This window comes from Bombina bombina, chromosome 1, assembly GCF_027579735.1.
Source record: "Bombina bombina isolate aBomBom1 chromosome 1, aBomBom1.pri, whole genome shotgun sequence".
Classification (NCBI taxonomy): domain Eukaryota; kingdom Metazoa; phylum Chordata; class Amphibia; order Anura; family Bombinatoridae; genus Bombina; species Bombina bombina.
Genome location: NC_069499.1, coordinates 1,201,910,753 through 1,201,982,841, shown reverse-complemented (window position 1 = coordinate 1,201,982,841; position 72,089 = coordinate 1,201,910,753). Strand labels below are relative to the sequence as shown.

The 72,089-nt window shown below is 38.9% G+C and overlaps 1 protein-coding gene across 1 annotated transcript; it reads right to left on the bottom strand.

The window, feature by feature from the left end:
* Positions 1 to 17,840: 17,840 nt before the first annotated feature.
* On the bottom strand, positions 17,841 to 42,279 carry PHOSPHO1 (phosphoethanolamine/phosphocholine phosphatase 1). Its single transcript, XM_053694538.1, has 2 exons — positions 42,174 to 42,279; positions 17,841 to 20,713 (listed from the first exon to the last, which is right to left on the bottom strand). The coding sequence occupies exon 2, from the start codon at positions 20,702 to 20,704 to the stop codon at positions 19,961 to 19,963; it is 744 nt and encodes a 247-aa protein (XP_053550513.1). The 5' UTR covers positions 20,705 to 20,713; positions 42,174 to 42,279; the 3' UTR covers positions 17,841 to 19,960.
* Between the last annotated feature and the right edge of the window lie 29,810 nt (positions 42,280 to 72,089).

The window sequence follows — 72,089 nt, the reverse complement described above, 5'->3', positions numbered from 1 at the left end:
TAAATAGTTAAGAACTATTTAATAGCTACCTAGTTAAAATAATTACAAAATTACCTGTAAAATAAATCCTAACATAAGTTACAATTAAACCTAACACTACACTATCAATAAATTAATTAAATAAAATACCTACAAATACCTACAATTACCTACAATAAAACCTTACACTACACTATCAATAAATTAATTAAATAAAATACCTACAAATAAATACAATTAAATAAACTAACTAAAGTACAAAAAATAAAAAAGAACTAAGTTACAAAAAATAAAAAAAATATTTACAAACATTAGAAAAATATTACAACAATTTTAAACTAATTACACCTACTCTAAGCCCCCTAATAAAATAACAAAGCCCCCCAAAATAAAAAAATGCCCTACCCTATTCTAAAATTAAAATAGAAAAGCTCTTTTACCTTACCAGCCCTTAAAAGGGCCCTTTGCGGGGCATGCCCCAAAGAATTCAGCTCTTTTGCCTGTAAAAAAAAAACATACAATACCCCCCCCAACATTACAACCCACCACCCACATACCCCTAATCTAACCCAAACCCCCCTTAAATAAACCTAACACTAAGCCCCTGAAGATCTCCCTACCTTGTCTTCACCACACCGTGTCCCGATCGGTCCAGAAGAGCCTCCGAAATCTTCATCCAAGCCCAAGCGGGGGCTGAAGAGTGACGTCCATCCTCCGGCTGAAGTCTGGATCCAAGCGGCGGCTAAAGAATTCCATCTTCGGGCAGAAGTCTTCATCCTATCCGGGCAGAAGAGTCGATCCGGCCCGGCAAACATCTTCATCCAAGCCGCATCTTCTATGTTCTTCCATCCGATGACGACCGGCTCCATCTTGAAGACCTCCAGCGCGGATCCATCCTCTTCTTCCAACGACTAGACGACGAATGAAGGTTCCTTTAAGGGACGTCATCCAAGATGGCGTCCCTCGAATTCCGATTGGCTGATAGGATTCTATCAGCCAATCGGAATTAAGGTAGGAAAATTCTGATTGGCTGATGGAATCAGCCAATCAGAATCAAGTTCAATTCGATTGGCTGATCCGATCAGCCAATCAGATTGAGCTTGAATCTGATTGACTGATTTCATCAGCCAATCAGATTTTTCCTACCTTAATTCCGATTGGCTGATAGAATCCTATCAGCCAATCGGAATTTGAGGACGCCATCTTGGATGACGTCATTTAAAGGAACCTTCATTTGGACTTAGGACGTCGCAAGAAGAGGATGGATCCGCGCCAGAGGTCTTCAAGATGGAGCCGCTTGTCACCGTTTGGAAGAAGATGGTTGCCGGTCCGGATCTACTCTTCTGCCCGGATAGGAGGAAGACTTTGGAGCCTCTTCTGGACCTCTTCAGCCGCCGCTTGATAGAAGACTTCAGCCGGATGATGGATCTCCAGCCCCCACTTGGGCTTGGATGAAGACTTCGGAGAATGGAGCGATCGGTGATACCTGGCATGGTGAAGACAAGGTAGGAAGATGTTCAGGGGCTTAGTGTTAGGTTTATTTAAGGGGGGTTTGGGTTAGATTAGGGGTATGTGGGTGGTGGGTTGTAATGTTGGGGGGGGGTATTGTATGGTTTTTTTTACAGGCAAAAGAGCTGAATTCTTTGGGGCATGCCCCGCAAAGGGCCCTTTTCAGGGCTGGTAAGGTAAAAGAGCTTTTCTATTTTAATTTTAGAATAGGGTAGGGCATTTTTTTATTTTGGGGGGCTTTGTTATTTTATTAGGGGGCTTAGAGTAGGTGTAATTAGTTTAAAATTGTTGTAATATTTTTCTAATGTTTGTAAATATTTTTTTATTTTTTGTAACTTAGTTCTTTTTTTATTTTTGGTACTTTAGTTAGTTTATTTCATTGTATTTATTTGTAGGTATTGTATTTAATTAATTTATTGATAGTGTAGTGTTAGGTTTAATTGTAGGTAATTGTAGGTATTTTATTTATTTATTTATAGTGTAGTGTTAGGTTTAATTGTAGGTATTGTATTTAATTAATTTATTGATAGTGTAGTGTTAGGTTTAATTGTAACTTAGGTTAGGATTTATTTTACAGGTAATTTTGTAATTATTTTAACTAGGTAACTATTAAATAGTTCTTAACTATTTAATAGCTATTGTACCTGGCTAAAATAATTACAAAGTTGCCTGTAAAATAAATATTAATCCTAAAATAGCTACAATATAATTATAATTTATATTGTAGCTATATTCGGGTTTATTTTACAGGTAAGTATTTAGCTTTAAATAGGAATAATTTATTTAATAAGAGTTAATTTATTTCGTTAGATTTAAATTATATTTAACTTAGGGGGGTGTTAGTGTTAGACTTAGCTTTAGGGGTTAATACATTTATTATAGTAGCGGTGAGGTCTGGTCGGCAGATTAGGGGTTAATTATTGTAGGTAGGTGGAGGCGACGTTGGGGGCGGCAGATTAGGGGTTAATAAATATAATATAGGGGTCGGCGGTGTACGGAGCGGCAGATTAGGGGTTAAAAAAAATATGCAGGTGTCAGCAATAGCGGGGGCAGCAGATTAGGGGTTAATAAGTGTAAGGTTAGGGGTGTTTAGACTCGGGGTACATGTTAGAGTGTTAGGTGCAGACTTAGGAAGTGTTTCCCCATAGGAAACAATGGGGCTGCGTGAGGAGCTTAACGCTGCTTTTATGCAGGTGTTAGGTTTTTTTCAGCTCAAACTGCCCCATTATTTCCTATGGGGGAATCGTGCACGAGCACGTTTTTGAAGCTGGCCCGTCCGTAAGCACCGCTGGTATTGAGAGTTGCAGTGGCGGTAAATATGCCTGTACGCACCCTTTTTGGAGCCTAACGCAGCCATTCTGTGAACTCTAAATACCAGCGGTATTTAAAAGGTGCGGGAGAAAAAAAGCATGTGTTAGCTACGCGGGTTGTTACCGACAAAACTCTAAATCTAGGCGCTATTCTTTAGGCTTTATCTGGCCTATTTTAAATGCATAGTATATGCATTAACATTGTGATTATTATATATGGTTATTTACTATTATAAACAATAACGAATTATTAGGAATTAAGAATGTCTACCAGCACTACAAATGGTGTACGTGATGTCACCCACACCTGTGTCAATGACATTGCCCCTAATGTTCTTTTTTTAGTACAAGCACAATTAGAAGCTAGAAAAACCCCAGGGTTGCAATTTCATCTTGACAGCTTTGTCTGCAAAAAAAAAATACTTGTATTTCTTGATCAGCTGGTTATAAACATGAATATCACCATAAATAAACCATGTGCAATTTCTGATATTTAATACAAGTAGAGTATATGCAAAAATGTAGTAATAAAAAAACGATACTGGGCCAAATGATCTAAAATATAAAGCTCTCTGATCTGGTGAGATTATCCAAGATTTCTCGTCACATTGTGAAGTCCCTCAAAGAATTTTACAAATTTTAGCTTGAGAGAGGTTTATCTCATGATGCAGAGTTCTGGATGAAGGGGGAGACATTTACATTACACTATAATGTTAAAAAAAAACACAAAAACTAAGATTTTGCACATAATTGCAGTGTATTTAATGCCCCTTTAACCAGGCCACAGCATATAAGGTAGTTCTAGGAAGTGAAGTGTCAAAGCTGATGGAACATGGGCCTGTCAGACATAATTTGTTGCTTATTTCTGCTGACTGATTCTGTTTATCATTTATCACCTTATTGGTTACATTGTTAAAGTCAGACAACATCTTTGTGGGAACTATGCTTCCATCCTACTTGCTTGCAAATGTGATGAGGGGTTTGCCATTCAGGATCTGCTGTGTATCATTTAGATTGTTTTGTAGATATTTCCCTCATATATTTATGATTCCCAATTTAGAAGACATATTTTAATATGGTTATTATACTATTTACTTTTAAATAAGGCTTACCAAGGTCTGTTCATTTCTGTGAGTGTGCTTCTCTTTGCGTGTATTTAGTCTCCCTATAGGAAAAAAAGGGGAAAACAGATGTGGACTCCTTGCTCAGTGTGCTTAGAGGAATATGGCTACACCTCACTGACAAGGCCCAATGAAGGCCGAAACTATCGTCTGGAGTTGCTGTGTTCCTTGTTCAGAGAGAAACTGCCTGGTGTTTTGGTGCTGGACTGACTGTGATAGGCAGGGTCAGACTGATATGCTACAGGAAAGTTTTACTCTGTTAAAAGCATTACTGAGCTAAAAGAATTTGCACCAAGGTGGTAAATCGCCATAGAACAGGCTAACGATTGTATTGAGTCGGTTGTTCGTTCCTGTGAGTGTGCTTCTCTTTGTGTGTATTTAGTCTCCCTATGGAAAAAAAGGGGAACCAAATGTGGACTCCTTGCTCAGTGTGCTTAAAGGAATATGGCTACACCTCACTGACAAGTCCCAATGAAGGTTGAAACGATCATCTTGGGTTGCTGTGTTCCTTGTTCAGAGAGAAATTGCCTGGTGTTTCGGTGCTGGACTGACTGTAAAAGCGGGGTCAGACTGATATGCTACAGGAAAGTTCCACTCCGTGAAAAGCATTACTGGGCTAAAAGAATCTGCACCTAAGTGGTAAATCGCCATAGAACAAGCTAACAATTGTATTGAGCTGGTTGCTCATTCCTGTTAGTGTGCTTCTCTTTGTGTGTATTTAGTCTCCCTATGGGAAAAAGGGGAAACCAGACATGGACTCTTTGCTCAGTGCGCTTAGTAGAATATGGCTACACCTCACTGACTAGGCCCAATGAAGGCCGAAACGATCATCTGGGGCAGTGATTTTCAAACATTTTTTTGAAATGGCAAACTTTTTTACATTAAAAAATCCAGTGGCACACCACCATCCCAAAATTTTACAAAATCACACATTGATTTTTTTCAAAGCTGATGGAACATGGGCCTGTCAGACATTATTTGTTGCTTATTTCTGCTGACTGATTCTGTTTATCATGTATCACCTTACTGATTACATTGTTAAAGTCAGACAACATCTTTGTGGGAACTATGCTTCCATCCTACTTGCTTGCAAATGTGATGAGGGGTTTGCCATTCAGGATCTACTGTGTATCATTTAGATTATTTTGTAGATATTTCCCTCATATATTTATGATTCCCAATTTAGAAGACATATTTTAATATGGTTATTATACTACTTACTTTTAAATAAGGCTTACCAAGGTCTGTTCGTTTCTGTGAGTGTGCTTCTCTTTGCGTGTATTTAGTCTCCCTATAGGAAAAAAAGGGGAAAACAGACGTGGACTCCTTGCTCAGTGTGCTTAGAGGAATATGGCTACACCTCACTGACGAGGCCCAATGAAGGCCGAAACTATTGTCTGGAGTTGCTGTGTTCCTTGTTCAGAGAGAAACTGCCTGGTGTTTCGGTGCTGGACTGACTGTAATAGGCGGGGTCAGACTGATATGCTACAGGAAAGTTTTACTCTGTGAAAAGCATTACTGAACTAAAAGAAGCTGCACCAAGGTGGTAAATCGCCATAGAACAGGCTAACAATTGTATTGAGCTGGTTGTTTGTTCCTGTGAGTGTGCTTCTCTTTGTGTGTATTTAGTCTCCCTATGGAAAAAAGGGGAAACAAAATGTGGACTCCTTGCTCAGTGTGCTAAAGGAATATGGCTACACCTCACTAACGAGTCCCAATGAAGGTTGAAACGATCGTCTTGGGTTGCTGTGTTCCTTGTTCAGAGAGAAATTGCCTGGTGTTTTGGTGCTGGACTGACTGTAATAACTGTAATAGGCAGGGTCAGACTGATATGCTACAGGAAAGTTCTACTATGTGAAAAGCATTACTGGGCTAAAAGAAGCTGCACCCAGGTGGTAAATCGCCATAGAACAGGCTAACAATTGTATTGAGCCGGTTGTTCATACCTGTGAGTGTGCTTCTCTTTGTGTGCATTTAGTCTCCCTATGGGAAAAAGGGGAAACCACACGAGGACTCCTTGCTCAGTGTGTTTAGAGGAATATGGCTACACCTCACTGACGAGGCCCAATGAAGGCTGAAACAATTGTCTGGGGTTGCTGTGTTCCTTGTTCAGAGAGAAATTGCCTGGTGTTTCGGTGCTGGATTGACTGTAATAGGCGGGGTCAGACTGATATGCTACAGTAAAGTTCTACTCTGTGAAAAGCATTACTGGGCTAAAAGAATCTGCACCTAAGTGGTAAATCACCATAGAACAGGCTAACAATTGTATTGAGCTGGTTGATCATTCCTGTTAGTGTGCTTCTCTTTGTGTACATTTAGTCTCCCTATGGGAAAAAGTGGAAACCAGACATGGACTCTTTGCTCAGTGCGCTTAGTAGAATATGCTACACCTCACTGACTAGGCCCAATGAAGGCCGAAACGATCGTCTGGGGCAGTGATTTTCAAACATTTTTTTGAAGTGGCACACTTTTTTACATTAAAAAATCCGGCGGCACACCACCATCCCAAAATTTTACAAAATCACACATTGATTTTTTCAAAGCTGATGGAACATGGGCCTGTCAGACATAATTTGTTGCTTATTTCTGCTGATTGATTCTGTTGATCATTTATCACCTTATTGATTACATTGTTAAAGTCAGACAACATCTTTGTGAGAACTATGCTTTCATCCTACTTGCTTGCAAATGTGATGAGGGGTTTGCCATTCAGGATCTGCTGTGTATCATTTAGATTATTTTGTAGATATTTCCCTCATATATTTATGATTCCCAATTTAGAAGACATTTTAATATGGTTATTATACTATTTACTTTTAAATAAGGCTTACAAAGGTCTGTTCGTTTCTGTGAGTGTGCTTCTCTTTGCGTGTATTTAGTCTCCCTATAGGAAAAAAAGGGGAAACCAGACGTGGAGTCCTTGCTCAGTGTGCTTAGAGGAATATGGCTACACCTCACTGACGAGGCCCAATGAAGGCTGAAACTATCGTCTGGAGTTGCTGTGTTCCTTGTTCAGAGAGAAACTGCCTGGTGTTATATGCTACAGGAATGTTTTACTCTGTGAAAAGCATTACTGAGCTAAAAGCTGCACCAAGGTGGTAAATCGCAATAGAACAGGCTAACAATTGTATTGAGTCGGTTGTTCGTTCCTGTGAGTGTGCTTCTCTTTGTGTGTATTTAGTCTCTTATATGGAAAAAAAGGGGAAACCAAATGTGTACTCCTTGCTCAGTGTGCTTAAAGGAATATGGCTACACCTCACTGACGAGTCCCAATGAAGGTTGAAACGATCATCTTGGGTTGTTGTGTTCCATGTTCAGAGAGAAATTGCCTGGTGTTTTGGTGCTGGACTGACTGTAATAGGCAGGGTCAGACTGATATGCTACAGGAAAGTTCTACTCTGTGAAAAGCATTACTGGGCTAAAAGAAGCTGCACCCAGGTGGTAAATCACCATAGAACAGGCTAACAATTGTATTGAGCTGGTTGTTCGTTCCTGTTAGTGTGCTTCTCTTTGTGTGTATTTAGTCTCCCTATGGGAAAAAGGGGAAACCAGACATGGACTCTTTGCCTAGTGCGCTTAGTAGAATATGGCTACACCTCACTGACTAGGCCCAATGAAGGCCGAAACGATTGTCTGGGGCAGTGATTAAAACTTACAAATCTCTTAACTACCCTATCACTGACCTACTGGATGCGGGGTTACAACCTCCTTACAGCCTATTTCACCTGTTGTGTATAACTTAATTAATTATTATTTGTTTCTTGTTTACCTTAAACTTTGTAATATACATATACATCCCTTAAATAAAATTATCACATCTAAAACGTATATAAACCATACAGCTCAGTCTTTTTAAAGTCAACAGTTTATATTTGACTCAACACTTAGCTCTTATGTTTTATATATATTCAATTACAATGTTGCATCCTTACTATTACATTTGTATATGCATTTCAATCTCTTTGTCCACAATGTATATAATTGGCTTTATCTGTCTACAACATTAAAATTCAATTTTGAGTTTGATTACAAACATATACATTATTTGGATGTGAAATTATATGGAACTGTAGAGGGGCATATACAGAGAGAAGTTTATACTAAACCAATTTCAGGGAATACGCTTTTGCATGCCCAAAGCAATCATCCCAAACGTGTATTTGGTTCTGTACCAAAAGGGCAGTATATAAGATTAATATATAAAACATTATATGACAAGCATGCAGAGATACTAACTAGATATTGAAAGACAGATGGTATACAATGAAAATAATTGAGAAAGCCAAAACTTCAGTGGCGAATATCAAAAGAGAAGCAAGAGAGCATAGATGATAGAGTAACCTTTGTTACCAAATATAGTAATCAATATAATCAAATATGCTCCATCATACGAAAACATTTGCCATTATTACAGGATGATGAGAAACTTATAAAAATATCAAGAAAAGGTTGTAGGTTTTCCTTTAAAAAAGGTATGTTTATAGGCAACCACATAGCCCCCACAAAGCTAAGAAAGAGTACTCAGAGTTCATGGCTAACATTTAAGGGAACCTATCATTGCAGTAATTTAACGTGTAAAACTTGTGAGTTCCTTCAAGGAGATTCCTTTAAAAGCTCAGTGACAGGAGAAAGTTTTTTTTCATAAAATAGGTCTTAAATGTAGAGAGACTTATGTGGTATACCTTCTAACGTGCACTTCATGTGATCTACAATATATAGATCTTACGACAAGAGAGGTCCGAGAAAAGGATCAGAGAACATGTCAATAATATAAAAAATGGGATTTTAACAACAACTCTAGTGCAACATTTTAATCATCAACATTGTAAAAATGTAGCATCCCTAAAATGGAAAATAGTAGAAAAGGTGCATAGGGATAAATGGGGACATTATAGAGATTCGCAATTATCATTAAAGAGGTATACTGGATTCACAAGATAAAAACCAGATGGCCCCTTGGACTCAATTCGGAGTATGATGTAATACATTTTTGGCAGTTAACATTCAGGTTTACTAAGTAATTGGATGTGTTACATATACCCAGAATTGAGTACATATATTCTAAGATGAGCTATCTTTAGACCCACTTTTTAGTTATCTTATGTATGATATATACAGACCCCAGAATGTCCCTTAGGATTATGCACATCAAATATTGGAAAGAGGGGATTGCAATACTTAGAGAATGTGTTGCTTTGAATAAGAGAGCAATAAGTGTGGTTCTCTATTTTTGTTAGGCAGGATTTGTATATTGACTAGCTACATGATTGTAATTATGTTAAGAATAATTGCTTATATTTTTTGAAATTCTTGAAACATTAAAAGGTATGGAATTTAGGGAATAACATTAGACAACAGATCTAGTGGATCTATATAAGTATGTTAAATAAATCTGTGGCTTTGAATGTAGTAAAAGGGAGGTGTTTTCCCCTTTAAGATCTGTAAAAGCAGTTAACATTTGTAACGTAAAAGGAAGAAGTAAACTTAACCCTGTATTGTGTATTTTTGCACTATGTACAACACCTAATTTAATGTTATAGACAAATAAAGCCAATTATATACATTGTGGACAAAGAGATTGAAATGCATATAAAAATGTAATAGTAAGGATGCAACATTGTAATTGAATATATATAAAACATAAGAGCTAAGTGACTAACTGTTGGGTCAAATATTAACTGTTGACTTTAAAAAGACTGAGCTGTATGGTTTATATATGTTTTAAATGTGATTTATTTAAGGGATGTACTGTATATATATATATTACAAAGTCTAAGGTAAATAAGAAACAAATAATAATTAATTAAGTTATACAAAATAGAAAAAAATAGGCTGTAAGGAGCTTGTAACCCAGCATCCAGTCAGTCAGTGATAGGGTAGTTAAGAGATTTCTAAGTTTTAATTAACCAATTGGATATTGGTGAGAGCTATAAATTTGGTTCACAGGTAGAGCTCCTTTATGCTATGATTACGGCAAATGCCGAAACACGTAAACTGGAACACTACCCTTGAAACACTATGCTGTGCTGTTGATGACAAGAAATGATTTTAACTTCAGTTTGCTGTAAGCTTCTATGAGCTGCATAAAAGTTATGTTTTACTTAAACACATTGCTTGCCTGGTGCTCCTATAGTTTTGTTATTGCTATAGCATATACACTTATCTGCTTACTTAGCATATACACATAAAAATGGCAGTTTAGACCATGGGCTCTCTCATTACCTCATACATAAAGAGTTATTAATATGTTAGCTTATTTCCTTTTACAGAGTCCTTATCTGGACACATACATACATATATTTCTTATGATGTATTCAAATTATGATTGCTAACTAGGATAACACTCTTAATAAGGAACACCTGTATAGGATTTGACTGTTTGAAAGCTATTAGTCTGAAGGTTATCACAACCCTATCAGACCTACTTTCGAATGACTTTTTGTAACTAATGTGAACCTTGATCCTCAATTCTATAACATAGCGATTAAGTCATTATTTTATACAAACTGTTTTTGTTCTACACTTGTTATACACTTTTAGTTCTCTATGGGTCACAATCTAGCTATAAGTTTTTAGGGGTTTGTGAGCTACCTTCAGATACTATTATTACCCTCACTTAGACAACTGATGTGTCACTGTTATGTTTCTTCACTGCCCTTCTATATTTGTATGAGCAGCTAATATGACCAACATTGCTCCTGATTACACTACTTTTTGGTCCCTAGGTTTGATCTATTAATCCTATTTTTGGTCACGGCGAACTTACATCAGCCAAAGAATTAGATAGCTCCCACACAGATACTTGATATCCTGCTGACCAGATATCAGTTTCATCTTCAGGATGGAGGAAATATAATTCTAACTTACTGACCTTAATAGCATTTCATCAGAGCACAGAATGGTATACTCTCATTATACCTGATTGAGGTCTATCAGAGGGTTACAATATAGGGCGCATGACACTCAGTGTACACTCCCCCATATCTACTTAACTAAACTTTTTTTTATTTTTTTTAAACGAGACTTCATAGAACTTTGTCCGTTTGCATTACTACAAATGGGAAAATGTGACTGTTGTTGGATATGTTTAAAATTATACAATTGTTACTTAGGATGTTGTTTCAAGAGAGATACTTCATAACTAGATCCAAAAAAAGGCTCGTCAGTTATGCTGGTTTATTCAAGCACTCAACTGAAAAATTCTAGGAATTCTAAAAGAATGCCAGGAGACTTTATGAGAAGAACACCATGAAATATAAAACTTCAAAACTCGATAATAAATCTTCCTAAAAAAAGATTTACGAGCCTGTAACAGAGTCAGTGAGAACATCTATGACTAAACACTAGGCGTTCAATTTCCATACCTTCAAATTAACGATTTGAGATCCTGATGAAAAAACGGACCTTGAGACAGAAAGTCTGGTCTTAAAGGAAGTGGCCAAGGTTGGCAACTGGACATCCGAACAAGATCAGCATACCAAAACCAGTGAAGCCATGCTGGAGCTACCAGAAATACAAATGATTGTTCCATGATGATCTTGGAGATCACTCTTGGAAGAAGAACTAGAGGCGGGAAGATATAAGCAGGTTGGTAAAAACCAAGTAATTGCTAACGCATCCACCAACTCCGCCTGAGGATCCCTGTACCTGGAAAGTTTCTTGTTTATATGGGAAGCCATCAGATCTATTTCTGGAATACCCCACATCTGAACAATCTGAAAAAAACACATCTGGATGGAGAAACCACTCCCCCAGATGTAAAGTCTGATGGCTGAGATAATCCATTTCCCAATTGTCTACACCTGGGATATGAACTGCAGAAATTAGACAAGAGCTGGATTCCGCCCAAGAAAGTATCCAAGATACTTTTTTCATAGCTAAGGAACTGTGAGTCCCACCCTGATGATTGACATATGTCACAGTTGTGATATTGTCTGTCTGAAAACAAATGAACTGTTCCCTCTTCAGGAGAGGCAAACCTGAAGAGCCCTGAATAACACAGAGTTTTAAAATATTGATTGGAAACCTCACCTCTTGAGATTTCAGAACCCCTTGTGCTGTCAGAGATCCCCAGACAGCTCCCCAACCTGAAAGACTTGCATCTGTTGTGATCACAGTCCAGGTTGGATGAACAAAAGAGACCCCCTGAACTATACGATGGTGATGTAACCACCAAGTCAGAGAGAACCAAACATTGGGATTTAAGGATATTAATTGTGATATCTTTATATAATCCCTGCACCATTGATTCAGCATGCAAAGCTGAAGAGGTCTCATATGAAAACGAGCAAAATCGATTGCACCCAACGCTGCAGTTATGTGACCTAAAGGCTTCATGCACATAGCCACTGAAGGGAATGATTGAGACTGAAGGTTTTGACAAGCTGAAACTAATTTCATTTGTCTCTTGATTAGTGTGAGATTTGGCAGAATGTAAAGACTGAGCTAATACCAAGATATCGTCCAAATAAGGAAACACCGCAATACCCTGTTCTCTGAATACAGAGAGTAGGGCACCGAGAACCTTTTAAAAAATTCTTGGAGCTTTCGCTATGCCAAATGGAAGAGCAACAAATTGGTAATGCTTGTCTAGAAAAGAGAATCTCAGAAACCAATAGAGGTCTGGATGAATCGGAATATAAAGATATGCATCCTGTAAGTCTATTGTGGACATATAATGACCTTGCTGAACAAAGGCAGAATAGTCCTTATAATCACCAATTTTGAAAAATGGCACCCTTACAAAACGATTCAACATTTTCAGATCCAGAACTGGCCTGAATGAAATTTCTTTCTTTGGGACAATGAATAGATTGGAATAAAACCCCAGACCCTGTTCCTGAAACGAAACTGGTATAATTACCCCTGAAAACTCTAGATCTGAAACACACTTCAGAAAAACCTGAGCCTTCACTGGATTTACTGGGACGCGTGAGAGAAAAAACCTTCTCACAGGAGGTCTTACTCTGAATCCTATTTGATAACCTTGAGAGACAATACTTTGAATCCTTTGATTTTGGACAGAATCTGTCCAAATGTTATGGAATAATTTTAATCTGCCCCCCACAAGCTGAGCTGGAATGAGGGCCGCACCTTCATGCAGACTCGGGGGCTGGCTTTGGTTTCTTAAATGGCTTGGATTTATTCCAACTTGAAGGTTTCCAATTGGAACCAGATTCTTTGTGGGGAAGGATTGGCTTTCTGTTCTTTATTCTGTCGAAAAGAACGAAAACCATTAGAAGCTTAAGATTTACCCTTAGATCTTTAACCCTGAGGTAAAAAAAAACTCCTTTCCCCCAGTTGAAATAATCGAATCCAACTGAGAACCAAATAAATTATTACTTTGGAAAGAAAAGATAGTAATCTAGACTTAGATACCATGTCAGCATTCCAATATTTGAGCCACAAAAACTCTTCTGGCTAAAATAGACAAAGACATAGATCTAACATCAAATTTGATGATATCAAAAATGGCATTACAGATAAAATGATTAACATGTTGCAGCAAGCGAACAATGCTAGACAAATCAGCCATAGAAATGGCAGGCCTGAGAAAATAGCCAGAATATAAACAAGCTTTCCTTAGATAAGATTCAAGTTTCCCATAAAGGAAGTACTATCTTCGATAGGGATAGAAGTACATTTGGGCAAGAGTAGAAATAACCCCATCAACTTTGGGGATTTTTTCCCAAAACTCCAATCTAACTGTTGGCAAAAGATACAACTTTTTAAACCTAGAAAAAGGAATAAAAGTAGTACCAGGCCTTTTCCATTCCTTTGAAATTATATCAGAAATAGCATCAGGAACTGGAAAAACCTCTGGAGTAACCACAGGAGGTTTATAAACAGATTTTAAACATTTACTAGTTTTAGTATTAAGAGGACTAGTTTCCTCAATATCCAAAGTAATCAACACTTTTTTACAAAGAACGAACATACTCCATTTAAAAGAGATAAGTAGATTTGTCAGTGTCAATATCTGAGGTAGGATCTTCTGAATCAAATAGATCCTCATCAGAGGAGGATAATTCAGTATGTTATCAGTCATTTGAAATTTCATCAACTTATGAGAAGTTTTAAAAGACCTTTTATGTTTATTAGAAGGCGGAATAGCAGACAAAGCCTTCTGAATCGCATCAGCAATAAAATCTTTAATATTCACAGGGATATCATGTACATTAGATGTTGAAGGAACAACAGGCATTGTACTAATACTGATGGATACATTCTCTGCATGTAAAAGCTTATCATGACAACTATTACATACCACAGCTGGAGATATCATCTCCACAAATTAACAACAGATATACTTAGCTTTGGTAGAACTGTTATCAGGCAGCAGGGTTCCAACAGTGGCTTCTGAGACAGGATCAGATTGAGACATCTTGCAAATGTAAGAGAAAAAAAACAACATATAAAGCAAAATTATCAATTTCCCTATATGACAGTTTCAGGAATGGGAAAAAAATGCAAACATAGCCCTCTGAGCATAGAAAAAAACAAGAGGCATATAGGAAGTGGGGTTTAAAATAAATAATTTGGCGCCAAGTATGACGCACAACGCAAAATGAAATTTTTTGGCACTAACATGTGCAAAGAAACCCGGCGTCAACTAAGACGCCGTAAATTACGAATTTGCGTCACCGAATGTACCTTCGCGCCAAAAAATTCTCGCGCCAAGAATGACGCAATAAACATCAGCATTTTGCGAACTCTCGAGCCTAATTTTGGGCGTGAAAATTAATGAAAAAACAGTCACTTTGAATAAACAACTATACCCCAGGTAAGAAAAAAATAACTTCCTAAATATATTTCCCAATTTTGAAACTGATAGTCCGCAAAAGGAAATATACATAAACCTGACTCATGGCAAATATAAGTACAATACATATATTTAGAACTTTATATTAATACATAAAGTGTAAAACAATAGCTGAGAGTGTCTTAAGTAACGAAAACATACTTACTGAAAGACACCCATCCACATATAGCAGATGGCCAAACCAGTACTGAAACAGTAACAGTAGAGGTAATGGAATATGAGAGTATATCGTCGATCTGAAAAGGGAGGTAGTAGATGAATCTCTACGACCGATAACAGAGAACCTTCGAAAATATTTCCCGTGAGTAAAACCATAAAAATCAATAGGTGATACTTTCTTCACATCCCTCTGACATTCACTGTACTCTCAAAATGCTGAGAAGCGCATATCACAGAAGAAAATCAAGCACAAACTTACTTCACCACCTCCATAGGATGCAAAGTTTGTAAAACTGAATTGTGGGTGTGGTGAGGGGTGTATTTATAGGCATTTTGAGGTTTGGGAAACTTTGCCCCTCCTGGTAGGAATGTATATCCCATACGTCACTAGCTCATGGACTCTTGCCAATTACATGAAAGAAATGAGGTTTCATTTATGTGTATTTTATCCTACTTCTGACACTTGGCTATTTGCTATTACTCAACATGTTTCAATTTATATATTTAGCTTACAAGTTATTATTCTTATATACTTATTTCTGAAGTAAGGCAATGTTTCATTGTGTAATCATTGTACTGTCTTAACCTGACAATACCTTGTATCCTTGGTCAATGTACAAAAACCTCAAAAAAAAAAAAAATCTTTAAAAAAAACCCCCAAAAAAGCACAATGTCATTTTGTTGTATATTCCACGTCGCTTTATAACAAAAAATTGGTTTTAGATGTGAAAAAAATAATTATTTTAATCATATCCATGAAAATATCTGAACAGGAATAATTATGAACCATTTTGATTGAGTATGGGTATTTATTAACAGTATCACACATTAAGTGGATGTATTGTACAGACAAAGTGCATGCAATGGCAAACATGTTTTCATACTTGCATTCATTAAGCTTAAGACAGTTTATATGGCTTTTATAACTTTCAGATAAAAAAATAAGTTAAATGATTTTTGGATATCTAGGAACTGAAAAGTTAGCAGTGAGTAATAGGAGCAAGGTGGGGAGGTAAAATGTATCCGTTATGGTTATACAAAACAAACAAAAGCAACACTGCAAAATGTTATATATAGAGCAAAATATGGTGTCAGAGAGGAATTATGTAATATACAGAGCAAGAAAAAGAGTTGCACAGAATGTTTTAAATTTAGATTGGAAACAAATTTGTTATCAGAATTGGTAAACACTGTGTAATTACAAGATTTTTTCTGAAGTCTTGTAATAAATCAACATACTGGGCAAGTTTGAAATGCATTGAATGTATTACCTTGTTTGCTGCATTTGTTTTTCAATAGCCATTGTCCATTTACCACTTACCTTATTCGGTTTGTTAGCAAAATGTCGATTGTTTTACAGTTTCTAATAATATCTTTGCTGGTGAAGCAAATTAGAGAGAGATATGTGGCAGGATTTGGCTTGTGAAGCGTGCCACGTGCACTTCTCAAAATAATACATTGTAGTAATAAAATAAATGTATAAAAATACATTGAAATGTTTATATATTTTTTAAATATATGTTTATTTTATAGTCCCTTTAAGTAAATGAAACGCCTCTTGCCTTTGTGTCAAAAATATTGTTATTGTAGAGAGGCCGAAAAAGCAAACCATGCTGCAATTTGCCAAAACCAGCTATTGATTCACAGCATTGTGAAGAAAAACTAGTTTACAAAATGTATTTATAGCCTCTCCGGGGAGAGAGGAATAAGCACCACAAAAAGCAAGAAGTGTTTCATGTCTATTTAACCTAGAGGGATAATTTACATGGACCAACAAGAAAGATTATGGGCTAGATTACAAGTGGCTCGTTAAGCGTAAGCAAAAACTCCGCTAGGATTTTAATTTTTGAGCTTGTCGGGTTGCGTTCGTATTACAAGTTAAAAACAAAACAAAAAAAAAAAACGTATTTTGCGCAAGGGTTAACCCGAATAACGCAAAAAACCTAACAAGTTTTCGTGTGTGTGCATGCATTCCCCCATAGAGACTAATGGAGAGAAAAAAAAAAGAGAAAAAAACTAAACCTAACACCCGAGCGCGCAAACTCCATTGCATTTTCGCATTCCACATAAAAAAGTCAATGGAGAAACAAAAATTGTTGGGAAAAAAAAAAAAAACTAACACCCATTGCGTAAACAACATAGCATATTCACATTAGCAAATGTCAAATATTTACATAGTTAAAATCTTTATTAAATTATTATATTAAATATGAATATTGCATAAATATGTGCTATCATGTTTTTATCTGCTTATGGCAAAGGGATATTATGCACACACACACACACACATATACATATATATATATACACACACACACACGCATGCCTATATATGTGTACATATATATTAATGTTTTTATAAGTGTTTATATAAATATATATATATATATATCTGTAAATACATATATACACAAAAAAACATTAATATATATGTACACATAAATAAAAACACACATTATATATATATATACACATACACACATATACATACATACACACATACATACACATTTAGTCCTTTGCAGCCTTTTTTTTTTTCCTAACACCCGAGAGCTCCTATCTTTGAGCCCTGATAACTTTTCTGTGCAATATTTCTTTATTTAATCATTTTTATTAAACAGTGATAATGAGTGTAACTGTAATTTGTAATGTTTTTGAAGTATTTTGTGCAACTTTTTAGTTTTGGAAAACAGTTAACTACAGCTCTGACTGCGGTAAGGATTGAAGCGTAAATATCAGCGAAATGAAAATGGCTGGCAAAAACAAAATTGCACTAGTGCAAAAACGTTTGTGCCTCACTTGTAATCTAGCCCTATGTAGGGCTAAAAGAATGGTTTGCACATAGGTTACATTGGGTAATGAGCTGGAGCAATATTAGATAGCACAAAAGGATTTTAAGGCATTAGATGATAAAAAGATAAATTAAACTGACAAAATATCTAGTTCTTAAAATAAATATTTATTGTGCAAACTGAGACCTGAGATTTCCTGAGGATAAAAACACTAAAGAACAGACACAGTGTTGTTGTTTCATTATTTCACAACCTGAGGACTTGCAGACATTGTACAAACCCACTGCAAGGAGCCAGTTTCTCCCACATTCAGGGTTTAAACAGCGATACACAAAAAGCAAATATATGTTGTGATCTTATCATGGTTATAATTGCTTTCATGAATTGCCTTTTGCTTTAATAAAGAATAAACTTTAAAACACCAATTAAAATAGCTTATATTGAGTGTCTATTTATAAATACATGTTGCATACAAAAACATCTTTATAAACAAAATACATTTGATAAAATATAGATTTATGTGAAGTAAACACTTGAAATGGATTACTTCAACATTTCCCTTCTATCCATAAATATATCGGCACACAATGCAGAGTGTACATATACTTCACATAATTAGCGCTAGATGGCATTCCAGCTGTAAACATAACAACTGACAATAGCAACAGCAATATCCAATACAGTGTGTGAAGACTTTTGATATTACAGCCAATTAAGTTCAATAATGGAATGTGATCTAGCTCTTTGTTATCATGTATACTGCTTTTGGTAAAGCTACTATGGTGTTTAGAAAGATAACTGTTATTATATTTAGAATTATTATCTGTTGAGCACCAACAGGTTCCGCAGTGCTAAGGACATGGGTCTAATATGCAAGGTGACAGTTATGGGAGACAAAGGAATAGAGGGCCCTGCCAAGAGTTTCACTGTTCTCTTATGAAGGTGATCTAAAGCAGCTAGGCTTGTAGGCTTAATTATAGTAATTATTCCTAGAAAGGTTTATAACGGGTTGCTGCTATGAATATATCTGGCTTATTTTAATAATGGGAAGCACAAAAAGAGAAAGGGGTGTGAGAAAGTGGTTTTAACATACATAATAAAGTCACAGGCATAACCTTCATGGTTATTTTAGTTACCTAGCATAATGTGTGTTTGTTCATTGTTTTCTAAGTGCCAGTTCTCTCAGTTGCCCCAATTACTGCAAGGTCTGTATATTTATATATCTTGCATTATTATATAACTAGATAGATAGATAGATAGATAGATAGATAGATAGATACTGTGCTAAATAAATATATATATATATTTATTTATTTTTCAAGGTTTGCCATCATTGTCCTTATAATATTGGTATTTTGGAAAAAAATTTAGTTGAACACTTCGATAAATATAAAATTAAAACCACACTTCTAGAGTAAAGTTTCAAGCATTCTAAGATATATATATTATAATTATATTTGTATTATCATAGGTCTCTGTATATTTGGATAATAGATAGCATAAGATGTCTGTGTATTTACTCTAGAACATCAATGTACATGCTTATAATAAATTAAGGTATATAAAATAGCCATCATGCGTCAGCTGTTTGATGCTGTGTGCGACCAGCCCTTTAGAAGACAGGTGTTAGATAGTCTGATGGAACATAGCTGCTGAGAGGCTTGTAGATTCTAGCAGATCAATGTGTATGAATCTATACGAATATATTTATATTCACAAATATGTTCTTCTCCTCATGCTAAAGTCCCTTATTATTTGCTAAATAGTATACTATCAAGATATAGTGAAGTTGACTTTCACAGTTCAAGCACCTTGGCTTTTTATAAAAGAGAATTGCTATAATGTCATCTGTTGACTTAAATAGAACAAGATAGCAAAAAATATCAATATTTTAAGAGGCAACTTAAGTAAAAAAAAAAAAGCCAAAATTTTAAGTAAGTTTTTGTCAGGCATAATCAGTAATCTTTTTCGGTTATTCAGTGCACAGGCTATCAAACCTCAAACTCCTGCACACAAGAGAACGTTTGCTCAAACATTGGTACATACAAAAGATACTGTAGCAATGAAAAAAAAAATCCATAGTACCCTGAAATGTCTTCTAAAATTAGTATGTGTTTTGTTTTTAATTTTATGTTCTTGATTTGCATCTTAAAAAGGATGTTCTTTAATCCTTTTGAAAATGGTAGGTAGTTAAAATAAATGCATAGAGGTTGATCTAAAATGCAGAAGTATATCATTGTCCTTATATATGGATTTGTTTCCACATTTTTAGCTGTTGTTGAGAAGCCCATGGAGATACTTGGCAATGGACTCAGCAGTATCCCATGGAGCTACCATAGATTGGTAGGTTCCTTTCTGCTTCTCTTCCATCTTTTTGATCAGTTGGTGCATGGGGTAGTTTTTCCTGGGGAAAGCAACATCCCTGGAACTGAATATAACAGTTGGGCAGAAATCGTTGGCTCCATCTCCAACATACAAGAGCTTCTCAAATTTCACTCCCTCTTGAGAACGCTCTGTGAGATATTCTGTCAATACTTTTCTCTTGCACATGTTGGCTGGACATTGAAGGCAAGTGTGAGAATGATAGGGACCAAGGGTGAGGTACCCATTCTTCTCCACAGTGGTGGGGTTGCTAATCACCCTGCGGAAGAGAGACTGATAGCCGTTACTTTTCAAGGAACTTTCAATGCCAAACATGTTGGCGTCTGAAATGAGAATAATTTCAAATCGATCTTGATTCTTAAACAAAAAACGAAAGAGATCAGGCATTCCAGGAGATAGTGGGATATTGCTGTATACATCTCTGAGATCCTGCAGGCTCACCCCTTTATCTCCAAGGTATTCAAACACTCTTTGCATGTACTGGTTGTAAAAGCCATCCTTGAATGTCTGACGCAACCAATCAGGAAGGTCCTGGCCAGGTGCCACCTGAATCACTGAGTCATCACTGTTTTCGTTGACTATTGTTTCATCAAAGTCGAAAACCAGAAGATACTTAAGGGTGGTAGCCATCTTTTAAGTCTACATAACATAAAGAACAGTTAGTCATAAACAGATTGAACTTATTTTCAAATTAATTGTGTAAACACTTGACATATCATTTTCTGATGGATGTCCATGGTTAAACATTTCAGGAAGGATTTTTTTCCATTTCAGTGGGTGGTGTACAACAATTAGAAATTCTAGTACTGAAAATATGACTCAAAAACATTAAAGGGTGTTGACAGATGACACAGAGGCTATAAACAGATAAGATATGATTCATAAAGTAAGTTAAATTTCATAACACAAAAGAAAAGATTAACTTTCTCTGGATTAGTTACATAAAAATGGTCTGCTTCTACTAAATTCAGAAATATATCAGTTGCATATTAGTAGTGTGTGCAAAGATATAAAGCACAAAATACAGTTGCAATGGAATTATGACAGGTAAGGTCTCACATTGTCATTGATCAATATCAGTTTAACAAATATATAACAAGTCATAATGACACATTCAATATTTTCTATAGTTATATGTTGTTTTTTTGCAAAATATAACACATTAAAATAAAAAAAACACATTTGAAAGTCAAATAGTATAATACATTTTCTCTTACACTTAACAGCCATGTACATTGTTGTTTTCCTCCCTTCCCCGCCTATCCTAAACCTGTACATACTTTAATGTCCCTGCTGTTCTCACATTGTAATATGAAACGCCTCTTGTAAAACTTGTTCTTTATCCAATGCTCGGTTTAGAGGCCAAAAAGCAAAGGGCTACATTATAAGTGGAGTGCAAACTTGCTCTTTCATGAACGCAACATTTGCACCCCACTCAGTAATACAGGCGCATGCAAATGTGCGCTGATATTACAAGTAAAGCGCAATGTGAACGCAACCTTGTGTTTGCATTGCATGGAAGCTTTGTGCTTACGAGAGTGCACTTATATAGATACCGCAAAGAACCTAATACAGGGAGTAAGTCACGCAGTGTTGGGCAGCATAATTAAAATATATATGTATATGAATATATACATATATAGTTATGTGTTTATATGTGTATATTCACACTGATATATATATATATATATATATATATATATATATATATATATATATATAAAGAATATACATATGTATTTATTAGGGATAGACCCATCTGAGCAGCTGATTTTTAGGGCTGATATTTGGAATTTCTGAAATATCGGTATCGGCCAGAAACGTACAGATATTACCGATATGGAGCAAATCAAAAGAAATTTAGCTATGTGTACTTCAGGGAAACTATGTAGTTTTAAGTGACACAAATCATCTATAGCAGCGGTCGCCAACCAGTGGTCCATGGACCACAAGAAGATGTTGGTGGTCTTTGATACCATCAAGCAGGAATTAATCTCCTCTGATGGTGTCCCCCCTGTTGTGCCGCAACTCCCTACAGTGACTGGCTGGACATTAGTGAGGAGGAGTTAAATTACAATCTCCCTACGCACATTGGGGGATTGGGGGAATCTAATGTAAGTGCAAACCCAAAGGGGGACCAATACAAGAGAAGGAAGATAGAAAGAACTTTATATTATTTCTTCAGCTCTCTTTAACTTTTATTGGGGACACTATACACTATAATTAGGCCGTTGGCTTTATACTCCTGTGGTTTATTGTGGTGTTCTCTCCGCAGTATATTTATATCTGTATAGTACATGTTTATGGTTATTTTATATTAGTCCAGTTAGGTACTTATGAAATATTATTTTCAGTTCTCTGTTATATATAGCGCCATCCCTATATTGCTTGTGTATATATATATATATATATATATATATATATATATATTTATTTTTTTTACTTTACTTTTAACCCTTATCTGTAAAGTGTACTGAGTGAGCGTGTTTTTAGTGAAGAGTTAAGTGGCAGCTTATTATTTGCTAATTATTATACTATCAAGATATAGTGAAGTTGACTTTCACAGTTCAAGCACCTTGGCTTTTAATAAAAGAGAATTGCTATAATGTCATCTGTTGACTTAAATAGAACAAGATGGCAAAAAATATCAATATTTTAAGAGGCAACTTAAGTAAAAAAAAAAAAAAAGCCAAAATTGTAAGTTTTTGTCAGGCATAATCAGTAATCGTTTTCGGTTATTCAGTGCACAGGCTATCAAACCTCAAACTATATATATATATTTTTATTTTATTTTTTTACTTTACTTTTAACCCTTATCTGTAAAGTGTACTGAGTGAGCGTGTTTTTAGTGAAGAGTTAAGTGGCAGCAATATATGAAAAAAACAGAAGCCGTTTAACAGGAGAACATGTTGAAATATTATGCTTTCTGCACTATAATGTTTTTATACTTAACTGGGAGTACTGAAGAAATAGTGTCTAGCTTTGCAGTAGTGACTTACATTTAATTTTATATCAGTGTGCAGTGTAAAAGAGATTTATGCCATTTTCCTAGGTCTTGGGAAGCAATTTAATAAGTTAATTTTCAAGCACTTTATTGTTCCCAGTTGTTTACTTTTAATGTTTAAAATTTTAATAAGCATGTTCAGTTTATACCAGATTTGTGTAGAAATTGTGTTGATTTTTCAAAACTTTAAAATGTACAGAATATCGGCCCCTGTTACCTGAAAGGCGGTCATTAATTGGTATCGGTATTGGCCCTGAAAAAATGATATTGGTCTATCCCTAGTATTTATAGGGACAAAAAACGCAGTCCCCAAAGACTGTTATCTAAAGGCACTTTTCAGTGCTGTTTTTTTTTCCTAACACCCCACACCCCCTCAATTTATCCCCTTATAACTGCTTTGTGCAGTTTTTTTTACACCCCCCAAAAAATTATTTTTAAAAAGGAACTGTACACTTTATTATGGGGGGGAAATTAGGGGACATTTTAAAATTAACCAGAGGTCTGACCTCTTGTTAATTTCACTTAGCACAAATTTCCCCCTTTACGGACACACATTAAATTAGCACTGATTTATCTGATTTGCAGCATTTAAATGTGACAGAATTTGCTTTTTGTCCTCTCTAGCATAGAACAAAGAACAATTTGTACACAAAACCAAGAGTTGTTTTACATCCTTTTAGAACATTATGCCAAAAGTTTTAAAATAGTTTGTGTTATTTCATATTAAAGGGATATAAAAAACATAATTTATGTAAGAACTTACCTGATAAATTCATTTCTTTCATATTGGAAAGAGTCCATGAGCTAGTGACGTATGGGATATACAATCCTACCAGGAGGGGCAAAGTTTCCCAAACCTCAAAATGCCTATAAATACACCCCTCACCACACCCAGAATTCAGTTTAACGAATAGCCAAGTAGCGGGGTGAAAAAATAAGGAGTAAAAAAAAATATACAAAAAGGAGGAAGTAGTGGGGTGATAGAAAAAGGAGTAAAAAGCATCAAAAAAGGAACTGGAAATATAATTGTGCTTACATAAATTAGGTTTTCTTTCATGTAATTGGCAAGAGTCCATGAGCTAGTAACGTATGGGATATTAATACCCAAGATGTGGAACTCCACATAAGAGTCACTAGAGAGGGAGGAATAAAATAAAAACAGCAATTTTCCGCTGAAAAAATTAAATCCACATCTAAAAAAAAATAAGTTTTCCTCATAATTGAAAAGAAAAAAAAACTTAAAACATAAGCAGAGGAATCAAACTGAAACAGCTGCCTTTCTACCAAAAACTGCTTCCGAAGAGGCAAATACATCAAAACAGTAGAATTTAGTAAATGTATGCAAAGAAGACCAAATTGCTGCTTTGCAAATCTGATGAACTGAAGCTTCATTCTTAAAAACCAACAAAGTGGAGACTGGTCTAGTAGAATGAGCTGTGATTCTCTGAGGCGGGGCCTGATGAATCAAAAGCTTTAACCAAGATGCAAAGGAAATGGAAGAAGTTTTCTGGCCTTTCCTGGACCAGAAAAGACAACAAATAGACTAGAAGTCTTCTTGAAATCGTTAGTAGCTTCAACATAATATTTCAAAGCTCTTACAACATCCAGAGAATGTAAGGATCTCTCCAAAGAAGTCTTAGGATTAGGACACAAAGAGGGAACAACAATTTCCCTATTAATGTTACTAGAATTCACAACTTTAAGTAAAACTTTAAATAAAGTCCGCAAAACTGCCTTATCCTGATGGAAAATCAGAAAAGGAGACACATAAGAAAGAGCAGAACATTCGGAAAATCTTCTAGCATTAGAGATAGCCAAAAGGAACAACACTTTCCAAGAAAGTAGTTTAATATCCAAAGAATGCATAGACTTAAAAGGAGGAGCCTGTAAAGCCTTCAAAACCAAATTAAGACTCCAAGGAGGAGAGATTGATTTAATGACAGGCTTGATACGAACCAAAGCCTGCACAAAACAGTGAATATCAGGAAGCTTAGCAATCTTTCTGTGAAATAAAATAGAAAGAGCAGAGATTTGTCCCTTCAAAGAACTTGCAGACAAACCTTTATCCAAACCATCCTGAAGGAACTGTAAAATTCTAGGAATTCTAAAAGAATGCCAGGAGAATTTATGAGAAGAACAACATGAAATATAAGTCTTCCAAACTCAATAATAAATCTTCCAAGAAACAGATTTACGAGCCTGTAACATAGTAAAAATCACTGAGTCAGAGAAAACGCTATGACAAAGCGTTCAATTTCCATACCTTCAAATTTAACGATCTGAGATCCTGATGGAAAAACGGTCCTTGAGACAGAGGGTCTGGTCTTAAAGGAAGTGGCCAAGGTTGGCAACTGGACATCAGAACAAGATCTGCATACCAAAACCTGTGAGGTAATGCTGGTGCTACCAGAAACACAAACAATTATTCCATGATGATCTTGGAGATCACTTTTGGAAGAAGAACTAGAGGTGGGAAGATATAAACAGGTTGGTAAAACCAAGGAACTGCTAACGAATCCACCGACTCCGCCTGAGGATCCCTGGACCTGGACAAGTACCTGGGAAGTTTCTTGTTTAGATGGAAAGCCATCAGATCTATTTCTGGACGACCCCATATCTGAACAATCTGAAAAAATACATCTGGATGGAGAGACCACTCCCCCGGATGTAAAGTCTGACAGCTGAGATAATCCGCTTCCCAATTGTCTACACCTGGAATATGTACTGCAGAAATTAGACAAGATCTGGATTCCGCCCAAGAAAGTATCCAAGATACTTCTTTCATAGCTAGGGGACTATGAGTCCCACCCTGATGATTGACATATGCCAGAGTTGTGATATTGTCTGTCTGAAAACAAATGAATGGTTCTCCCTTCAACAGAGGCCAAACCTGAAGAGCCCTGAAAATAGCACGGAGTTCTAACATATTGATTGGTAACCTCGCTCTCGTGAGGTTTCCAAACCCCTTGTGCTGTCAGAGATCCCCAGACAGCTCCCCAATCTGAAATACTTGCATCTGTTGAGATCACAGTCCAGGTAGAACGAACAAAAGAGGCCCCTTGAACTATATGATGGTGGTCCAACCACCAAGTCAGAGAGAGTCAAACATTGGGATTTAGGAATATTAACTGTGATATCTTTGTATAATCCCTGCACCATTGTTTCAGCATCCAAAGCTGGAGAGGGCTCATATGAAAATGAGCAAAGGGGATTTCATCCGATGCTGCAGTCATGAGACCTAAAACTTGCATGCACATAGCCACTGAAGAGAATGATTGAGACTGAAGGTTCCGACAAGCTAAAACCAATTTTATTCGTCTCTTGTCTGTTAGAGACAGAGTCATGGACACTGAATCTATCTGGACACCTAAAAAGGTGACCCTTGTCTTTGGAATCAAGGAACTTTTTGGTAAATTGATCCTCCAACCATGTCTTTGAAGAAACAACACTAGTTGATTCATGTGAGATTCAGCAGAATGTAAAGACTGAGCTAGTACCAAGATATCATCCAAATAAGGAAACACTGCAATACCCTGCTCTCTGATTACAGAGAGTAGGGCACCAAGAACCTTTGAAAAATTCTTGGAGCTGTCGCTAGGCCAAATGGAAAAGCAACAAATTGGTAATACTTGTCTAGAAAAGAGAATCTCAGAAACTGATAGTGATCTGGATGAATCGGAATATGAAGATATGCATTCTGTAAGTCTATCGTGGACATATAATGACCTTGCTGAACAAAAGGCAGAATAGTCCATAGTTACCATTTTGAAAGTTGGCACTCTTACAAAACAATCCAAAATTTTCAGATCCAGAACTGGCCTGAATGAATTTCCTTTCTTTGGGACAATGAATAGATTTGAATAAAACTTCAGACCCTGTTCCTGAAACGAAACTGGTATGATTACCCCTGAAAGCTCTAGATCTGAAACTCACTTTAGAAAAGCCTGAGCCTTCACTGGATTTGCTGGAATGCATGAGAGAAAAAATCTTCTCACAGGAGGTCTTACTCTGAATCCTATTCGATACCCTTGAGAGACAATACTCTTAATCCAATGATTTTGGACAGAATCTGCCCAAATGTTTTGGAAAAATTTTAATCTGTCCCCCACCAGCTGAGCTGGAATGAGGGCTGCACCTTCATGCAGACTTGGAGGCTGGCTTTGGTTTCCAAAAAAGGCTTGGATTTATTCCAACTTGAAGAAGGTTTCCAATTGGAACCATATTCTTTGGGGGAAGGATTTGGTTTCTGTTCCTTATTCTGTCAAAAAGAACAAAAAGGATTAAAAGCTTTAGATTTACCCTTAGATCTTTTATCCTGAGGTAAAAAAAACTCCCTTCCCCCTAGTGAAAGCTGAAATATTTGAGTCCAACTGAGAACCAAATAAATTGTTACCTTGGAAAAAAAAAAAAAAAAAAAAGAGATAGTATTCTAGACTTAGATACCATGGGGGGTAGTTATCAAGCCGTCTACTTTTCTGGCTTCGCCGGCCCAATACGCCCGCCTAAGCTCGCCTACCTTCGCCACCGCGGACCTGAAAAAATACGCCTAAGTTATCAAATAAAGCTGTCAAAAAGCCGCGGGGCGATGAGCAGCGGACTGTGACAGTTATCACTCATCCGATCTCGCGGCTCTTCGGCTTTTTCTCAGCTTTATTGCTAGCCTGTCACTAAGCACACACACTAACTACACTGTTCTATCCCTATACCAGCGCCCCCGGAGCCTCCCGCAACTCAATAAAGTTACTAACCCCTAAACCGCCGCTCCTAGACCCTGCCGCAACTCTTATAAATGTATTAACCCCTAAACCGCCGCTCCTAGACCCTGCCGCAACTCTTATAAATGTATTAACCCCTAAACCGCCGCTCCCGGACACCGCTGCCACCTACAGTATACCTAGTAACCCCTATCCTGCCCCCCCTACACCGTCGCCCTCTATTATAAAGTTATTAACCCCTATCCTGCTGATCCCGCACCTCTCCGCAACTAAATAGTTTAACCCCTAAACCGCCGCTCCCTGAACCCGCCGCAACCTATATTAAACCTATTAACCCCTATCCTGCCCCCCCTACACCGTCGTCACCTATAATAAATTTATTAACCCCTAATCTGCCTCCCCTACACCGTCGCCCCCTATAATAAATTTATTAACCCCTATCCTGCCCCCCACTACGCCGCCGCCACTGTAATAAAATTATTAACCCCTAAACCTAAGTCTAACCCTAACGCCCCCCTAACTTAAATATTAATTAAATAAATCTAAATAAATTAACTCTTATTAACTAAATGAATCCTATTTAAAACTAAATACTTACCTTTAAAATAAACCCTAATATAGCTACAATATAAATAATAATTATATTCTAGCTATCTTAGGATTTAATTTTATTTTACAGGTACCTTTCAATTTATTTTAACTAGGTACAATAGCTATTAAATAGTTATTAACTATTTAATAGCTTACCTAGCTAAAAGAAACAGAAATTTACCTGTAAAATAAATCCTAACCTAAGTTACAATTACACCTAACACTACACTATACTTTAATAAATTATTCCTATTTAAAAATAAATACTTACCTGTAAAATAAACCCTAAGATAGCTACAATATAATTAATAATTATATTGTAGCTATCTTAGGATTTATATTTATTTTACAGGTAAGTTTGTATTCATTTTAGCTAGTTAGAATAGTTATTAAATAGTTATTAACTATTTAATAACTACCTAGCTAAAAGAAATACAAAAATTACCTGTAAAATAAATCCTAACCTAAGTTACAACTAAACCTAATACTACACTATCATTAAATTAATTAAATAAACTACCTACAAATAACTACAATTAAATACAATTACATAAACTAACTAAAGTACAAAAAATAAAAAAAGCTAAGTTACAAAAAATAAAAAAATAAGTTACAAACATGTTAAAAATATTACAACAATAATTTAAGCTACTTACACCTAATCTAAGCCCCCTAATAAAATAACAAACCCCCCCAAAATAAAAAAATGCCCTACCCTATTCTAAATTAAATAAAGTTCAAAGCTCTTTTACCTTACCAGCCCTTAAAAGGGCCACTTGTGGGGGCATGCCCCAAAGAAAACAGCTCTTTTGCCTGTAAAAGAAAAATACAACCCCCCCCCCAACATTAAAACCCACCACCCACATACCCCTAATCTAACCCAAACCCCCCTTACAAAAACCTAACACTAATCCCCTGAAGATCATCCTACCTTGTCTTCACTCAGCCGAGCAGCGATGGAACCGAAGTGGACATCCGGAGCGGAAGAAGTTAATCCTCCAAGCGCGCTGAAGAAATCTTCCATCCGATGAAGTCATCATCCAGGCGGCGCTGAAGAAAAGTCTTCGATCCGGCCGATGTCATCTTCAAAGAGGCGCTGAAGAGGTCTTCTATCCGGGCGATGTCATCTTCCAAGCCGGGTCTTGAATCTTCCTCCTGCCGACGCGGAACCTCCTTCTTCACCGACGGACTACGACGAATGAAGGCTCCTTTAAGGGACGTCATCCAAGATGGCGTCCCCTCAATTCCGATTGGCTGATAGGATTCTATCAGCCAATCGGAATTAAGGTAGGAAAAATCTGATTGGCTGATGGAATCAGCCAATCAGATTGAACTTGATTCTGATTGGCTGACTCCATCAGCCAATCAGAATATTCCTACCTTAATTCCGATTGGCTGATAGAATCCTATCAGCCAATCGGAATTGAGGGGACGCCATCTTGGATGACGTCCCTTAAAGGAGCCTTCATTCGTCGTAGTCCGTCGGTGAAGAAGGAGGTTCTGCGTCGGCGGGAGGAAGATTCAAGACCCGTCTTGGAAGATGACATCGCCCGGATAGAAGACCTCTTCAGCGCCTCTTTGAAGATGACATCGGCCGGATCGAAGACTTTTCTTCAGCGCCGCCTGGATGATGACTTCATCGGATGGAAGATTTCTTCAGCGCCGCTTGGAGGATTAACTTCTTCCGCTCCGGATGTCCACTTCGGTTCCATCGCTGCTCGGCTGAGTGAAGACAAGGTAGGATGATCTTCAGGGGATTAGTGTTAGGTTTTTGTAAGGGGGGTTTGGGTTAGATTAGGGGTATGTGGGTGGTGGGTTTTAATGTTGGGGGGGGGTGTTGTATTTTTCTTTTACAGGCAAAAGAGCTGTTTTCTTTGGGGCATGCCCCCACAAATGGCCCTTTTAAGGGCTGGTAAGGTAAAAGAGCTTTGAACTTTATTTAATTTAGAATAGGGTAGGGCATTTTTTTTATTTTGGGGGGGTTTGTTATTTTATTAGGGGGCTTAGATTAGGTGTAAGTAGCTTAAAATTGTTGTAATATTTTTAACATGTTTGTAACTTATTTTTTTATTTTTTTGTAACTTAGCTTTTTTTATTTTTTGTACTTTAATTAGTTTATGTAATTGTATTTAATTGTAGTTATTTGTAGGTAGTTTATTTAATTAATTTAATGATAGTGTAGTATTAGGTTTAATTGTAACTTAGGTTAGGATTTATTTTACAGGTAATTTTGTATTTATTTTAGCTAGGTAGTTATTAAATAGTTAATAACTATTTAATAACTATTCTAACTAGCTAAAATAAATACAAAGTTACCTGTAAAATAAATATAAATCCTAAGATAGCTACAATATAATTATTAATTATATTGTAGCTATCTTAGGGTTTCTTTTACAGGTAAGTATTTATTTTTAAATAGGAATAATTTATTAAAGTATAGTGTAGTGTTAAGTGTAATTGTAACTTAGGTTAGGATTTATTTTACAGGTAAATTTCTGTTTCTTTTAGCTAGGTAAGCTATTAAATAGTTAATAACTATTTAATAGCTATTGTACCTAGTTAAAATAAATTGAAAGGTACCTGTAAAATAAATATTAATCCTAAAATAGCTAGAATATAATTATTATTTATATTGTAGCTATATTAGGGTTTATTTTAAAGGTAAGTATTTAGTTTTAAATAGGATTCATTTAGTATAATAAGAGTTAATTTATTTAGATTTATTTAATTAATATTTAAGTTAGGGGGGCGTTAGGGTTAGACTTAGGTTTAGGGGTTAATAATTTTATTACAGTGGCGGCGGCGTAGTGGGGGGCAGGATAGGGGTTAATAAATTTATTATAGGTGGCGACGGTGTGGGGGGGCAGGATAGGGGTTAATACATTTAATATAGGTTGCGGCGGGTTCAGGGAGCGGCGGTTTAGGGGTTAATACATTTATTATAGTTGCGGTGGGCTCCGGGAGCGGCGGTTTAGGGGTTAATATGTATAGAGTAGCTTGCGGTGGGCTCCGGGAGTGGCGGTTTAGGGGGTAATAACTTTATTTAGTTGCGGCGGTGTAGGGGGGACAGATTAGTGGTGTTTAGACTCGGGGTACATGTTAAGGTGTTAGGTGTAGACAGCTCCCATAGGAATCAATGGGATGTCTGTCAGCAGCGAACTTGTACTTTCGCTATGGTCAGACTCCCATTGATTCCTATGGGATCCGCCGCCTCCAGGGGTGGCGGTTTGAAAACCAGGTACGCTGGGCCGTAAAAGTGCCGAGCGTACCTGCTAGTTTTTTGATAACTAGCAAAAGTAGTGAGAATGTGCCGCACTTGTGTGCGGAACATCTGGAGTGACGTAAGAATCGATCTGTGTCGGACTGAGTCCGGCGGATCGAAGCTTACGTCACAAAATTCTACTTTTGCCGGTCTCGAGCCTTTGATAACTAAGGCGTATCAGCCTCGCCACAAATACGCTGCGGAATTCCAGCGTATTTGAGGTTGACGGCTTAATAACTAGGCCCCCATGTCAGCATTCCAATATTTGAGCCACATAGCTCTTCTAGCTAAAATAGCTAAAGACATAGATTTAACATTAATTTTGATTACATCAAAAATAGCATCACAGATAAAACGATTAGCATGTTGAAGCAAGCGAACAATGCTAGACAAATCAGGATCTGTTTCCTGTTGCGCTAAGCTTTCCAACCAGAAAGTTAATGCAGCTGCAACATCAGCAATAGAAATGGCAGGCCTGAGAAGATAGCCAGAATATAAATAAGCTTTCTTTAGATGAGATTCAAGTTTCCTATCTAAAGGATCCTTAAAGGGATATTAACCCCACATTTTTTTATTTCAGGATTCAGATAGAGCATGCAATTTTAAGCAACTTTCTAATTTACTCCTATTATCAATTTTTCTTTGTTCTCATGTTATCTTGATTTAAAAAAAGCAGTAATAAAAGGTTAGGAGCCGGACCATTTTTAGTTCAGCACCTTGGTAGAGCTTGCTGATTGGTTTGCTACATTTAGTCACAAATCCGCAAGTGCTACCCAGGTACTGAACAAAAAATGGTCCGGCTCTAAAGCTTACAGTACTGCTTTTTCAAATCAAGATAGCATGAGAACAAAGAAAAATTGATAATAGGAGTAAATTAGAAAGGTGCTTAAAATCTCATGATCTTTCTGAATAATGAAATTAAAAATTAGGTTTAGTATCCCTTTAAAGGAAGTACTATCTTCCATAGGGATAGTAGTACGTTTGGCAAGATTGGAGTTTTTGGGATTTTTTTCCCAAAACTCCAATCTGACTGCTGGCAAAGGATACAACTTTTTAAACCTAGAAAAAGGAATAAAAGAAGTACCAGGCCTATTCCATTCCTTTGAAATAATATAAGAAATAGCATCAGGAACTGGAAAAACCTCTGGAGTAACCACAGGAGGTTTATAAACAGAATTTAAACGTTTACTAGTTTTAGTATCAAGAGGACTAGTTTCCTCAATATCCAAAGTAATCAACACTTCTTTTAACAAGGAACTAATATACTGCATCTTAAAGAGATACGTAGATTTGTCAGTGTCAATATCTGGGGTAGGATCTTCTGAATCAGATAGATCCTCATCAGAGGAGGATAATTCAGTATGTTGTCGGTCATTTGAAATTTCATCAACTTTATGAAAAGTTTTAAAAGACCTTTTACGTTTAATAGAAGGTGGAATAGCAGACAAAGCCTTCTGAATCGCATCAGCAATAAAATCTTTTATATTCACAGGGATATCATGTACATTAGATGTTGAAGGAACAACAGGCATTGTACTAGTACTGACGGATACATTCTCTGCATGTAAAAGCTTATCATGACAAGTGTTACATACTACAGCTGGAGATATAATCTCTGCTAACTTACAACAGATACACTTATCTTTGGTAGAACTGTTATCAGGCAGCAGGGATCCAACAGTGGTTTCTCAGACAGGATCAGATTGAGACATCTTGCAAATGTAAGAGAAAAAACAACATATAAAGCAAAATTATCAATTTCCATATATGGCAGTTTCAGGAATGGGAAAAAAATGCAAACAGCATAGCCCTCTGAGCATAGAAAAAGGCAAGAGGCATATCGGAATGGGGTTTAAATAATTAAATTATTTGGCGTCAAGTATAACGCGCAACGCAAAATGAATTTTTTTGGCGCTAACATCCGGAAATTACGCAACTCGCAAATTTGCGTCACCGAACGTACCTTTGCGCCAAAAAAAATTTGCGCCAAGAATGACACAATAAATATCAGCATTTTGCGGCCTTGCCAGCATAATTTTGCCTATAGCAGATAGCCAAACCAGTACTGAAACAGTTATCAGTAGAGGTAATGGAATATGAGAGTATATCGTTGATCTGAAAAGGGAGGTAGGAGATGAATCTCTACGACGATAACCAAGAACCTATGGAACAGACTACCCGCAAAGAAAACCATAGAATTCAATAGGCGATACTCCCTTCACATCCCTCTGACATTCACTGTACTCAGAGGAATCAGGCTTCAAAATGCTGAGAAGCACATATCACAGAAGAAAATCAAGCACAAACTTACTTCACCACCTCAATAGGAGGCAAAGTTTGTAAAACTGAATTGTGGGTGTAGTGAGGGGTGTATTTATAGGCATTTTGAGGTTTGGGAAACTTTGCCCCTCCTGGTAGGATTGTATATCACATACGTCACTAGCTCATGGACTCTTGCCAATTACATGAAAGAAACAATATTTTTTTCATGGTTCAGATAGAGCATACAGTTATATATATTTCAACTAATATGTATGTAAAATATCTGTATTAATAATAATTAATTGTTTTTAATCATATCCTGATAGTCGGACCTTGCTAAAGAAGTTCTGTTTCTCCTATGATAATTCCTATTCCTTTTAACCAACTAGTTGCATTTATGCCACTATAGTTACAAGGTCTAACAGAGGGCTTCATAGCAGGTTCATATGCCCTACTTACTATAAAGTCTAAAAGTGGTTCATATAACAAGTAGATGGTTCATTTATATTTCTTATAGGTCACGAGAGTGGCACACCTACTAATGCTACACCTTCTGTTGCAATATTCTGTTGCTTTGCTTACATTTATGCAATTGTACTTTATATTAATGGTATTTGCATCATGTAAAGTTTAGTTGTCTGCCAGTTTGAAGCTAAAGGTACAATAGATTGTATTGTGATCCACTTGAAATGTGCATTGTTACTAACTAGTTTATAGCCAGAGGCGTAACCAGAACTTACTGGACCCCAGGGCAAAGTCTGTGACTGACCCCCCCCCCCCCCTCATTTGAACAGCATCCATGCCAAAGCATAGCTTGTGAAATAAATATATACACACACACACATACACACATGCAAACACTACAGCACTAAGAAAAGCAGTGGGCCCCCTAAAAGAATGGGCCCTGTAACATTGGAGTTCCCTGAGAAACTGTAGTTACACCCCTGTTTACAGCTACAAGTACAATATGTTGTCCTGAAGCATTCTTGAATTTTGCATTTATTTTATTTACTGCTCTAGGCTTTCCTGTTAGCCTAAGTATATATACACCAACAAATATGTGACAACTGTCTTATTGAAAATAGAGGTATAGTCACCATTTGTTAGTTTGAAACTACAGATATGATAGGCTGTATTACAATGCTCTTGAAATATGCCTTTAAGGAACTCTGTACCTATTCTTTTTTCAGCTGTAAATTTTGTGTTTGTCCAAGTACACATGTACATTTCATTTTGCAACAATCCCTATCAAACTGATCTGCTGTGATATTCAAAACCTCAATAAAAATATTATAATAAACAAAAATTAATAGTTTCAATATCCACTGTTACCTCTGTTGGGTTCATTTGAAGGGACATAATACTCATATGCTAAATCACTTGAAACTGATGCAGCATAACTGTGAAAAGCTGACATGAAAATATCACCTAAACATCTCTATGTAAAAATGGAAGATATCTTACCTTAAAATGTCTTCAGCTCACCAGAGTAAGTGTTCTGTGAACAGTTATACTTCAGCTGCAGTCCAACTACAAGTTGAAAAAAACAAAATAGCCACTCAGCATCAGCAGTGCTGAGGTCATGCTTTGCTTTGTTGTGATCTCATGAGAATTCACTGAAATCTCATAAGATTTTGCAGTAAACTAAATAAAAATATAATATGACTGTGCCTGTACATGCCAGGTGCACACTCCATTGCAAGTCCAGGGACTAGCATCCTGATTGGTTGCTTAAAGTCTCTTTACAGTGGGGTGTGAATAGTTAGGACATTTTGAAGTAAAAATATCTTCCTTTTTTCCTGTAGAGATGTTCAGGTGATATTTTCTAGCCAGTTTTTTACATCTATGCTGCATCACTTTCAAGTGCTTTAACATGTGGGTATCATGTCCCTTTAAAGAGATAGTACCATCAACATTAAACGTTAATAACTAAGATAGGGCATACAATTTCAAACATCAAAACTTTCCAATTTGCTCCTATTAACACATTTGCTATGTCCTCTTTGTATGCTTTGTTCAAGAGTAAACCTAGGTAGGCCCAAGAACAGCAACACTCTACTGGGAGCTAGCTAAACACATCTGGTAAACCAAAGGCAAGAAGCATATGTGAGCAGCCACCAATCACCAGCTAGCTCCTAGCAGTGCATTGCTGATCCTGAGCCTATCTAGGTATGCTTTTCTGCAATAGAGAGAAAGAAAATGGAGTGCATTAGATAAGAGAAGCAAACTAGAAAGTTGCTTATACCTGCTATATCTGAATCATGCAAGTTAAATCTTGAATTTACTGTCCCTTAATAGTCAGATATTTTCTAACTAATTACAGGAATATGGATGTATAGGGGATGTGATGCTATTGGGAGAGAAACCTTGTACTCAATATAATCTCTGTTGAATAAAAATATTCTAATAAATAAGGTTGTTTTGTGTCCAATTACAATTATTTGATCTAAAGGTCTCAAGCAATGAAACTTTATAAAACCACTTTAAATAAGCAGGGCAATAAAGAATTTAAGGGACTTTAAAGTTACAAAAAAAAGGAAGGTCTATTGTCCCTCACAAGGATGCATAGTTGGAGAGCTGATACAGACTTCTCATAGGAATTCAAGCTGAGGGGCTGCAAGGTACCTGGGGACACAGACATTCCCTCTACAGGACTTTTATCTGATATCCTGATTAAAAATAATAATAATAATAATAATAATAATCTCTCTTGTAAGTCTATTTTATTTTGAGCTTTTTATCTTTTATATTTAACACACTTGAGTCAGAGTGCACTGTTGTACTAATCATAAATTATTTGGCTGCATAAATCCTAAAATATTAAAAAATATGTTTGTAATGGAAACATAGCAACATAGAGTTTGACAGTAGATAAGAACCAAAAAGGCCCATCAAGTCTACACATATTACAGGTAACTATTTTCTTAGGATAGACTTATGCATGTCCCATGAATTGTAATTAATTATTTTACAGTCCCTGTGTTTACCACCTCTATTGGAAGTTTATTCCATGAATCCATCCTCACATTTCTCCTGAATCTGCTACCCTCTAATTTAAGATTGTGACCCCTTGTTTTGGCATTTATTTTTTGTGGAAAATGTTTTCAGCTTCCACTTTATTAAGTCCCTTCATATATTTGAAGGTTTCTGTTATGTCACCTATTTTCCTTCTCTCCTCTAAACATATTTAGGCTATAGGGTCTTTCTTTGAATGCTTTATATTTTAGAATGTGTACCATTTTAGTAGCCCTCCTTTGGACAGTTACTAATTTATTTATATCCTTCTGGACATATGGGGCGCGATCCAATAAAGATCGTAGTTTGTGGCGCAAGCGAGGGAACCCCCGCCGCCCGCAGTTTCAGCTCGCAACTCGAGCTATCCTATATACGGCGCCGTCAGAGGCTAAAGTGCCGTAAGTCTGACAAACCAGCGATGTCCAGAAATCTGTGTAAGTACAAATTTCTGGAGTCGCCAGTGACTTACGGCACATTAGAAACTGCCGGCGCCTACAAAACCTGACTAAAGTTATAAAATCACCCGTACTGTCTAACACGCCTCCCAAACATAGCCCGACATGTCTAACCCTTTATCCGCTATCCCCCCTCACTATCCTAACAATAAAATTTGTATTTACCCCTAAACCGCCGCTCCCGGACCCCGCCGCCAGCTATATTAAATCTATAACCCCCTAAAGTGAGCCCCCTACCCCGCCGCCATCTATCTTACCTACCCCCTAAAGTGAGCCCCCTACCCCGCCGCCATCTATATTACCTACCCCCTAAAGTGAGCCCCCTACCCCGCCGCCATCTATCTTACCTACCCCCTAAAGTGAGCCCCCTACCCCGCCGCCATCTATCTTACCTACCCCCTAAAGTGAGCCCCTTACACCGCCGCCATCTATTTTAAAAATATTAACCCCTAATTTAATCCGCCTACACAGCCGCCACCTATATTAACCCTAATTTTATTAGGGCTAATATAGTTATTATAGTATATATATATATTAAGTATAATAACCCTATCTAACTCTAACATCCCTAACTAAATTCTTATTAAAATAAATCTAATTAATATTAATATTATTAATTAAAATATTCCTATTTAAATCTAAATACTTAGCTATAAAATAAACCCTAAGATAGCTACAATGTAATTAATAATTACATTGTAGCTATTTTAGGGTATATATTTATTTTACAGGTAACTTGGTATTTATTTTAACTAGGTACAATAGCTATTAAATAGTTAATAACTATTTAATAGCTACCTAGTTAAAATAATTACCAATTTTCCTGTAAAATAAATCCTAACCTAAGTTACAAATACACCTACACTATCAATAAATTAAATAAACTACAAATATCTAGACTAAAATACAATAAAATAATCTAAACCTTACATGTTTCGTACCCTGCGGCACTTAATCATAGGTATACCTATGATTAAGTGCCGCAGGGTACGAAACATGTAAGGTTTCCTCCTCCTCCACCTTTTGTTTGCAACATGAGTGTTGTTATTTTAGAGAATTTTTGAATAAAGAATGATTTTTTAACTTTTATCCTGGAGTGCCGCCTGTCCTCTACAGTAAATTTCTGCTACTGAGCCTACCTAGGTTTACACTTCAACAAGACACCAAGAGAACAAAGCAAATTTGGTTATATTAAAGTACATTGGAAAGTTGTTTACATTACATGCTCTGTCTTAAAGGGACAGTTTACTCAAAAAATTTATCCCCTTTAATTTGTTCCCAATGATCTACTTTACCTGCTGGAGTGTATTAAATTGTTTACAAGTAGCTCCTTTACCCTTATATTGGCATTTGAAATTGTTAATTTAGCATGTGGTATCCCCACCTATTCTGAAAGTTTGTGGCCGCGCGTACCAGCTATAGATAAGCTTTGTAAACACAGCCAGCAGAAGAAATTACACTCCCAGTGTGATAAAGCAGAGATAAGGTAATAAAATGTTGATTTTCCATTGTTCTCTCAAAGTATTGGTGATTGTTTTAAGGACAGATATAAGATAAAGAAGCAAGTATATGTGCACAATGTGATACAGTAATGAGATCTGATTATACCTACAAGCTCAACCTATTTTATTAGGCTGTGGCTTCAAAACACAAAATCAGAGCTTTAATATACAGAAATAAACCTTAAAAAGCTAATTTTCATACATTTTTTACTCTGCAGTTGGTAAAAAAAGCAATTGTAAACACATTAAGGGAAAAACTATTTTACAGTATACTGTCCCTTTAATCATTCAAATTTAATTTTGACTTGACTGTCCCTTTAAACAATGAAATACTGAAGTGACAAGGACAGATGCACCTGACACTCAATAGATTTGTCTTTTACACAACATATAGCATGGCAGACAGTTTAGCAAAAGTATGGAAGATCAATACAGCTTGACCCGAGCATTTAAAGTCTGAATGTCATGCTGAGATGTTACACTAGAAGATAAAAAAATGGCAAAATATGTAATAAAATAGTTTAAATGGTTTGATAAGAGCAGTTTCAGTAAAATTTGCTGAGCAATTCCTGATTAGCATGGAAGAAAAACATGACAGTGAAATGCAATAAAAACATAACTCCAGTAGGAGTACTGTCTAAATCTACAGTGAGTTACAAGTGAAATGTATTTCCAGAACAGCAGGGCTTTATAGGCAGAGAATAAATGAATATAAGGTTTGATAACAGAATGGCTCAGAGAATGTGTAACCCTAAAGCTAACAGCAGAAACATTAATTACCAGTGAAGTAGCCATCTAAATAGTTAAAGGGACACTGAACCCACATTTTCCCTTTTGTAATTCAGAAAGAGCATGCAATTTTAAGCAACTTTCTAATTTGCACCTATTATCATTTTTTCTTCATTCTCTTGCTATCTTTATTTGAAGAAGAAGGCATCTAAGCTTTTTTTGGTTTTAGTACTCTGGACAGCACTTTTTTATTGGTGGATGAATTTATCCACCAATCAGCAAGGGCAACCCAGGCTGTTCACCAAAAATGGCCCGGCATCTAAACTTACATTTGTGCATTTCAAATAAAGATACCAAGAGAATGAAGAAAATTTGATAATAGGAGTAAATTAGAAAGTTGCTTAAAATGTCATGCTCAATCTGAATCATGAAAGAAAAAAATTTGGGTACAGTGTCCCTTTAAGTCAAAGTGTGTGAAGAAAAAGTTGCCAAGAGAAAAAAGTTCCCATCAGGGCAGTGCTGTAAAGAGGAGAAGAAAGAGGCAGAGGGAACATAGCAAGTGTTGTGTTAGAGTGGACAGTGGCTAAATGCTGAACAGTATTTACAAGAGGGGAAAGAAATGAAATGACTGAGATGAAAATCGGTCATGGTGCCAGGTAGAGACAGGATTCACTGCATGTACTAGCAAAAGGTAGATGTGTCACTAAAATGTGAAGTGCTGTTTAATTTACAAAGGAGAATTAAAGGGACACTGATGTAATATGTGTCTACATAATAATGTGTTCCTGATTACTTGTTATATCAGCTGCAGAGTAGTAAATGTATTGGAAACTGCTCCTAAGGTTCATTTTTGTATTTGAAATAGCTAATTTTACTAATTAAAATCATCACCCATTGTTCTAATTAATAGGCACATTCCAATGAGATGCGCCTGCAAGAAGTGCAAACTTGTTTATCTTGTCTCACAATCTCTTTATACACATAAAGACTAAGAGAAGAGTTCAACCAGAAAATTACAGGCTTGGCAGCTTGTTCTCTGGAGGGCCACCACCTGGGAGCAGCCTCTTTTAGTCCAATTGTGCTTTTCACAGAGGAGAATTTTCCTAAAGTGTATCAGTCTGATCCTGACAAAAAAAAGGAAGGTCCAGCCCTGAAATACCAAACAGTCCATCTCTGAGCAATCCTACATGATTGTTTATGCCTTCTGTGGGCCTCATCACTATCTCTATATACAAAGGCGAGTACTAAGGTACTGACATTTCTCATTATAAGTGGTGGTTTTAGCTATTTCAACTACAAACATATACCTAAAGGAGCAATTTCCAAAACATGTAATATTCTGTAGCTGATATAACAAATATGGACATATTGGGGGAAATTAATTTTACAGAACATACAGTCAAAAGCTCAACTCAAGTAAAATCGCCTACAAAGGCCACACTCCTTAATCGTTAGAACTCATTCATGTTTGCACCAAAGGCTCCTAAAATATTGATACCTTGACTTCTGCAACCCTATTTTTGTCTACCCTTAGGACCCTTATAAGTAGGCTGACCATATTGCCGCTTTAAAAAGGGACACATATGAAAAATACATATGTCAGGGCTGTTTAAGAAATGATTTTTATAAGAACCCTCACATATGTAGTTTTCATATGTGTCCCTTTTTAAAGCGGCAATATGGTCAGCCTACTTATAAGTGATACACAATGACCAATAGCAATACACTTACTCTGCCTAACCTATACTAATGACAAATGAATTTTACAATCTCCTAATCTTACTCTCACTGAAACAAACTCCTATTATCATTCACAAACACCAATTAATTCCACCATCCAATCTTTCTATGTTTTTTCCCAACGACCAATCTCTATTATTAATCACAAACACAAAATCCTCCTCCATTGTTGCCTCAAGTGAATAAAATCCCAAGCATTGTTTTCATGGGTTGGTGTATGGCAGCTCTAGGGTTAAGCGCGTGAATAGGACACTTGTGTCAGTGGAAAGGACCATTTGGGAGGTTTAAGTATGTGACATTTATGCAAGTGTCATTGGTGGGTGTATTAATGGGATGGAGGTGCGGTTTGGGTGAATAATGGGAAGCTGGTTTCAGTACAAGTAATAATGATATTATTGGGACTAACTAGGTGGATTTGGAGCTTCTGGAACAGATGACTTTGGTTTCAGAGTTTAAGAATGCAATAATATTTTCCGTGGGACTATTAATAAATACTTGACGTTAATGTACATAGTAATACCGGTTTCAGAAGGGACAGTAATGATGGATTATCTATCATAAATGTCCTTTTACCTGGATGTCACAGCCAGTGACTATAATAAACCGCCTCGCTCCCTTGCCTGCTGCTTGCCCTCTAATTGATCCCAAATATGAGCTAGCATGCAGATATGTCACTGTACAGATGGTTTGTCCCTGCGCCCCCTTTATAAGTAGTTTCTCCCACTGCTCTTGCCCCTAGCTGTATCTCCTCCCCACGTGATTTTGTGAAGGTCACCCCAAGCTAGCTAGCATATGAAATGACAGCGGTGTATGAGCTTTGTTACCTCTTGGTCCCTGACAGCAAGTCGGGTCTGATGCTGATCTCTAGCTGGTGCTTTTCTCCTGCAAAGCTTTTATGTCAAGATGAGAACTGGCCGCATCCCTCACGTCACCTGCACCTCAAGTAGATCAGCCAATAGCAGTGAGCGGCGAGCTCTCAGTACACTGCAAGGGGGCGGAGAGTAACGCCCCATCAGAAAAAATGTCACGCCCACACCCATTCACAATACCACCGAAACCCCGCCTTTTCATTAAGATCACGCCCATAATAATTACATGATGTCTAAGACACCTCCTCTGTTATGCATGTACAGTTAGATCGTGTTTACGACATGATATGTATTTATGTTACAGACAGGCACGCTCTACCTGCACAAGGAAGAAGGGGTTTAATTAATCCAGGCAACGGCACCAGATGCAGCTAAGAAATTAGCCGTGGTGCACCTGAAAAGAGCCGATGCTCTGCTCCGGGCTGACACCGGTACCACTCTCATTCGCGCAGCACACACGTTTATTGCACAGCCGCGCTACCATAGGGAACGTGTGGATGATGTGCCTATGCGCAGGCTGGTGCAAGTCATTTTGTGCGGGCAGTGCTGAAGCGTCCTATAGCAGGAAAAGCTGTGGTAGGTTGAAGGGAGCCTCAGCAGGACAGAAGCCCATAATGATGAAGCAGTTACTGAGCAATAAAAGTTACTCAAGTCTGTGAGGTTCTGCCCGGCAGGTGTATTGGCTGCCAATGAGAACTAGATATAGCGAGCACGTTTGTATGATTCCCAGTTGTAGGGTTGCCAGCTGTCCTCCATAAAAATACTGAAAATTTGTAGGTGACTGGTCACATGGTAGGTAGGGTCACAAAATGTCCCTGAAATGATTGCACTCTTAATCTCACATGTATATTTTCCACAGCTGTTATTGTGCCCCTTGCCTGCCAGTAACTTTCTGTATTTGTAGTGAATTAAGGCAAATGAAGCCTTTTACATTTCACTAACACTCAGGCACTATAACAGAAAAATAAAATGACATTCAGTGTCCAGTATTGTGAAGATTTGACCGTACTGTCTGCTATACTACTAGACTTATACTGGACACTGTGCGATCTGTTGATGTACATAAAAACCTCTGACAATGTGGTAATTCAAAGTCTAAGGGTTTCCAGTTCTTAATGGCGAAAATAGACATAGCATGAGGGAGGTAGCTAAAGCTATTACTTTATGAATTATAGTGACTGTCACTCAATTATGTTATTAGCTAGAGATTGTGCTAATGTTATAACAATGTAATTATATGTTTCATTTGTGTAACTACACTGGTAACAATAACATGTTTTATATAAAAATAAATACATTGAAAAATAACGTTGGGAAGTCTATTCTTATCACTGTTCAAATTTGCACTTTTGTTTGTTCATTTTATAGTGTTTGCTCGTTGCACGTACTGGCCTTCTGTTTCATACGTTTGATTCCTTTTTTTCATAAAATTACACAGAAATATGTTTGCAACTACAGTTTTTCAAATGCTATGCGATATTGGTCACACCCATAACTACCACCTCCCCAGATTCAAATGCACAATACTGTAGTCTGTTCAAGATTCGCTCTCCTGTTTACATCTCTGCCTGAGAATACAACCTGGCAATGTCTAAGTGCTACTGTAAACCTCTAAGGCAAAGAGTCCAAAGATTATGTCACACCTCTGAGCAAAAAGATGTCATATGTTGTATGTAATACTGAAGTGGAGTGAAGGTTGGAAAAAAGATAAAAATGTATAAAGTTCAGCAAGTCCACCCATGTTTTATCTGTATTTTTCAACAGAATACATAAGACAGTCACTGGGAAACATTTCCATATCAGCTTTTCAAGACCTCTAACAATTCATTGACCAATAGCCTTTACATCCATGTAACTGTATAATTAAAAGGACATTGAACTGCTGGGTACAATTACAATAGCATTGTTACTACTTGCCCTGGTATTGTTTTTCACCATGTGCCTGCAGCTGTCTTCAAAGTCATTCTTTTATTTAACCCTTTATAGGTGCCTGTTGCTGAAGCTTCTTAATACAGGATCCTGACATCTTTGAGCTTAGATATTTTTGCATCCTTAGACAGAAGAACTATGCATTAATAGATCAGTGACCTTTCTTAACATTTTTGCAAATTTATTTTTGCACACTTTAAAAGTTATAGAGGAAAACAAAATTTATGCTTACCTGATAAATTTATTTCTCTTGTGGTGTATCCAGTCCACGGGTTCATCCATTACTTGTGGGACATTCTCCTTCCCAACAGGAAGCTGCAAGAGGACACCCACAGCAGAGCTGTCTATATAGCTCCTCCCCTAACTGCCACCCCAAGTCATTTGATCGAAGACAAGCAAGAAAAAAAGGAGAAACTATAGGGTGCAGTCAGTGGTGAGTGTAGTTTAAAAATAAAAAACACCTGCCTTAAAATGACAAGGCGGGCCGTGGACTGGATACACCACAAGAGAAATAAATTTATCAGGTAAGCATAAATTTTGTTTTCTCTTGTAAAGGTGTATCCAGTCCACGGGTTCATCCATTACTTGTGGGATACCAATACCAAAGCTTTAGGACACGGATGAAGGGAAGGACAAGGCAGGAACTTAAACGGAAGGCACCACTGCCTGTAAGACCTTTCTCCCAAAAATAGCCTCTGAGGAAGCAAAAGTATCAAATTTGTAGAATTTAGAAAAGGTATGAAGCGAAGACCAAGTCGCCGCCTTACAAATCTGTTCAACAGAGGCCCCATGTTTAAAAGCCCATGTGGAAGCTACTGCTCTAGTAGAATGAGCTGTAATTCTTTCAGGAGGCTGCTGGCCAGCAGTCTCATAAGCTAAGCGTATCATACTTCTTAGCCAAAAAGAAAGAGAAGTTGCCGAAGCCTTTTGGCCTCTCCTCTGTCCAGAGTAGACAACAAACAAAGCAGATGTGTGACGAAAATCCTTCATAGCTTGTAAATAAAACTTTAAAGCATGAACCACATCAAGATTGTGTAATAGACGTTCCTTCTTTGAAGAAGCATTAGGACATAGTGAAGGAACAACAATCTCCTGATTGATATTCTTATTAGATACCACCTTGGGAAGAAACCCAGGTTTGGTACGTAACACTACCTTATCTGCATGGAAAATCAGATAAGGGAAATCACATTGTAAAGCAGATAACTCCAAAACTCTTTGAGCCGAGGAGATAGCTACTAAAAACAGAACTTTCCAAGATAAAAGCTAATATCTATGGAATGCAAAGGTTCAAACGGAACCCCTTGAAGAACTTTAAGAACTAAATTTAAACTCCATGGTCGGAGCAACAGGTTTAAACACAGGCTTGATCCTAACTAAAGCCTGACAAAACGCCTGAACGTCTGGAACCTCAGCCAGACGTTTGTGCAAAAGAATAGACAGAGCAGAAATCTGTCCCTTTAAGGAACTAGCAGACAATCCTTTCTCCAATCCCTCTGGGAGAAAGGATAAGATTCTAGGAATCCTGACTTTACTCCATGAGTAACCCTTGGATTCACACCAATGAAGATATTTACACCATATCTTATGATAGATTTTCCTGGTGACAGGCTTTTGAGCCTGAATTAAGGTATCAATGACCGACTCGGAAAAACCACGCTTTGATAGAATCAAGCGTTCAATCTCCAAACAGTCAGACGCAGAGAAATTAGATTTGGATGTTTGAAAGGACCTTGAAGTAGAAGGTCCTGCCTTAGCGGCAGAGTCCATGGTGGAAAGGATGACATGTCCACCAGATCTGCATACCAAGTCCTGCGTGGCCACGCAGGAGCTATCAAAATCACAGAAGCTCTCTCCTGCTTGATCTTGGCAATCAGACGAGGGAGGAAATGGTGGAAACACATAAGCCAGGCTGAAGGACCAGGGCGCTGCTAGAGCATCTATCAGCGCTGCCTTGGGATCCCTGGACCTGGACCCGTAATGAGGAAGCTTGGCGTTCTGATGAGACGCCATGAGATCCAGTTCTGGTTTGCCCCATAGTTGAACCAACTGGGCAAATACCTCCGGATGGAGCTCCCACTCCCCCGGATGAAAAGTCTGCCGACTTAGGAAATCCGCCTCCCAGTTCTCTACTCCTGGGATATGGATAGCTGAGAGATGGCAAGAGTGAACCTCTGCCCATAGAATTAGCTTTGAAACCTCCAACATTGCCAGGGGGCTCCTTGTACCCCCCTGATGGTTGATATAGGCTACAGTCGTGATGTTGTCCAACTGAAATCTGATGAACCTGACCGCAGCTAGCTGAGGCCAAGCCTGAAGAGCATTGAATATCGCTCTTAGTTCCAGAATGTTTATCGGAAGGAGGGCTTCCTCCTGAGTCCATGAACCCTGAGCCTTCAGGGAGTTCCCGACTGCGCCCCAGCCCAGAAAGCTGGCATCTGTTGTCACTATAGTCTATTCTGGCCTGCAGAAACTCATTCCCCTGGACAGATGGACCCGAGATAGCCACCAGAGAAGAGAATCCCTGGTCTCTTGATCCCGATTTAGCAGAGGGGACAAATCTGTGTAATCCCCATTCCACTGATTGAGCATGCAAAGTTGCAGTGGTCTGAGATGTAGGCGGGCAAACGGAACTATGTCCATTGCCGCCACCATTAGGCCGATTACTTCCATACACTGAGCCACTGATGGCTGAGAAGTGGAATAAAGAGCACGGCAGGAAGTTAGAAGCTTTGACAACCTGACCTCTGTCAGAAAAATCTTCATTTATACTGAATCTATCAGAGTTCCTAGGAAGGAAACTCTTGTGAGAGGGGAGAGAGAGCTCTTTTCTTCGTTCACCTTCCACCCGTGAGACCTCAGGAATGCAAGAACAATGTCCGTATGGGACTTGGCAATTTGAAAATTCAACGCCTGTATCAGAATGTCATCTAGGTAAGGAGCCACCGCTATGCCTCGTGGCCTTAGAACCGCCAGTAGGGACCCTAGAACCTTCGTAAAGATTCTTGGTACCATGGCTAACCCGAAGGGAAGAGCCACAAACTGGTAATGCCTGTCTAGGAAGGCAAACCTGAGAAACCGATGATGATCTCTGTGTATCGGAATGTGGAGATAAGCAAGTCCACTGTTGTCATATATTGACCCTCCTGGATCATAGGTAGGATGGTTCGAATAAGAGGAGAGGCGCCAAATGGTGTGTATCATTTGAACTACAGAAGGCCAAGCCCCCAAATAAATCTTACTTACAAGATTTCCAGCACTTGAGAAGTGCCACATATGCCTTCTGAACTATTTGCAGCCGTCCAGCTAGCTGTATTTGGCCAATGTTGCTTCAGTATTAGGCTGTGCAAGACAAAATCACAAAAGTGCCACAATAGTGTGTATCAGTGAGAACACTAACAAGTGCGCAAATATTGAAATGTACTCACGAGATGTGGGGCACTTGAGAAGTGCCACAAAGACCTCCTGGACACTTATCAGCTGTCCAGATCACTGTGTTCACAGGTTATCCTCTCGCTAAAACGTTAGGTTCACAATGGCTCCAAAAAGCACCTTGGGATTCACCCTCCAATCAGTAAAAATATCAGTGCATAAATGGCAGAAAATAAAGTACCAAAAATGCCGTGCTACTAGTAAAATATAAAATGTTTAATAAAAACAATTATCACAACGCGTTTCCCGGTTACTAAGACCGTTTCCTCAGGTGTATATTAAGATACAAAGTAGCACAATTTTATAGCCCATGTCGGCGTCTACCCCGACAAGGAGCGCATGCGTGAGCAACTTCTGACCCGTATAGCCAATCGGCATCATTCGAAAAACCGGCTAAGTGTTGATAGGTTACTAGACTGGGGGCTTGGTTTGTCCAGCCTTAATTTTTAGCCAATTGGCCGAAAATTTGTTTATATACAATGTCTAAACTATTTTTAACCCATTTGTGGGGCTTAAAAATATTGTGACGTAATTGCCACTAGTAATAATATGTTTGCATTACCCGGACTAAAATAACATGCATCCAATTATTTAAGAAGTTTTTCAATGTTGCTATGATTGGATATCGGATAGTTGTTCATGCATTTACATATGATTAACAAAATAGACTCTCTATGTCATAGGTAACATATGCATAAACAAATATAAATACATAAACTAATGTGATAAAATATAAAAAATAATATTTCTAAAAAATCGTTAATACCATAATTACTTTCGTATACTAGACTGTGTGTGTATATCAGGTCTATTTCATTTGAAACCATTAACTGCTCTTTTCAATGAAAGATACCTAACTGTCAAAACAAGTATATTATATTAATATCAGCTAAAAGCGGCCATGTCTATATTATCGTTCACTAACAGGTTCACTATATTAAAATCAACTAAAAGAGGCCATGTCTATATTTTCATTTAAGCCGTGTGGTACAAGGGTCTTGAGTTTCCAGATCCAAAATGTCTCTCTCTGTCTAAGGTGGACTAGCCTATTTCTACCCCATTTGGGAGCAATGTATTCCAAAGGATAAATATTAAAAGTATCCGTTTGTCCATCATGACAATTTATACTATGTCGTGGAACACTATGATTCATAATCCCTTTCTTTATGTTTCTGTTGTGCTCACCCCATCTTTTCTTTAGGGGTCTTGAGGACCTCCCGATATATTGAATCCCACATTGACATTCAAGAAGATATACCACATAACTAGAGTCACAAGTAAATCTGGAATTTATCTCAAATTCTTCCTTTGTAGAAAAAGATTGAAATTTTAACCTGCTTCCTGATGTATAACTGCAAAGGCCACAATTTGGTCGATTGCATCTAAAAAAAGCCCCTTTTTTCCAATGGGCCAATTATCCCTATTTGTCTTCATATTTTTCCCTTTAGTGTATTTATTCATTACCACCTTACTAGGGGCTAATTTATTTTTCAGAGTCGGAGCTCTCTTGAAAGTGCATATGGAGACATCATCCAGAATATTTTTAAGAATGCAATCATTGCGTAAAATATACCAGTGCTTTCGTAAAATATGTTTAATCTTATTGTGGTTGCTGGTGAATTTAGTTATAAATCTCAAATTATTTGGCTTAGAAACTACATTACGATTTTCTTCATCTCCAATATTTTTATTGTTTTTATTTTAATTTTTAAAGAACTCCTCTCTGTCTTTAGTTCTAGCTTTTCTATACCCTTCTTCTACCAGATCCCTAGGGTAACCTTTTTCTAGAAATCTGGACCTTAGAATATCAGCCTGATCATCAAAAGTATTTAAAGATGTACAGTTCCTACGTACCCTAGAGAATTGGTTATAGGGTATATTCTTCACCCATGCTTTGTAATGATTACTTTTATAGTTTAAATAACTATTTGTGTCCACTAACTTAAAAAATGTTTTTGTGGTCACTCGTCCACTGTTGTCCCAGCTTAAAACTAGATCCAGAAATTCTATGGTATTTCTATTTATATTGGATGTAAAATTTAGACCCATACTGTTATTATTTAAAGATGAAATAAATTCCTGTGCGGTTTCCTCTGTACCATTCCATATTAATAACAGATCATCAATGAAACGGCCATAGAACACCAGGCTCGCCCCCAATAAATTCGCAAAACTGGGGGCAAACCTGGTGCCCATGGCCGTTCCCTTGATCTGTAGAAAAAACCTTTCCTGATATACAAAATAGTTGTGTTTTAACACAAAAGATATAGCCTCCAATAAAAATTGTCTTTGATTGGAAGGTAAAAATTGATCCCTTTTTAGAAATTCATCTATTGCGTCCAATCCCAAATCATGACTTATATTTGAATATAGGGAGGATACATCGCAGGTACACCAAATTAAATCACGCCCTGCTTTTTCAATTTTAGATATAAGGTCTGGGGTATCTTTAATATGGGATGCCAGACACATTACTGGTTTTTTGAGATAGGTGTCCACATATTCAGATAGATTGCAAGTTAAATTGCCAATACCCAAAATAATAGGTCTCCCTGGTGGACAACTTTAGTCTTTGTGAATTTTCAGGAGATGGTAATAGGAGGCCAAATTTGGAGATGTGGGAACCAAATAATCTCTCTCTTTTTTATTTAGAATCCCTTCTGAAAAACCCTTATCAATTAATTTGGTAAGTCTGACCATATATGTCAAAGTGGGGTTAAAAGTAAGTTCCCTGTAATAACATGGATCTAACAAAATCCTATTTGCTTCTGCAATATAATCTGGCATATCTTGTAAAACGACATAGTATAAATTGTCATGATGGACAAACGGATACTTTTAATATTTATCCTTTGGAATACATTGCTCCCAAATGGGGTAGAAATAGGCTAGTCCACCTTAGACAGAGAGAGACATTTTGGATCTGGAAACTCAAGACCCTTGTACCACACGGCTTAAATGAAAATATAGGGGCGGAGCTAACCGCTGAACAGGATGGCAGCATGAGATATGTGCTCTCCCTGTTTTTTGATTTATAAATATTAGTTAACTACCCAAATCCTTTCACAAAGGAGAAATAATATCATCTCTGTCTCCCAGAAGCATACCAGTATCGGTTGATATAAGGACAAGGTGAAAATCTGCATATTTATTTACGGGCGCAAGAAGCAAGGGAGGCCACTGATCCCTAAGAAGCCGGGTACATCGCACCGGCAATAACACCAAGTCCCCAGAGGGTCGGGGCTCTGCTCTGGGGCATCATTAGAGACTCTATACATCTAATGGGAGTCGGAGGTTTGCCCTGAGGTGGACCTACTGTGGCTGCTGCAAGTCAGATAGGAAACTCAACCCGCGGCCCTGATCGCTAACAACGGAGCACACAAGAAGCCGATATACGGAATACAGAAAGTGCACTACCGCTTGCCTGGCGGACATACCTCACCCCGCTGTGACTGAACGGAGGGCTGGGGCTCCCCTCCGGGTCAGGTTGCAGCCGCTTCAGGACTCAGACGAAAGGCTTCGAGTAGCGAGTCGCATCAAGAGGACCTGAGCTGTGCCTTCACTCAACACTCGCCGACCACTTACCTTGCCCCGCAAACCGGGGTCACCTTTGATCCGAAGCGGGGACTCGACGGAGCCTTGTAAATTGAAAGTGCGCCATTCTCATTCAGGGCGCGAACAGCCGCCATCTTGCGGCCTCTTGCATCGACTCTCTCTCTTCAGTGGACCTAGAACGGACCAGGGTAAGAGTGCCGTGTGCACGCATCTGTTTGTCATATGGTCAAGCCTTACTGCATAGACACCTAGCATAGGTGTGGATAATCTAGACTAACAGATATAAGGCTTTCACAGCCAGATTAAGATATACCATACCATTTTTATCAGCCTAACCCTGGTCCCCCTACAGAGCCTTGACTCACTTTCAGCTTACTCTATTTGGGGCCTGTAACTCTGTGTACCACTTCATAAGCTGGGCCTGCTCTTAAATATAATATCACTGCAGCCTACTTCACCTTCCTACTCATCTGCAGATCCCAAGCACTTGGTAATAACGGCAGTGGCACTCTCCCATACAGCAGACCTCTCCCTCAGGCTTGGGACTGCAAAGTTAAATCCACTTGCCTCTCTCAGACTGGTTTACTTATATTCATTGTTGAACTCAATAACAAGGGATTTTGTCATATAAATGTGATTATATGTGCTGCTGCGTCAGCTTCTGTTCCTCTGCAGCCCAGGCTCAGAGTGGAGTGTTATAACTTATTTTATCTCTCATCAGGTTTACTTCTCACATACATTTAACTAGTTGGCGATACTCACTCAACCCAGCCCTCCTATCGGAGAGTCTCCCAGACTAGGGTCTAGATCCCTCTGACTAGGCCACACATTCCCACTTTGATTTATATACCTAAGTTGTAAAGCCCAATCTCCTAATCCACATACTTGCTTATCCCCCCCTCCCCCCCACCCCCCCCCTCAAATATCATTCTTGCTGAATTAGTTGTAAGGGAGATTATAGTGACATACCACATATGTGATTTCTCCACACCATCCCACCCTCACTCAACCAACCTGGTCTCCTTTAAGCCATTATTCAAACACCAGAGAATCCGATTTAGAGTGGAGTGCCATATTTTGCTGTTAAAAGCTTTTACTCCCCTTACAATTTACAATTTATATACTGTGCTTCATACATTAAAACAGCTTGGTCCCCCTTTTACAATTCATATTGTGCTTATTGTTGATGCTATGATTTGGGTGACATTATTGTAGAGACTTCCCTTTGGACTCCTCCTTTCCGGCCCACTCACGTAGTGGGCTGGTCACTTCCACTTTCCTTCTCCCCTTCCTTTGAGTCGTATCCTTTATTTCCTGAGTCCAGAGGGGGGCACTCTGAGGTTTGCTGGGTGACTCTTCCCCCGTGCTTATATTCTATTGACGACCTGACACTTAGTCACTGTCGCTACTAGACGTGGGGTGGACCCACTCAGCGGGCTCGGTTTATACCGCTCCTATCCTATCCTATACGTTATCCAACCCTTGTGCATATTCATAGCAATCTGGGCTGATACTGTATTGTTACTATTTGCTTGAACTCTCATTTAACTACGAATCTGATTCCCTTTGAGCCGTTGGCTCAGTGTTAAGCCTTCATGCCCTAAGTGTTGATATCACCGGTGGGTTATGCCTAGCCCCGCTCTCGCTCTCTATCACAGTATTGTATTGATGTAATTAACCTAATATGTTGTAGAATTTACATATCAGATCTTCTGCCTTAACAGTCATTTTTTTTAGGTACAGGTGTGGTCAGGGTGGTCTAATTATCAAGTCAATCTCTGCATTCCAAAGATATCAATCATGCCTCATGCTTCGAGAAGAAATCCTAGAACGCCGGCTGCAATAAAGAAAACTGTGCTCGACCATTTCTCTCCACCCCTCAAGGATCCCCACTCTATGCGGAAAGAAGCAAGCGACCCTGAGTCCCAAGATGAGGACTCCCAATCAAGTTCTCACTCAGGTGCTCATTTAAACCATTACATTACCGAGAGCACACTACAGAAGATGCTTGCGGCTCAAACTAAATCTATTACAGCAGAGATCCAGCGGAGTTCAGCAGAACTACGAAAAGACATAGGTGAGATGGGAGACAGGATAGATACTCTGGAGAGACAGCATGACGACCTTGCTACAGATAATTCTAACATCCTAGCATATGCCGAAAACCTAGCGGAACAGATATCCCAGCTTGAGTTAAAACTGGCTGATGTGGAAGATAGGGCCAGAAGAAATAATATAAGGTTTAGAGGCATATCTGAGTCAGTGATGCCAGGGGATCTACAGGATTTCCTCACTTCACTCTTCATTGCTCTACTTGGCCCCCTGGAGGGCGACAGTCACAATATGGAGCGAGCACACAGGGCCCTTAGGCCGAGGACAATGTCATCTGACAAGCCGCGAGATGTGGTGGTTTGTTTCCATAATTTCAAATTCAAAGATCGTCTGATGCAGGCGTCCTACAATAAACCCGACCTCCCTGATAACTTTAAGGACATTCAGCTTCTTCCGGATCTCTCATCACACACGCTGCAACAGCGCAAGCTATATGCCCCAATCACCACTCAACTCAGGAAAGCAAACATTAAATATAGATGGGGATTCCCCACTAAATTAATTGTGTCAAAGGACAATCAGACCCACATTATTTCATCTCCTTCGATTGGCAGCACCCTCCTGACTACTTGGGGATTGCAACCGGCAGTGGACCCACAGAAAGTAGTCCAATCTAAGCTACGGGTCTCAGCACCAATATGGTCGGTCAAAGAGCAGAGGCCCAATCGCCAAAAACCCAATCCACCTGACCACATCCCGAGGCCTCAAGCTTCACCTACTTGATAAGTTACTATTATATTTGCTAGTGTGTTGTTTGGTTTTTGCTAACCTTTCTTATTTGTATACAAATGTTTTTTCTTTAGGCAGATGTTCTGTTTAGCTTGTAAGAGCAGTGCAGGCTGGCTGGCCTCTGGCCGGACGGTTGTAAAATAAATAACTAATACCCACATGGCAGATTGCCATGCCTGATGAGGTGACCCGGCCGGACGGCTAGCCACCCTGTATTTCTTTTGAGAGCGGGGCTATGTGTTTATTAGCCCCACCCTACTAGTTCGGTTCAGCTCCCCCCCAGAATTTGGAACCCACACTTGGTTCCCACTTAGGTGGACTACTTCCACCAGTCCCCCCCTGCCCCTGACCCCCCCTTCCCACATCTTCCACCTTCCCCACTGCCCTATTTCCTATCCCTAATCCTCAATTGATTGTCACTTGTCCATGGCGCCCCTTAGATTTCTGACCCTAAATGTGAGAGGTCTTAACACCTTTGGCAAACGAAGTCTTCTATCTAGAACACTAAAATTCCACAAGGTCGATGTGGCCTTCATACAGGAAACACACCTTCTAAGAGATCCTTCCCCCGGCCCGTCACTTAGGGAATACCCTATTGTAAAAACTGCCTCATACTCTAAGAAGGCTAGAGGTGTTGTGATACTGATTAACAAAAGAGTGGCCTTCGAACCTCTCCACGAGATTATAGACCCACAGGCCAGGTATCTCATCCTGATATGTAAACTGGACCATATCACATATACCTTAGTATCTGTATACTTACCCAACACCCTCCAACCCAGATATTTAAAGAAAATCTTAAGTAAAGTAGAACAGGTTAGACAGGGTAGAGTAATCCTAGCAGGAGATCTGAACATGGTGTGGGATGGTGGCCTTGATAGACAGACGAAGCCTTATAAAAAGAGCCCCTCTGGCCCAGAAACCACATGCCGGAGATTTCGGGAACTTATGTCCCAGTTTAACTTTTTCGATGTTTGGAGGTCTCTTCACCCTCTGGACAGAGACTTCACACACTACTCCATACCCCACTCCACACACTCTAGACTGGACTATGTATTTTGCCACCCAGACTCTCTGGACCTTGAACTCTCCACAAAGATCTGTGCGTGTCCATGGTCAGACCACGACATGGTTCTCATGGATCTAGAGTCACAAGACACCACCAGACCCAGATCTAACTGGAAGCTCCCCCACACCCTCCTGTCCGACATCCCATTTAGAGAGGATCTTAAGAAAGAAATAAATTTCACATTACAAACTAACGATACTCCTGGGATACGAGAAGACATTCTGTGGGGGGCCTTTAAGGCCACCACTAGAGGTTTCTTTATCCGAAAACAAGCCCATTTGAGGAAGCAGGCAGGCCTATCACTTTCCCAAGCCCATCGTAAACTGAGGGAACTTGAGTCACAAAGACGTTCTGAAGTTAGCAGCAACCTCGAAGAGGAGATTAGGGATTTGAGGAGACACATATGCAAACTAGAATATACTAAGACCCAAAATAACTTACTTAAGCTGAAACAGTTATTCTACTCTAAAGGTAACAAAGCAGACACACTCTTAGCTAACAAATTAAGACACCGTACCAGCATCTCTCGCATTCACAAGATTAAACAGGGTGCTCAATCCTTTAAACTCCCATCACATATTGGCCAGCAGTTCAACGAGTACTATTCAGCTCTATATAATATCCAAAAAGACGCCTCATTCCAGCCAACCCCGTCGGAGGCTATAGTACCTTTTCTACGCTCCCTAAAACTACCAGCCCTAGAGGAGGCCATTACTGACAGCTTAGATACCCCCATTACGCCTCATGAAGTTAAATTAGTTATCAAAAATTTAAAGTCTCTCAAGGCCCCTGGGCCTGATGGCTTCACAGCCATCTTTTATAAGACATTCTTGCGGGAACTTGCCCCTATCCTGACCAGATTTTATAACCTGGCTATGTCTGAGGGTAAATTTCGGGGCGAGTTCCTAGAGGCTACTATCATCACGATTCTTAAACCCAACAAGGACCCGACCCTCTGCGCTAGCTATAGGCCCATATCTCTAATTAACACCGACGTCAAAATATATGCTAAAATCCTGGCCAACAGAATTGCAAAACTTCTCCCCACTCTTATTAACCCTGATCAGGTTGGCTTCATACCTGGAAGGGAAGGTCCCGACAATACGAGAAGACTCCTCAATATTCTTCTAGAAGCCAAAAGACTTAACAAACCGATAGCAGTGCTTTCTCTTGATGCTGAGAAAGCGTTCGATCGGGTTCGGTGGGAATTCCTGTGGGAAACACTTGCGGCCTTTCGCTTCCCGGCTTCTATCATCCAAGCGGTGCAGGCTTTGTATTCGGCCCCCACGGCCTCAGTCAGAGGTCTGGGGTTTCATTCCTCCCCCTTTTCGATCTCAAATGGCACCCAGCAAGGGTGCCCCCTTTCACCCATCCTATTTGCGCTGGCCATAGAACCCTTAGCAGCTGCTATTAGAGCAAATAGAGGTTTGTCTGGAATCACCCTGCATGGAACGGTTCACAAAGTGGCTCTGTTTGCTGATGACACTACCATATTCTCTGCAAATCCCCTAAGTGAGTTTCCTAAGCTCCTATCCTTATTAGATACTTTTAGCGGCCTATCTTTCTATAGACTAAACCAATCCAAATCGGAGCTCTACACGCAAGGTTTTTCAGAACTAGATACTAACTCATTACAAGTCAAATATAATTTTGTTATTAACAATGAATATATCTCACATTTAGGAGTTAAGCTATCTAACTCCATACCCAACCTAATTCTGAATAACTATAAGCCCCTCCTAACTGAACTGCATACTCTGACCAAGCAGTGGAACTATCGATGTATCTCCTGGCTAGGCCGGGTCGCAGCCCTTAAAATGAGTTACCTCCCAAAATTGACATATGTCATGAGATGCCTCCCTATCAGGGTACCTAGATCCCTCCTCACCCAGTTTCAGGGTGCCTGCACCAAATATATTTGGCAGAACAAACCTCCACGAGTAGCTCACAAATTCCTGCAGTACCCCAAAATGCATGGGGGGGGTGGCCTCCCCATCTATATCCAGGTATTATGAGGCACATTACCCAATGGGGGGTAAAGGACTCCGATAGTAGATGGAGGTCGATTGAACAGGCCTCCCTACCCTTTAACCTCACCCTGAGGGACCTGATATGGACCCCTCCACATTGTCGGAGATCCTTGGGGATAGAGAATCAGATAATCCAAGACTGCCTAACTACCTGGGAGCAACTAAGACACTGCCCCCGGGTGGCTCCCCACCCTTCCCCCATCACTACATTAACTGGCCTTCTCTCTGGCCTTCAGGATTCTCACCCCTCGACGTGGCTGAGACTGGGCATCTCGAAAGTGGCAGATCTATGGCCCTCTTCTCCCGGGGATTCGTTCATACCTTTGGCCCAAATAGGTGACTCATCACCCCCCCCCCCCGCCTTACATGCGTTTTGAATATGTTAGGGTCCTCAGCTCTAGCTCATCTCTAGCTCATCTCTAGCCAGGCCTTTAACCATCTGGGAAGCCAAGTGGCAACAGGGACTGAGGCTGGGCAAACCATTATCTTTCCATTACTCTATCATGGAGGGTGCAGTCCCTATAGATAAGGCACTGCACATCTCTAAATGGGAGCAGAAACTTGAGTTCACTGTCCCTACCAAAGAATGGCACCGTACACTACTCCTCACAAATAAAACCCTCCATTGTGTCACTATGCGCGAGACCTTCATTAAATTGCTTACACAATGGTATTTTGTGCCTACTAGATTAGCAGCAATTTTCCCTGAAACATCCCCGATCTGTTGGAGAGGATGCAGCGTTGTAGGAGACATGACCCACATTTGGTGGTCTTGCCCTAAGTTGAGGCCCATCTGGGACAGGTGCTTCTCGACCTTGTTGCATATGGGTATTTCTCTCCCCCGCACCCCAGAAGTTGCCTTACTCCACGTGGGTACTTGCAAACTCCCCAGACACTATGCTTCATTGAGCATCTATCTCCTCTCAGCTGTCAAACTCAACTCAACATAGCCAAAGCTTGGAAAAGAATTAACCCCCCATCATTGTCTGACATTTCCCAAACCATGGCCTATATCTACACCATGGAAAAGCCTATCTATTACTCCAAAGATAGAGTTGACTTCTTTGAACTAATTTGGGCAGAATGGAAGAATAGGATTGACACGACATGGCTCCCTAGCTTTGAGACTTAAGTCAGAGTATCTTTACTCAGTAGAATCGGTACGCCATCCCACACCTACTCAGATTTAACTAACGTCCATTGTAGGTTCATAACCGATCCCTCAGGACCCGCTTCCCCTTCCCCCCCCCTCCCCTTGGATGATCCCCCCCCCCTTTCTATCCCCTATCACTCATCATAGACTCAAGTGAACAATCTTGCTACTCCCTTATATCAGATACGGTGGTGTTTATGTTATTAAGATTTCCTGTCGTATGTTGTGTGATTACCTATGTATCCATTACTTTTGTTTTATCACTGGAATAGTACGCTTTGGTCGTACTAATGCTGTACCTGTTTATTTTATTTGAAAAACTAATAAAACATATCTTTAATAAATGAAAATATAGACATGGCCGCTTTTAGTTGATTTTAATATAGTGAACCTGTTAGTGAACGATAATATAGACATGGCCGCTTTTAGCCGATATTAATATAATATACTTGTTTTGACAGTTATGTATCTTTCATTGAAAAGAGCAGTTAATGGTTTCAAATGAAATAGACCTGATATACACACACAGTCTAGTATACGAAAGTAATTATGGTATTAACGATTTTTTAGAAATATTATTTTTTATATTTTATCACATTAGTTTATGTATTTATATTTGTTTATGCATATGTTACCTATGACATAGAGAGTCTATTTTGTTAATCATATGTAAATGCATGAACAACTATCCGATATCCAATCATAGCAACATCGAAAAACTTCTTAAATAATTGGATGCATGTTATTTTAGTCCGGGTAATGCAAAAATATTATTACTAGTGGCAATTACTTGCACAATATTTTTAAGCCCCACAAATGGGTTAAAAATAGTTTAGACATTGGATATAAACAAATTTTCGGCCAATTGGCTAAAAATTAAGGCTGGACAAACCAAGCCCCCAGTCTAGTAACCTATCAACACTTAGCCGGTTTTTCGAATGATGTCGATTGGCTATACGGGTCAGAAGTTGCTCACGCATGCGCTCCTTGTCGGGGTAGACGCCGACATGGGCTATAAAATTGTGCTACTTTGTATCTTAATATACACCTGAGGAAACGGTCTTAGTAACCGGGAAACGCGTTGTGATAATTGTTTTTATTAAACATTTTATATTTTACTAGTAGCACGGCATTTTTGGTACTTTATTTTCTGCCATTTATGCACTGATATTTTTACTGATTGGAGGGTGAATCCCAAGGTGCTTTTTGGAGCCATTGTGAACCTAACGTTTTAGCCCAGAGGATAACCTGTGAACACAATGATCTGGACAGCTGATAAGTGTCCAGGAGGTCTTTGTGGCACTTCTCAAGTGCCCCACATCTCGTGAGTACATTTCAATATTTGCGCACTTGTTAGTGTTCTCACTGATACACACTATTGTGGCACTTTTGTGATTTTGTCTTGCACAGCCTAATACTGAAGCAACATTGGCCAAATACAGCTAGCTGGACGGCTGCAAATAGTTCAGAAGGCAAATGTGGCACTTCTCAAGTGCTGGAAATCTTGTAAGTAAGATTTATTTGGGGGCTTGGCATTCTGTAGTTCAAACGATACACACCATTTGGCGCCTCTTCTCTTCTTCTTTTTAACAGAACCTGCGACTGCCAACATCGATCTGGAATGAGTTTGCTGCCTGGAGATCTGTGAAATATCTCCTAGAGTGTGGACTATCTTTGTTAAAACAATATATGAGATGGTCATATTATTTTCTAATAACATCTATTAATTTATATTATTATATATAGATTGTCACGACATTTATATACAATTTATTGTCTTGATATAAATCATAGCAATTTTTGAAATATCACACAGACATCACAAAGTTGCAGTGCACATTACTTCAACACCAGTAATATTTTTGTAGCAAGTATAGAGGGCGCATCTGATTGTTATTTATAATTTTTTCACTTGAGGATGGTTCGAATAGTCTCCATCTTGAAGGATGGGACCCTGAGAAATTTGTTTAGGATCTTGAGATCCAAGATTGGTCTGAGAGTTCCCTCTTTTTTGGGAACTGGGTGGATCACTCCCATAACCAGAAGGTCTTGATGCAATGTAAGAATGCCTCTCTCTTTATCTGGTTTGCAGATAATTGTGAGAGATGAAATCTCCCCTTTGGAGATGAGGCTTTGAAATCCAGAAGATATCCCTGGGAAACCATCTCCAGGGCCCAGGGATCCTGGACGTCTCTTGCCCAAGCCTGGGCGAAGAGAGAAAGTCTGCCCCCAACTAGATCCGGTCCCGGATCGGGGGCTACTCCTTCATGCTGTCTTAGAGGCAGCAGCAGGTTTTTTGGCCTGCTTTCCCTTGTTCCAAGCCTGGTTAGGTCTCCAGACTGGCTTGGACTGGGCAAAATTTCCTTCTTGTTTTGCAGTAGAGGAAGTTGAAGCTGCGCCACTCTTGAAGTTTCGAAAGGAACGAAAATTAGTCTGTTTGGTCCTTAATTTGTTGGACCTATCCTGGGGAAGGGCGTGGCCTTTTCCTCCAGTAATATCAGAAATGATCTCCTTCAATCCAGGCCCGAATAGGGTCTGCCCTTTGAAGGGGATGTTGAGAAGCTTAGACTTTGAAGTAACGTCAGCTGACCAGGATTTAAGCCATAGCGCCCTATGTGCCTGAATGGCAAAACCTGAATTCTTAGCCGTTAGCAACCTTGTTGTATAAAGATTTTCTTAAGGAAACCCTCTAATTTTTTATCCATTGGATCTAGGAAAGCACAACTGTCCTCGACGGGGATAGTTGTATGCTTAGCTAGGGTAGAGACTGCTCCCTCTGCCACGAGTCCCGTGTAGCGGCATCTATGGGAAACATCTTTTTAGAAGCAGGAGGGGGAGAGAACGGTACACCTGGTCTATCCCATTCCTTCGTAATAATTTCTGAAAACCTCTTAGGGATTGGAAAAACATCAGTGTAAAAAGGCACTGCAAAGTATTTGTCCATTTTACACAATTTCTCTGGGACTACAATGGTGTCACAGTCATCCAGAGTCGCTAAAACCTCCCTGAACAACACGCAGAGGTGTTCAAGCTTAAATTTAAATGCTGTCATTTCAGAATCAGACAGAAGTAACGCCTTCCCTGAATCAGGAATGTCACCCACAGATAGAAGCTCTCCTGCTTCAGCTTCTGTACATTGTGAGGGTATATCAGACATAGCTACTAAAGCGTCAGAAAGCTCTGTATTTGTTCTAGCCCCAGAGCTGTCTCACTTTCCTTGTAACCCTGGCAGTTTGGACAATACTTCTATGAAGGTATGATTCATAACTGCCGCCATGTCTTGTAAGGTAAACGCATTGGACGCGCCAGATTTACTTGGCGTCACTTGCGCGTGAGATATAGGTTCTGACACATTGGGAGAGCTAGGTGGTTTAACCTCCCTTTTGTCAGTCTGAGAAACCTCTGGTGATAAATCTTTAAAAGCCATAATATGGTCTTTATAACTTATAGAAAGGTCAGAGCATTTGGTACACATTCTAAGAGGGGGTTCCACAATAGCTTCTAAACATAATGAACAAGGAGTTTCCTCTATGTCAGACATGTTTAACAGACTAGTAATGAGACCAGCAAGCTTGGAAAACACTTTAATAAATGTGAAAAAGCAATTAAACAAAAACTGTACTGTACCTTTAAGAGAAAAAACTACCACATAAACTGGAAAACAGCGTTAAAAAATAGTAAACTCTACGAAATTTTTACAGTGTGTATAAGAGACTAAAGCAGCATTAAAACCGTTAAAAAACAGTCAAACACACTGCCACAGCTCTGCTGTGGCTCCTACCTGCCCTTAAACATGATTTTTGCAGGAAAAAAAACCCTATAGTGGTCCTAGATGCCAGTGGACTCCTTTAGGGAAGCTGGATGTCTCAGTCTGGATATCGACTGTGCATAAAGTGCGTGAAAATAGGCCCCTCCCACCATGCACTCAATGTCAGAGGGCCTTAAAAAAGTACTCCTAGGAGTAATCTAACAAGCCATGTGGAAAACTAGGCCCCAAATAAAGATTTATCACCCTCAGAGAAAAAACGTTTTTACACTAAGTAATTTGAGAGTTAACATGACTATTACCCTTATCTTGTAAGCATGATCCCAGTCGTTGTTAAATCACTGTATCAGGCTTACCTCAAATATACCAGGCACTGTCAACATTTTCTAGACCTTATCATCTCTCTAGAAAAAAATATACTGAACATACCTCAAAGCAGGTGATCTGCAAACCGTCCCCCCAACTGAAGTTTTCTTTCCATACTCTTCAGTTATGTGTGAGAACAGCAATGGACCTTAGTTACAAACCGCTAAGATCATCAACCTCCAGGCAGATTCTTCTTCCAATTTCTGCTTGAGAGTAAAACAGTACAACGCCGGTACCATTTAAAAATAACAAACTCTTGATTGAAGGTAAAAACTACACTAAGTCACCACATATCTCTTGATACTTCCTTTCTTGTCGAGAGTTGCAAGAGAATGACTGGGGGTGACAGTTAGGGGAGGAGCTATATAGACAGCTCTGCTCTGGGTGTCCTCTTGCAACTTCCTGTTGGGAAGGAGAATATCCCACAAGTAATGGATGAACCCGTGGACTGGATACACCTTTACAAGAGAAAAATATACAGCTCAGGCTTTTTATTGTGCACGCTAAACTGAAGTGTATGATATCAAATGTGAAGAAGACAATAATGTCATTGACCTGTGAATGTGGCCAAGAGCAACAATACATAAAGGGGCAGTTTACCCTAAATTTCTAATACATTGTTTATAAATAACTCATTTCCCCTTATATGAGCATTTTAATTAGCTGATTTTTCCTATGGTATCTCAACCTATACTAAAAGTTTTTTTGCTAGTCACATGCTATCATCAGACCTCCAATCAGATTCCTGGCCCTACAGCCCTTCTGTCAGTCACATAATACATTAGAGACCCTTGAACTATATCCATTCTATATCAGACATCAGATTAGATCTTTACTATCATCCAAATGAATTACAAAATCTGGAACTGACTCTAGGATAGCACTGCCATTCCAAGATTCTTTATGAGTCTTAGTGTCAGAGTATGAAACCAAGGTGTAGAGAGAGTATCAGCACTAAAGTCCTGAGCACTAAATGGTGCCAAGGCGTCTGGCTTCCTAGGCGACTTCTAGACATTGCATGAAGGCAATTAATCAAAAGAGATGAGCAACCAAGGAAAACCACTTTGTTAAGTTTGCAATTTGTTATTATTATAATTGGAATACCAGTAAATACTACAACAAGGAGTATACCAACTGTGATATGAAACATCTAATGCGTTTTACATGGAATGAACCATCCATCATCAGAGCATACTCAACACCAACATGGACCCAGAAGTGAAATCACAAGGTTTCCACACTGCTGATCTCCAAAGCAGACCAAGAACCTGCCTTGTATTTAGGTATTGCAAAAGCTGCACACACCTGAGAGAAAAAGAACGTTGATATTTAGTCATTTTAATCATGGAAATGAGGGAGCAAAAAAAATGTTTATGAACTAGTTTATATTGTCAGCTGTATCATCTGTCTAGCTGTGACTTTTTCGCTTTTAAACTGGATTAAATAAATGAAACTTTTTATTTTGAAGAATCTCTCCTTGCTGATTTCCTTTGAGACCGCGACTTTTGTTGCTATAGTTTATATTGTGGGCCAGTGTCAAATGCTTTGCTAAAATTTCGATAAGCTACATCTATCGTTACACCCTGGTCTGTCACTCTAGCAGCCAACCCTCCCTTATTTCCAGGGATCTTCCTTATTGGCCCAAACTTTCTGCAGTCTCCCAGAATTCTTTATTTATCTGCTCTTAGGACATTTTTCTCCCTTATTTTTACATGTAAAATCTTCATTTCAAACATTTAATATTGTAGTTTTGCACTCTTTTTTTAGTTAATAATTTTGCTGTATTTGACATTACTGTGCCAAATAGAATTCTCATATTTGCAGAAAGTTATAGGCTAGACTGTGGGAATGACGATGATATGAAGAATTTTGTTGTACCAAACTGTATCACATTGAAAAATAAAGTTGTTTTTTTTAGTAACTACTGTGTTGATTTCCAATGTAAAATGTATTGATTCCTTTGTCTCCCTTGTTTTTAAAGATAGCAACCCTATACTCTAGGTACATAGTCAAAGAAGTCAATTTGGAATAGTGTGATGAAATTGTGCTGGTTTGGGTCCTCTAAATTTCTTGTATTTATGTGAGTCATAATTATTTCCATCAATTTCCCTTCAATAGGATCTATGGTACTGTAGTTTATAGAGTCTGCTGCACATTTTATGGAGAGGAACGACATAAACAATTCTCCAGTCACTCCTGTTAAAAGCGATTGATTAATTAAAGGGACCCTGAACCCCAATTTTTTTCTTTCTAGATTCAGATAGACCATGCAATTTTAAGCAACTTTCTAATTTACTCCTATTATCAAATTTTTTTCATTCTCTTGGTATCTTTATTTGAAAAGCAAGAATGTAAGTTTAGATGCTGGCCTATTTTTGGTGAACAACCTCGGTTATTCTTGCTGATTGGTGGATAAATTCACCCACCAATAAACAAGTGCTGTCCAGAGGTCTAAACCAAAAATTGACTGGCTCCTTAGCTTAGATGCCTTCTTTTTCAAATAAAGATAGAAAGATATCGAAGGAAAAACATAATTTATGCTTACCTGATAAATGTATTTCTCTTGTGGTGTATCCAGTCCACGGATCATCCATTACTTGTGGGATATTCTCCTTCCCAACAGGAAGCTGCAAGAGGACCACCCATAGCAGAGCTGTCTATATAGCTCCTCCTCTCCCTGCCACCACCAGTCATTCGACCGAAGACAAGCAAGAGAAAGGGGAAACCATAGGGTGCAGTGGTGACTGAAGTTTAAAAATAAAATATACCTGCCTTAAAATGACAGGGCGGGCCGTGGACTGGATACACCACAAGAGAAATAAATTTATCAGGTAAGCATAAATTATGTTTTCTCTTGTAAGGTGTATCCAGTCCACGGATCATCCATTACTTGTGGGATACCAATACCAAAGCTATAGGACACGGATGAAGGGAGGGACAAGGCAGGTACTTAAACGGAAGGTACCACTGCCTGCAAAACCTTTCTCCCAAAAATAGCCTCCGAAGAAGCAAAAGTATCAAATTTATAGAACTTTGAAAAAGTATGAAGTGAAGACCAAGTCGCCGCCTTACAAATCTGTTGAACAGAAGCCTCATTCTTAAAAGCCCATGTGGAAGCTACCGCTCTAGTAGAATGAGCTGTAATCCTTTCAGGAGGCTGCTGGCCAGCAGTCTCATAAGCTAAGCGTATTATACTCCTTAGCCAAAACGAAAGAGAAGTTGCAGAAGCCTTTTGGCCTTTCCTCTGTCCAGAGTAGACAACAAACAATGCAGATGTTTGACGAAAATCTTTAGTAGCTTGTAAATAAAACTTTAAAGCACGAACCACGTCAAGATTGTGTAATAAACGTTCCTTCTTTGAAGAAGGATTAGGACACAGTGACGGAGCAACAATCTCCTGATTGATATTCTTATTAGATACCACCTTAGGTAAAAACCCAGGTTTGGTACGCAAAACTACCTTATCTGCATGGAAGATCAGATAAGAGGAATCACACTGTAAGGCAGATAACTCAGAAACTCTAAATTTAAAAACTTTCCAAGATAAAAGATTGATATCTATGGAATGCAAGGGTTCAAACGGAACCCCTTGAAGAACTTTAAGAACTAAATTTAAACTCCATGGCGGAGCAACAGGTTTAAACACAGGCTTGATTCTAACTAAAGCCTGACAAAATGCCTGAACGTCTGGAACATCCACCAGACGCTTGTGCAAAAGAATAGACAAAGCAGAAACCTGTCCCTTTAAGGAACTCGCTGACAAACCATCTTGGAGAAAAGACAATATCCTAGGAATCCTGACCTTACTCCATGAGTAACCCTTGGATTCACACCAATGAAGATATTTACACCATATCTTATGATAGATTTTCCTGGTGACAGGCTTTCGTGCCTGAATTAAGGTATCAATGACTGACTCGGAGAAGCCACGCTTTGATAAAAATCAAGCGTTCAATCTCCAGGCAGTCAGTCGCAGAGAAATTAGATTTGGATGGTTGAAAGGACCCTGAACTAGAAGGTCCTGTCTTAGAGTCCATGGGGGAAAGGATGACATGTCCACCAGATCTGCATACCAAGTCCTACGTGGCCACGCAGGTGCTATCAAAATCACTGATGCTCTCTCCTGCTTGATTTTGGCAATCAGACGAGGGAGCAGAGGAAACGGTGGAAACACATAAGCCAGGTTGAAGGACCAAGGCGCTGCTAGAGCATCTATCAGCACTGCCTTGGGATCCCTGGACCTGGACCCGTAACAAGGAAGCTTGGCGTTCTGGCGAGACGCCATGAGATCCAGTTCTGGTTTGCCCCAACCTTGAATCAACTGTGCAAACACCTCCGGATGGAGCTCCCACTCCCCCGGATGAAAGGTCTGTCGACTTAGAAAATCCGCCTCCCAGTTCTCTACTCCTGGGATATGGATAGCTGATAGGTGGCAAGAGTGAATCTCTGCCCAACGAATTATCTTTGAAACCTCCAACATTGCTAGGGAACTCCTTGTTCCCCCTTGATGGTTGATGTAAGCTACAGTTGTGATGTTGTCCGACTGAAATCTGATGAACCTCATTGTCGCTAGCTGAGGCCAAGCCTGAAGAGCATTGAATATTGCTCTTAGTTCCAGAATGTTTATCGGGAGGAGAACCTCCTCCTGAGTCCACGATCCCTGAGCCTTCAGGGAGTTCTAGACTGCCCCCCAGCCCAGAAGGCTGGCCTCTGTAGTTACTATTGTCCAATCTGGCCTGCGAAAGGTCATACCTTTGGACAGATGGACCAGAGAAGAGAATCCCTGGTCTCTTGATCCAGATTTAGTAGAGGGGATAAATCTGTGTAATCCCCATTCCTCTGACTGAGCATGCAGAGTTGCAGAGGTCTGAGATGTAGGCAGGCAAACGGAACTATGTCCATTGCTGCTACCATTAAGCCGATTACTTCTATACACTGAGCCACCGAAGGGCGAGAAGTAGAATAAAGAACACGGCAAGAATTTAGAAGTTTTGATAACCTGGCCTCTGTCAGGTAAATCCTCATTTCTACAGAATCTATCAGAGTTCCCAGAAAGGAAACTCTTGTGAGAGGGGATAGAGAACTCTTCTTTTCATTCACCTTCCACCCATGCGACCTCAGGAATGCCAGAATGATATTCGTATGAGACTTGGCAATTTGGAAATTTGACACCTGTATCAGAATGTCATCTAAGTAAGGGGCTACTGCTATGCCCTGCGGCCTTAGGACCGCCAGAAGTGACCCCAGAACCTTCGTAAAGATTCTTGGAGCTGTAGCTAACCCAAAGGGAAGAGCCACAAACTTGTAATGCCTGTCTAGGAAGGCAAACCTGAGAAACCGATGATGATCTTTGTGTATCGGAATGTGAAGATAAGCATCCTTTAAGTCCACAGTGGTCATGTATTGACCCTCCTGGATCATAGGTAGGATGGTTCGAATAGTCTCCATCTTGAATGATGGGACCCTGAGAAATTTGTTTAGGATCTTGAGATCTAATATTGGTCTGAAGGTTCCCTCTTTTTTGGGAACCACAAATAGATTTGAATAGAAACCTTGACCCTGTTCCTCCTTTGGAACTGGGTGGATCACTCCCATAACTTGGAGGTCTTGAACACAATGTAAGAATGCCTCTCTCTTTATCTGGTTTGCAGATAATTGTGAAAGGTGAAACCTCCCTTTTGGAGGGGAAGCTCTGAAGTCCAGAAGATATCCCTGGGACACAATTTCCAACGCCCAGGGATCCTGGACATCTCTTGCCCAAACCTGGGTGAAGAGAGAAAGTCTGCCCCCTACTAGATCCGTTACCGGATTGGGGGCCAATCCTTCATGCTGTCTTAGAGGCAGCAGCAGGTTTCTTGGCCTGCTTACCTTTGTTCCAAGTCTGGTTAGGTCTCCAGACCGGCTTGGACTGGGCAAAATTTCCCTCTTGTTTGTAATAGAGGAAGTTGATGCCGCACTCGTCTTAAAGTTTCGAAAGGCACGAAAATTAGTTTGTTTGGTCCTTAACTTGTTAGACCTATCCTGAGGAAGGGCATGACCTTTTCCTCCAGTAATATCAGAAATGATCTCCTTCAATCCAGGCCCGAATAGGGTCTGCCCCTTGAAGGGAATATTAAGAAGCTTAGACTTTGAAGTAACGTCAGCTGACCATGATTTAAGCCATAGCGCCCTACGCGCCTGAATAGCAAAACCAGAATTCTTAGCCGTTAGTTTAGTTAAATGAACAATGGCATCAGAAACAAATGAATTGGCTAGCTTAAGTGCTCTAAGCTTGTCAAGTATCTCATTCAATGGGGTCTCTACCTGTAAGGCCTCTTCCAGAGACTCAAACCAGAAGGCCGCAGCAGCAGTGACCGGGGCAATGCATGCAAGAGGCTGTAGAATAAAACCTTTTTGAATAAACATTTTCTTAAGGTAACCCTCTAACTTTTTATCCATTGGATCTAAGAAAGCACAACTGTCCTCGACAGGGATAGTAGTACGCTTAGCTAGAGTAGAAACTGCTCCCTGCACCTTAGGGACCGTATGCCATAAGTCCCATGTGGTAGAATCTATGGGAAACATTTTCTTAAAGACAGGAGGGGGAGAGAACGGAACACCTGGTCTATCCCATTCCTTAGTAATAATCTCTGAAAACCTTTTAGGTATTGGAAAAACATCAGGGTATTATCCATGACTGCCGCCATGTCTTGTAAAGTAAACGCCAAGGGCGCGCTAGATGTACTTGGCGTCTCTTGAGCGGGAGTCCCTTGAGCAGGAGTTAAATATGGTCTTTATAACTTAAAGTGAAATCAGTACATTTGGTACACATTCTAAGAGGGGGTTCCACCATGGCTTCTAAACATAATGAACAAGGAGTTTCCTCTATGTCAGACATGTTTAAACAGACTAGCAAAGAGACCAGCAAGCTTGGAAAACACTTTAATGAAAGTAAACAAGCAAAAAATAAAAACGCCCTACCTTCCCATACAATCGACTTTGGAAAGCACAAAAACCCTTCAGAGAGGTCCTAAGCATTCAGGGGACTCCTTCAGGGAAACTGGATGTCTCAGGCTGCAAAATCTAATGCGCATTTAGGCGCGAAATTAGGCCCCTCCCACTTATGTATTCCCAGTGAGAGGCCAAACAAAACTATCCCTAGGCAAAAATTAGCCAGCCATGTGGAAAAAAAACTAAGCCCCAATAAAGTTTTATCACCAATATGCATATAAAAAACGTTTAAGCACTTCCAGCAAACTTTTTATATGTCAGAAATGTGAAAAATAATAAGAGTATTACCTCTAACAGCAAGCATGATACTAGTTGTTGTTATATCACTGTAATCAGGCTTACCTCAGATAAATCCGGTATTAACAGCATTTTCTAGCATTTACATTTCTCTAGAAAAATTTAAACTGCACATACCTCATAGCAGGAAACCCTGCACACCATTCCCCAGCTGAAGTTACCTCTCTCTTCAGTTATGTGTGAGAACGGCAATGGATCTTAGTTACAACCTGCTAAGATCATTAAAGACCACAGGCAGACTCTTCTTCTACTTTCTGCCTGAGGCTAAAATAGTACAACTCCGGTACCATTTGAAAATAACAAACTTTTGAATGAAGATAAACTAAATAAAAACACCACATCTCTAGCTACTTCCTTTCTTGTCGAGAGCTGCAAGAGAATGACTGGAGGTGGCAGGGAGTGGAGGAGCTATATAGACAGCTCTGCTGTGGGTGGTCCTCTTGCAGCTTCCTGTTGGGAAGGAGAATATCCCACAAGTAATGGATGATCCGTGGACTGGATACACCTTACAAGAGAAATTGATAATAGGAGTAAATTAGAAAGTTGCTTAAAATTGCATGCTCTATCTGAATCAGAAAAGAAAAAAATTGTGTTCAGTATCCCTTTAAGGGCCTGATTAAGAGTGGCATGCAATAAAGGGCTTTTGCTTGTGCAAAAACACCGCCAGAAGTAAGCTTTTAACATGCATTGAAAGTAAATGGTTTGTGCTCAAGCAAAAACCAAAACACTAACTTCAGGACTTCTGATATCGCTTTCACTTCTTCTCCCCAAAGACTACAAAGGATGTGTGCTGAAGAAAAAAAAAGTAACACTTATCGCTCACATGCTAACCCGACACCGCACTAGATCAAGTGCGCTTAATCCGAAGGTAGTTATGCATATTTTACATTCCAATGTTCTTCACATAGAAGAAAAATGTATTTATTTTTTACCCTGTCCGTCGCTGGTCTTTAAGGGATTGTGTTGCTTTAATAGTGCTTCCCTCCGGAAGGCTTGTTAAAATAGCGCGGTCGCACTGCTGGCAGAGATTGAAAGTGGCACCCACATAGAAAGACCAGCGACATATAGGGTACGGTGCTGGCCATTAAGCAGTTAAAGGGACATGAAACTGAAAAATGTTCTTTCGTGTTTCAGAACAACATTCCAATTTACTTCTATTATCTAATGTGCTTTTATTCTTTAGATATCCTTTGTTGAAGAAATAGCAATGCACATGGGTGAGCCAATCACATGAGGCATCTATGTGCAGTCACCAATCAGCAGCTACTGAGTCTATTTAGTTACGCTTTTCAACAAAGAATATTAAGAGAATGAAGCAAATTAGACATCTATACTATAATCCAGTTTGTAATGCATCCGTCGGTGTCGCCAGTTTGCATGCATCCTCAAAGGAATGTTGGCTGCGCAAGGCAGCCAAAAGAATGTTGGTTGCAAGCCCAGCCAAAATAATCCGCCTGGATGCAGCGTAGGTAGATTCTTTCACCACCCTGCCATTTTTGGAATCCACCTGGATGCAGCGTAGGCAAACCCGAAGCCTTAAAAAAAAAACACGTAACCGCCTGCAAGAAATAAAAATAAAAACACATAACCACCCACACAAAGTATAACAAAAAAATAACCTCCCGCACAAAGTATTAACAAACACCTAAACCGTCAACCCCCACATCGCAAAACAATAAAGTAATTAACCCCTAATCCGCATATAACATAATTAAAATATTAACCCCTTAACCATCAACCCCCACATCGCAATAAACCTAATTAACCTATTAACCCCTAAACCGCAAAACCCCCACATCGCAATAAACCTATTTAACCCCTAAACCGCCAAACACCCACATCGCAATCAACCTAATTAACCTATTAACCTCTAAACCACCAAAAAAACCCACAACGCAAATAAATAATTTAATTACTAAGCACCCTAACCTAACACCCTCTAAATTAACCCCAATTACTACTAAATTACAATTAAAATAAAAAAGAAACTAACATTAAATTACAAAATGTAAAAGACTAACATTACAGAAAAAAATAAACAAAATTATCAAAAATATTTTTTTTTGTAAATAATCCATATGAAAATAAAAAAGCCCCCCCAAATAAAAACACCCCCTAATCTAAACTACCAATATCCCTTAAAAGGCCCTTTTGTAGGGCATTGCCCTAAGTTAAACAGCTCTTTTACCTCTAAAAAATACTAAGTCCCCAAAAAACAGTAAAACACCCCCACCCATCAAACCCCAAAATAAAAAAACCTAACACTAAAAAAAAACAAAAAATTACCATTTACCCCCTAAAAGGGCATTCGGCTCTTTTACTGCCCTTAAAAGGGCAATCAGATCTTTTTCAAGCCCCAAAAAACCCTACTCTAAAAAAAACACCCAAAAAATTAAAATAAAAAAGCCTAAACCTAATCCCCAAATAGGTACTCAATGTTCCT

Excerpts from the sequence above, each read along its gene's own strand:
- PHOSPHO1 (XM_053694538.1), bottom strand. The coding sequence starts at position 20,704 with ATGGCTACCACCCTTAAGTATCTTCTGGTTTTCGACTTTGATGAAACA.